At 33.4% G+C, this 60,684-nt stretch overlaps 3 protein-coding genes across 9 annotated transcripts; 1 reads left to right on the top strand and 2 right to left on the bottom strand.

Annotated features, from left to right (window-relative positions):
• Positions 1 to 364: 364 nt before the first annotated feature.
• LOC125681999 (peptidyl-prolyl cis-trans isomerase D-like) lies at positions 365 to 19,678 on the bottom strand. Of its 2 annotated transcripts, XM_048922367.2 has the most exons (11): positions 19,577 to 19,678; positions 18,213 to 18,353; positions 17,293 to 17,399; positions 15,394 to 15,582; positions 13,148 to 13,270; positions 11,740 to 11,855; positions 10,078 to 10,170; positions 8,801 to 8,858; positions 5,326 to 5,412; positions 3,551 to 3,593; positions 365 to 1,864 (listed from the first exon to the last, which is right to left on the bottom strand). In XM_048922367.2, the coding sequence occupies exons 1-11, from the start codon at positions 19,632 to 19,634 to the stop codon at positions 1,776 to 1,778; spliced, it is 1,104 nt and encodes a 367-aa protein (XP_048778324.2). In that variant the 5' UTR covers positions 19,635 to 19,678; the 3' UTR covers positions 365 to 1,775. The 2 variants fall into 2 exon arrangements, with proteins under 2 accessions (XP_048778324.2, XP_056013003.1); XM_056157028.1 differs by having other exon boundaries at positions 365 to 3,593.
• Positions 19,679 to 20,770: 1,092 nt separating this feature from the next.
• LOC125681998 (integrin-linked protein kinase-like) lies at positions 20,771 to 39,726 on the bottom strand. Of its 4 annotated transcripts, XM_048922366.2 has the most exons (13): positions 39,348 to 39,717; positions 37,358 to 37,523; positions 37,057 to 37,152; positions 34,247 to 34,343; positions 34,075 to 34,155; positions 33,417 to 33,502; positions 33,052 to 33,161; positions 31,834 to 31,955; positions 31,471 to 31,592; positions 30,768 to 30,842; positions 27,847 to 27,946; positions 26,061 to 26,191; positions 20,771 to 22,560 (listed from the first exon to the last, which is right to left on the bottom strand). In XM_048922366.2, exons 1-13 carry the CDS (start codon positions 39,434 to 39,436, stop codon positions 22,411 to 22,413), a joined length of 1,425 nt encoding a protein of 474 aa, XP_048778323.2. In that variant the 5' UTR covers positions 39,437 to 39,717; the 3' UTR covers positions 20,771 to 22,410. The 4 variants fall into 4 exon arrangements, with proteins under 4 accessions (XP_048778323.2, XP_056013000.1, XP_056013001.1 ...); XM_056157025.1 differs by lacking the exon at positions 30,768 to 30,842 and having other exon boundaries at positions 39,348 to 39,726; XM_056157026.1 differs by lacking the exon at positions 37,057 to 37,152.
• Positions 39,727 to 45,498: 5,772 nt separating this feature from the next.
• LOC125681997 (uncharacterized) lies at positions 45,499 to 54,187 on the top strand. 3 transcript variants are annotated; one of them, XM_048922365.2, is made up of 4 exons: positions 45,505 to 45,780; positions 46,448 to 46,514; positions 47,887 to 47,910; positions 48,785 to 53,125. In XM_048922365.2, exon 4 carries the CDS (start codon positions 48,790 to 48,792, stop codon positions 50,767 to 50,769), a length of 1,980 nt encoding a protein of 659 aa, XP_048778322.1. In that variant the 5' UTR covers positions 45,505 to 45,780; positions 46,448 to 46,514; positions 47,887 to 47,910; positions 48,785 to 48,789; the 3' UTR covers positions 50,770 to 53,125. The 3 variants fall into 3 exon arrangements, 2 of the variants coding, with proteins under 2 accessions (XP_048778321.1, XP_048778322.1); XM_048922364.2 differs by lacking the exon at positions 47,887 to 47,910 and having other exon boundaries at positions 45,499 to 45,780; XR_008800680.1 differs by lacking the exons at positions 47,887 to 47,910; positions 48,785 to 53,125 and adding an exon at positions 53,822 to 54,187.
• Positions 54,188 to 60,684: the final 6,497 nt, after the last annotated feature.

Raw genomic sequence — 60,684 nt, 5'->3', positions numbered from 1 at the left:
TTTTTTTTTTTACTTTGATTGTATATCTGCCGGCGTAAAGAAAAACGTACGTTTGATGTGGAATAGTCCAGTAGCGCTATATAACCCGTTATAACTGGGCTGGACCAATCTCGGCCGATGGAAACGCCTTCACCGAGTCGAATCTCGGCCAAGATTACTTAGGGTTACCTGGGTAGTACAACAAAGGATTATTTCAAAGGTTGTGCATGATTTCACTCAGACTAAGACATATTGGGTTTCTAATGGAAATGTATTTCTCTTCAGACATTCAAAATCATGCACTTTCACATATATGTAAGAAATTCTATCAAGTATGTCAAGCCAAAGATCGAGTTAAAATAAACAATAATAAATAAATTTCAAATTAGGAAAACCAAAATTAGTCTTTATTTTCTCAAGTTCTGACACATTTTTCACTAAATTCATAATATGTTCCATTTTTCATTTTGGTCCAATGAAAATAACAGAATAAATCAATAGAACATTGCGTATAACAGATGAAACCAAGAGGCCCACTGACCACAGTGCTTACTCTTCTACTAAACAGATTTGAATCTTTAAACCTTTGGACTCCTCTTCATACCAAAATTCAATGAATTTCCAGTCAATGAATAGGATTGATAACAGACTTGCAGTCAGTTTCAATTCTCATTCACCCATATTTCAAAAAGAATCAAATATTAGAATGGATGATTGCATATTCCTTTGATATATTATTTAAAAGCTTTCTTATTCTTTATAGAATTGCGGCCAGACTCTGACTGGAATCATGTTTTGAACAAGAGAGAATCTGCACTTTGAAGTTGTTCTTTACAAAACTCTACACTATGTGCATCGTCGCAAACCACAGGTTATTTTTACATTCTATTGCACTATTTTTGTGAAACAGAATAAAACAATAACCTGTGGTTTTTGATGATGCACTATGTGAGAATACAGACCATATTGAAAAAAAATCTGATTCATGAGAAGCTAATGTAAGGTGTAAACACAGTTAAATCAACCACCATATATCATTTCTTTTTAAATGATCTAACCCAATTTCCAATGTTCTGAATATATCCATAAAAAAAAAAAAAGGGGGGGGGGGGCTTTCAAGCAAACTAATATCAAAGTATTGCATTATGTATTGATCCTATCTGTTGAACAACATATCACCTGTCCTTCACAAAACTACTTTGTTCAATGTTTAATTCTTATTAGCCCCACAGTTTCTTGACAAAATGTCAAATATGTAAAAGTTCAGACAGATGACAGAAAAAAAATTAATTAGAAATGTGAGAAAGTTTGAAAATACAAATATTAATATGATGGTACAGTAAAGCACACTTATAACAAACACTTACAACAATCACACCTATAACGGATTCGCACTTATTGTGAAATGATATTTATTCCCTTCTGAGAGGAAAATAACGATTTTTTTTTTTTATTGGATATAGCAAAGTATGGTTATAAGAAACTGTTTTTCACTGGAGGTTTGCAGTAACTATATTTTACTGAAAATGTTTGCAAGAAAAAGCATTTTTCAACATTATAAACCAATATTTTTAAATCTAATCTTTCATATAAGAAAAAAATGCACAGTCAGTATAATAATCATTTCTAGAATAATTTCTGATTTCGTTCCCTTTCACTGAAGGAAATTACATATAACTCCTTTTGGCATATCATAAATTGGAAAATACTTCCCAAAGCAAATGGTTGGAAATGGTCTATGTATACTATAATCTCAAACATAACAGTTTATTTCAGAGATCTAATGATCTTATGGATCATGCAAACATTTTGGCATACATTTTCTTCTCTTTAGCTTTGTATTCTTCAATAACTTTCTTCACTTTTGCTAACTCTCTCTGGATACCTGAAATGAAAAATATCAGATTGTTTTCTTGATACCGATTGCTGTGACAGTGCCAGTGTTTACGTTTAGGAACGGACTGCCTACCTTTAACAGTTGGTTTATGTATATCAACAAAACATTTTGAGAGAAGCTCAATGGTTTCAATAACAATGTAGTACAACTTTCCAAATGCACTCATTTAGTTTACTGCATACATTGTATTTTGGGGATAAGTTTTAAACCTATAACTCGAGATCAAGAATGTATGATCACTTGCTTTGAATAAAGTGTGAAGGCTAAAAATTATATAACATACCACACGCCACAAAAATGTGGATAGAAAGACATTAATTATCTTATTATGACTTCGATCTTAAAATGTATAGGTGTCTTTTTAATCATTATCTAGTTCTGAAAATAACAACTTCATGTACATTGGCCTTCAGCGTGAATATACTATCAGATTTTTCTAACATCAACTAGAAAGAAATTGATAGGATTGATTATCAATTTTCAGTCATCCAATTAAAACTTGTGTCTCTAATCATTATCAACTAAGCTTGCACTGTAGTTGTAAACAAAGATGACTGACCAGGTGTTGTTTGGTAAACTCTAGCAACTGGTGTCAATGTTTTAAAATAATCAAGCATATGATAAACAAAAACTAGCATCTAGAGCGCTGACTTTAAACTAGGTCTTGGCACTCTTGCTGTAAACAAAAGATGACCAGTCAAGTATTGTTTCATAGACTCCAGTAGCCAGTTTTCATGTTTTGAATTATTCAGTAATACAATACAACAATTTAATATAATTGACATTTTTGAGGTTAGTATGATGCTTTAGCAATCCTCTGTACAAATTCCCCTCAACCTCCTGGCTCAGTGAATACAGCACTGCTCAGGAAGCTAAAGCATCGTATTCACATAAAAAATGTCAATAATTGTACAATCATGACCCTGGGGTTGCACAAATTCAACAAATAGGAATCTACACTACAAAAGAATAATAATGAGTTAAACATAACATTTTGATACACGTGTAAATGGTTTCATTGATGTTAAATTCTTGAGAAAGAAAGAAAGAAAGATTTTTTCTTTTATATTCCATTGTAAAACCTCAACACCCCCCCCCCCCCAACACACACCCCCCCTTGCGGACTGGTTTGACTTGTATCCACACTAATCATGCATACATACTGTACAAGCAATCAACAGTTTTGTCTATGCTGATCAGTTCTTGAGAAGATTTTTAACTGAGACAATCCTTTTAGCACAATATGTATTTTCAAATATCTCATCTTGATAAAAAAAAAAAAAAAAATCAACAACAACAAAAAAAAAAACCCATTTACTTCCGGATACTTATGTTGAAAATTTGGTTGAGATCAACCCAGACATTGTAATTTTCTTTTTATTGGAGAAGCTTACTTGAGCACTCAGGAATGTTTAGCATGGGTGGCAATGGATCTACTTCATACATGTAAAGACATAAGATTGACATCCCTACCTTACTTCTTTAATACTAGTATACACTGTATCTCCTGTGTGAAAATGTAGCTAGCAATAGGTGTGAATCAAATACAGGTATTCACAGCACTTCACTTGCCCCTTCATTTGAAATGAAGGTTACAATGCTTGAAGGAAAAGTTACTACTTCTAGAACATAAGAAATGTTGGCCAATGATTTCAAGACTAAAGAAAACAGTACCTTTATCAGATGGTTCCAGTTTAGCTGCTTCACTTAAACTAGCCTGGAAGAAGAAAAAATTGCATGAAAATTTTAAACATGCATTTAGCATACCAGGTATTAACTTCTTGGAATTAGATGAGATTTTGAAGTTCATCGAGTATCATTTTAGTGATTGTGCCACACCAAAATATTGAATAATCAACAGAGTACAAATTTCCCTCATAGAGGAAAAACATAAAGAAGTTCTTCATAAAATTACATAATTAACTAAACTGTTTATACAAAGCCACAAAATTTGAAACACAAAAAACAAGGTGTGTTTGTGAAACACAAATGCCCCCGATAATGGCCAATTCCAAAGATGGTCAAGGTCATAAGGACAAATCTCTTGGTAACAGTAGAAAGATCTTGTCACTAGAAATGCTCATGTGCAATATGAAAGCTCTAATAGTTATGACCAATGTCAATTTTTTAAAAAGTAAGTCAAATGCCAAGGTCAAAAGGTTTAGTACCAATGGAAAGGTCTTGTCACAAAGAATACTCATGTGAAATATCAAAACCCTAGCACTTACTGTTAAAAAGTTATTAGCAAGGTTAAAATTTTCAAAAAATAAGTCAAACTCAAAGGTCAAGGTCACAGGGTAAAAAATGTTGGTACCCACAGAAAGGTCTTGTTACAAGGAATATTCATGTGAAATATCAAAGCTCTAGCACTTACTGTTCAAAAGTTATTAGCAATTAAGGTTAAAGTTTCAGACAGAATGACAAACAGGACAAAAACAATATGCCACTGACCTTTATTCTCGTGGGCATAAAAATATTCATGAAGCTATTCATAATGAATCTCTTCAATACATAAAACTCAATTATCATGGCAATGGATAAGCCTATGGCAATCAATTCCTATCACATATATCACTAAAAAAAAGTCTTGTCGCAAGGTTTACATTTTATAATCATCAAAAGCCTCTCACTTATGATTCTAAATTCTAAAGTTTTTGAGTGGGTCAAAGTCAGTCATAACACTGTTAGAAAAGTGTACATCCACTGAATGTTCCATCTCGCTTAAAATTTACAAGCAATGTTAAAGGTTTTCATTGGTGGATTACAGGTTCATGTTGAGGTCAAAGTTCATCAAACTTAGCACATTCAAAAAGGCTATCTCATGAGGATTTATACTCAGTATAGCTCTCTCACTTGTAGTTAAAAGTTAAAGATAATGTTAATCATTTTGTGTAGGGGATCAAGATAAAAAAGTCATTGAATGAGGACCTGTTACATGTAAAAAGATCTTGTCACAAAGATTACACCCATAAAAGCCCTTTTACTTGTAGTTCAAAATTTATCATCAATCTTTTTAGCCACAGACAAAGAGACAGGAAATGAGATGTGTTTGTGAAACACTGATACTTCATATCGCAGCAAAGTTGATAACGGTCAAGTTCAAAGTTTTTCAAAAGTAGAACAAACTCCAAGGTTAAGAGATCAAAAACCCTGGTACCCAGAGAAAGGTCTTATCCCAAGGAATACATATGTGAAATATGAAAGCCCTAGCACAAACTGTTCAAAAGTTATGGCCAATGTTATAAGTTTTTGTGGACAAATGGACAGAAAGACAAACTGACCAAAACATATATGCCCCCAAATCTTCAACAGTCTTGAAGTTTTTGCATGAGATTTTTGCTTTGCTTTTCAAACCTTTTCATTTACAGCTCAATTCAGCCCTCATTATTTTGACAACATTACGGTACTTGAGTGAGTATATCTCTGAAGTGAGTGATTTTAGTCCTTACCAGAGCTTGATCAAAGTTCTTGCGACCATATTCTGCTTGCCCTTTCCTAAACAGTGCCTTCAGATTTTTATCATCTGCTGCAAGTACCTGCAGTAAATGAATGTAGATAGATTGCTTCATCAGGATGAATTATAACACACATAAATTAATAAACAAAAGGACACATCAAGCAAATAAAGTGTTGAGAGAATTCAATTCTTTCGGCCATTATTACACTTTACAAAAAGAACTAGCATTAAAAAGTCATGAGAGTTATGGCTTCTCTGTATCTCACATTGTGAGCATGTTTGGAACCTACATTCAACAATTGTTGTGAATGCTGAAAATGTTGGAGGACAAATATGTTAACATGTTTATTCAGGAAGGCAAAAACAATTTTGAAAACAGTTAGCTCCTGAATGTACAAATTTAGGATTCAGTGCAAACAGTAAGATTCCAGGACAAAACTATCAAAATTTAATGCAGAATATCTTCAATCTTGTAATAAAGCCATGCTGTAACAGTATATAAACAGTGCGTGAAATAAAAATTCAATTGATCAGGAGTTTATTCCTTGAAGTCAGCGGGACAGTGAGATTATACAAGCACTTTTGATACATATATGTACTTATATATCTGCTTAAACACATAATTCTAAACTACTGGGCATAGAATAAAATGCAGCAGTACTGTTGATACATGAATAATTCATAACTGTTACTGTGAATTTACAGTAAGTGTGAACGACTCAGCTTCTCAAGTTCATTCGAGGTCTCGGATAGATGGTTTCAAAACAAATCTGTCAATGTTGACGCATCAAGGAAAGAACAATCACTGCGATTGGACCAATATTTAAAGGGGCGGGAATAAAAATAATTTTAGATGGTCACACGTGTCTTTACACTAGCGTGTCATTACATAATCTTTTAGCACGATGGAAGAGACTCTGCGAAAAGGGAAAACCAATACCAACTAATACAATGACGTTGATTTTAAAATTACATGCCGAGGGTTTATTTCATGGTAAAATCAGTAAGAAATTAGGCGTCGCAAAGGCCACGTTATAAAATAGTCAATCATGGGAACTCTTGCACCGAAAATGTCGCCAACGAAGCTCACACCGGATGTACTTTTGTTAATCGAGTATGAAATTAAAAAGAAATCAAGTGTATATTAATAGAGAAATCAGACAAAATTTATTAAGAAGAAATATTTGTACCCCTGACAATGTACCAAAGGTGTCTTTAATTTGTAGAACTGCGAGAAATTTTTAGGGAAATTACTTTCAAGAAACTGCAAAGAAAATCCAAGAGAAGCATATTTCGTCTGAACACAAGGACTCGTCACGAAATATTTGTCTTTTTAAAATTTGGCATCGTCTATTCTATATTTACAAATAAATGTAAATATAGAATAGAGAGGGTCAATTCGTGACGAGCCCCTGTGGTCTGAACACGAACGAAGTGTTGAAAATTTCTTTGCTACTGATTTTATTGCAATTCAGGCCGAGTCAGTTATATATATATATATATATATATATATATATATATATATATATATATATAAAGAGAGAGAGAGAGAGAGAGAGAGAGAGAGAGAGAGAGAGAGAAACTCTAAACGCTTTGTTGAAATATTTCGACCGCGTTACCGGTCTTCTTCAGTCGTGTTTTCGTGAAGAAGACCGGTAACACGGTCGAAATATTTCAACAAAGTGTTTAGAGTTTTTTCTGTATTTTACTTCCAAAAAAAGAGACTATATATATATATATATATATATATATATATATATATATATATATATATATTGACGAAGCTAGTGTCGCGTTCGTACAACGGGTAATCGCAATCATGGACATACCATAGGAACTTGAAATTTTATCAATAAAGTTAATAAAATGTACTTGATTGACCATAGCTCAAGGCTTGGTCAATCAAGTACATTTTATTAACTTTATTGATAAAATTTCGAACTCCTATGGACATACAGTTAGGGGTGGACCAGTGATAGGTTCAAAGGTATGCCAGTATCGCAACATTAACAATCGACCTTTGCTGTGGTTTATTATGACGTTATAGAATGTTAACGAAATGCTGAATTTCTTTAATAATGTGTTACATGTACAGGAGAGGGGTGGTTTGGGGAATTTAGTTTTTGCTAGAATTCACAGAACTTGCCGTTGTTCATTCAATTAACAGTATGTAGCGATGGTTACTTCCGAATTTCTTACGAAAATGTGGGTATATATAACAGTAAAAGACATCAAAGCCTGCCATGTGTTGATAATATATGTTTTCTCGAAGTAGAATATCTATTGATCTTATTACTTAATCTGACAAATTATTTTAGGACACTAATCGATTAACAAGTAAAACAAATGAAAGTGTACATTGAAACTATTAAACGTTTATTAAAATGTATTATTATGTGGTTTTAAAGTCAGTTGCTTTTTTTCCCACTAACGTGTAATCGATGTCAGATGACAGAAACTTACGAGTTTTTACCCCCTCTTTCCCCTAACTATTTGAATTTAGAAATTTTTCCGACATCGATCTTTTCCAATGCTTTGCAAGATTTCGAAAATATCCTCTGAGAGATTTATTTTAAAATAACGATATGGAAACTGCGAATGTGAAAGAGACAACAAAACAAAAGCATTGTTCTTAAACGGACAAAATCGCCTATAGAAACATGTACTGAAATTTCTGATCGCTTAAAACTGACAAATATCTACAGGAATTTAAGGGAGTAACCTTTCAATTTTTATTGGGATATAGAGGCAACTGCGGATCCTGCCTTTTCCCGCAGCATTTTCGATCCCGTCTTTTTCTTTTTAATATTCAGCACTATTTGAATTCTGGGATATTGCTATCCTGCCTTTTCTTTACATATCGGAGCTCGCCTTTTTCACCCTGTATTCCCCCTCCCATACCTATTGATACTGCGATGGATTATAAGTATAACACGGTTATTCCTGTTTAAAAGATAAAATTTATAAGGTATCTGATAAAAGTTATATCTTCTAAAGTTTAGGAGATATCTTGTATCTTTTATACATGTAAGACATCTTATATTTTTTTGTTTATAAGATATCCCATCACTTTTATACATGTAGATATCTAGTATATATAAGATAAACTTTACAAGACATTTTATTAACGTAATCTCAAATCTCCGTTGTCAAATCAAAACCGATATTGAATCTCACGCTACGTACGGTGCAATTTACACTGAAATCAAATATTGAAACTTACACTTGTTAGGCACGAGATAATATAATGCCAAATACTTGGGACCGCCTACCTATAATTTAACCGACCTATCAAAAGCGCTCTTTAAAATCACTCGGGGACTTTCCAATGAACTATCTGAAGCACGTCATGTACTTGCCGATATGTCTCGTTCACACTTACTGTAAATCCACAGTATAAGTCTTCGTATGTTTGACAAGTGAAACAACAATTGTTGAATGAAAATGCATTTGATGGTAATACTTACTTCTTTACATTGTTCAATGGCTTGTTCATATTCTTCCAGTTTAAGATGGCAAGCAGCTCTAGCAAAGAAAGAGGGTAGTGTAGCAATCAAATGTCAAAACATGCACTAAACATGTTGAATATAAAAATACATGCACTGCTAAGTTCTCACATTTTTGAAAAAAAAAATTTGCATAGCAAAATTGTTTTGGCATACAATAATCTGCAATTTGAATGTATCGCTTTGAATATATTGTTTTGTGATTTCTGTATGACTAATTCTTACATATATCAAAGAATTTGTTTCTGATACAGACTGTAGGTGTTGGAAGGAAAATATAAGTGGGAGTTGGGAAATCAAGAACACGAGACAGGGTTGTGAACCACTTTGCAGCCCCCAGTGGCTCCAGACCAACACCCTAATAGATTCCCAAGAGATGGAGCCCCACCCCCAAACGTTTGTGGCTTTCTAAGATGTATTGTATTGTTTTTCTTGGTGTGTGATTTTGTCTTTTGTTTGCCTCAAAATTAAAATCCCAAGGTTTAAACTCAACCCAGGCATCATGAACTTCGATAAAGATACCAATGCTCATTATAAACATACACAGAGGTTGCCTGCTAGATGTTCCAGATTAAAGAGGAGGCATTTATTTTTCAGTTTCAGTATAGCTCTACCTTAGAGCCTAATCCCCTGACACTAGGACCATGAATTTCCCAAGCAAATTATATGATGTCTTTTCCATGCTACCCAGTAATTAAACTAAGAATGCTTGGACAGGCCAAAGGCCCGTTTGTGAAGAAAAAAGTCAAAATCTGCGAAAGAAAGAGACCATCTCTACATACGTTCACTGAAATTTTCATGATCCATATGGGTGCCATCATTTTTTAATGCATTAGTTGCATCAACAGTTATTCATGTTTTAATTTTGATTGCCAAAAATACAAGACTCTGGGATGCCATTTTAATTTACTTGTAGTTTTTGAAAATAAGTTGAAATTTTTGAAAGTCTATGAATGATCATAATGGCTGATTGACAAGAAGAAATTGCACTAGAGCACTTCAGTCACTCAGGTGACCTAGATGTAGGAATATAATGAACTCTGTCAGTCCATGTATTGTCACAATAGCTGAGATATGTAACACAGTATCTGTCAAGAATTTCATTGTTCTGATCTTCCTGAGGAATAATTTCTATCAAGAATTTGGACACATTTTACTGCAAATAGTATAGCTGTTCTAGTACTTATATTCATAGTATCTAGCTCTTCTCTGTTCAACGAGGAGTTAGTGGTACTTACAAATTAAGGGACACAGGAATTAGACATGTGGATTCAATTTCTTTGTTTGCTTCATCACTTAAATCCATGTTGTTGTCCACTTCCTTTAGATACCTGAACAAAGACAACTGATTGAATGAGTTCACTAAGTTGTAGAGTCATAAAAACATTATACTAAATGACCTTTCTTCACAATAAGTGCAATACAACAAGGCTAAAATTACAATCATTGTAATCAACATATTAAGGATATTGCAACCTTATAATTCATGTTGTGTATCTCGACTAGGGCCATTATAAAGTAAAGAACTATCATTCTATATTGACCTGTGGCCTTGATCTGGTTCAGTGGTTATGGGATAACTGTAAGTTCACTGTCCATTTTAAGTGGATGTCCATAGAAAATTAGACAATGCCTACAATATAGGTTCCACTTGTCAGCCCAAAATTTTTATTGTTTCTGATTTTCTGATCCACACATATTAATGATTTCCCCCATCAACAAATTTCAATGATTTTCCTATATATTATATATTTCATTGATTTTTCCATCCACATATTTCAATGATTTTTCCATCCACATATTCCATTGATTTTCCTATTCATGTATTTCAATGATTTTCCCTAATCACAAAACGAAATTTGCCTATGTGTCCAATTTCAGTCCATGAAATAGAAATCTGCCCTAAATATTGGTTTACATCAGTCAAAAACGACCTTTATGTCGGTCCTATATACAGTCAATACATTATTCAGGAAATGTTTTTTAGTTAGAAAGGTTGTACAGGTCTAACATAATAGACTTTTCACACAAGCGTATTTTATAAAACATGTTTAATGTTCAAGTACATTATGTCTGGGTGAAAAGTGTCATATTCATACCGTACTCATGTAAACTTTCATAAACTAAAAAATATTTCTTACATTTTCAAAATTTCAAGGTGCTTAAATTCTCAGTTTTGGGGTGTAAAAATGCAGTCATACTTCATGTGATATACTGATAATTAAAATTAACTATGATTTCTTCAGAATTCCATAGACAAACAGACTGATAATGTAAATGTTAGAAATTGATGGTAAATTATCTCAAAAGACACATGTATTTCATATGATATTGTAATTCTAAATGTCTTAAAATCTGACAGGACTAGAAATTAAAAGTTCTGCTCTCTATCTGATTCATAAACAGATGTTTGTCTGCCGTGATGTTGAGTATAGGATATCTTCCACAACTGGATATTTTTTGTTTTAGTTGGAGTCCCATCCCAGAGCACCAAGGGGATGGTACATGCGCTTTACAAATCACTCTTTAGCCCAAGAGACACTGTACACAAATATCATCAATATTTACTAAATACTAGTGATTTCAGAGAAGTTAAAAATGTTTGAAAGTTAACAAACATTTAGGAATAGGCATATATACAAGAAAATATCACAGAGATACATACATTTAAAACAAGAAATCATGTATTAAACATACATAGAGTACAAAGGAAACTCTTTAAGCTATTTGATATTTAAAATATGGTGGATATAATGCATATGCCTATGACAAGGATTACCTAGGAAAGCCACATGGCTTATTTCCAATGGGGTCCTTTATGTACAACAGAGAAAAAGAGAGACATCTACAAAAATCTATTAAATCAATGATGCACCTGTTTGTACCTTCTGCCACTTTACCTTAGAGCCTTTTTATATTTTTTCTTTGCTGGCTGATATTTTTGCTCTTTAAACAACAGGTTACCGAAGTCTTTAATGGATTTTACCATCTCTAACACTTTATCTTTGTTCTCAGACTGCAAATGGATATCAAAACAAATAAAAAAAATTGTACACATGTATTGTAAACATTCAATTTCATTAGACAATCTTTCATTATGAATGAAAAAAAAATTGAATCTATTCAACTATTATGTAATAAGCTTTTCTGCTATATAGAGAACTAGGTTCTCTTTACGCATATATTGATGCATATAATGGCCATTCAATATATTTCCATTTGAAACACATTCCTGCTAGTGCCTAATTTTAACCATATAAATATAAAGTAAACACTTCATACTTTTTTTAAAGGTCGGTTCTGGGGTATAAATAGCAGTCATTCAGGAAAATACAGGAAATTTCAATTTTCTTGCCACCCTTCACTTCAGGGGATACATTCTTGAATTTATACTAATATCATCAATTTTAATCCGGAGATACATGTAGTACCAAGCATTTTTCAATGGAATTCATTTCGGGGGAAATGGGGCATGCAAATTTTGTACATATCTTGATTTTGAAGGGAAAATGCTGCATTCTGACATACATATATATTACAAAATATTTAAATATAGTACAGCCCTTGATACTAAAAAGCTAAATGATATTGGGTCAGAGTCATGACACATCATATGGCTATAATCAAACACTTGTGCCAGGTATGAGATTCTAATGTCTCTCCGTTAGAAAGTTTTGGCCTGGAGGGTGGGGGGTTGGGGTTATTTAAGGTAACAGGAAACTACTCTACAACAATTAATTTCCACAATGGAGTACATGTAGTAATATTTTATTCCCCAAGTGAGTTTAAAATCTTAGATTTCACATATTACCATGGTGAGTAATTCTTAAGCTTTTTTCACTTTATTCCAAAGTCCATGGTGCAATTGACAGTTCACTTAGAAGCTGGCTATTCTTAAAATATCATTAAAATAAAAAATTATATTTCAAATGTAAGCTATCTAAAAATATAAAAATATCTGTCTGAAATCATACCGAGATTACCAACATTACTTCCAGGAATTCAAAGCCAAAGTCGTGATAATAGAATCGGTAACAAAAAATGATGTGTATAATAGTTGGTTTACAGTACTGTTGTATAAACATTGACATCTGGCAGCATATTTCTATTCTAGCACCTTTGGCAGAAGACAGACCGTTAAATCAAGTATACTGCTAAATGCTTGCAAATACTTCAATTTTAGGACTGGTTGGATAAAGCACCAAATCAAATCTAATTAAATCGCCAAAAACATGTTTTCTGATGAATATCACCCACATTAAATATGATATGGTTACAGTGGTGAGAATATATCAAATATTTACATACATTATTGAAGTCTATTTCACAGTCCTCTGGCCAATCGGGAATGTTGTCTCCTGTTTTATCATCAGTGGACATACCTTCATCCTGTCCAGGGGCAAGCTCTCCACAGTCACTTATAACACACTCCTGCACATACATTTCCATAAATTTAATAGTATACATAAAAATATAGTTTGCTTTTGTTAAAAACAAATGTCTCCCATGCTCCCTAAATTGAAAGTGCTCCAAATTACACTCCCTCCTGTTAATGTACTGGATGGTATGGAGGAGGCAGCATGAGCAGGAACATCGAAAATTTGTGCATTTAAGGAAAAGATGGAAAAAAGATTCAACATCGATGTGACCAATGTCATTGTTGTATATGATACAGAAATAATGACTGTTATGCTGAAGAACCAGAAGGAAAGTGATCAAAACCTTGTACACGTAAAAAACCTATAAAACATTCCTCTTTGATCCACAGTAAATTTAGGAAAATATAAGATCCCTGGGTCAGAACAAATGAACATCATAATGAAGTATTGCACAAAATTTCAAGGCTATCCAATAAGACATATAGGAGAAGTTTTCACAAGATTTTTTACATCCTCCATCCCTCTTACATCCACTATAACTTTTAAGAAAATAATTTAATCTTCATGTCCCGACAATATGTACATCTGCAAATGGCAATAAAGCATCGCACAAAGTTTCAAGTCCATTGAATAAGCCATATAAGAGGAGAAGTGTTCACAAGCTATTTTACATCCTCCACCCCTCTTACATATATGCCCTACAACTTTTAAAACAAGAGGCAAATGGGCCACATCGCTCACCTGAGTCACCTTGACTCATATTTAAAGATTTTTCCTATTTGCATGCAAAACTTTGATCCCTATTGTGGCCCCAACCTACTCCCGGTGGGCCATGATTTTTACAAAATTGAATCTGCACTATGTCATGAAGCTTTCATGTAAATGTAAACTTCTCTGGCCAGTGATTTTTAAGAAGAAGATTTTTAATGATTTTCCCTATACAGTTGTATGTAAAATTTTGATCCCCTACTGCCACAGTCTTACCCCCGGGGACCATGATTTTTACAAACTTGAATCTGCACTATGTCAGGAAGCTTTTGTGCAAATGTAAAGTTCTTTAGCCTAATGGTTCTTAAGGAGAAAATTTTTAAAAAAAAAATTTTCTATTCATTAGTTATGTAAAACTTTGATCCCCTATTGTGGCCCCATCCTAACCCCAGGGGTCATGGATTTCACAAACTTGAATCTGCACTATGTCAGAAAGCTTTCATGTAAATGGCAGCTTTTCTGGCTCAGTGGTTCTTGAGAAGATTTTTAAATATTTTCCCTATATATTTGTATGTATAACTTTGATCCCCTATTGTCGCCTCATCTTACCCCCGGGGGCCATGATTTTAACAAACTTGAATCTGCATTATGTCAGGAAGCTTTCATGTAAAATTCCACTTTCCTGGCCAAGTAGTTTTTGAGAAGAAGATTTTTAAAGATTTTCCCTATATATTTGTATGTAAAACTTTGATTCCCTACTGTGGCCCCATCCTACACCCGAGGGGCATGATTTTAACAAACTTGAATCTGCACTATGTCAGGAAGCTTTCATGTAAATTTCAGCTCTCTTGGCCCAGTGGTTCTTGAGAAGATTTTTAAATGACCCCACCCTATTTTTGCATTTTTGTGATTATCTCCCCCTTGAAGTGGGCATGGCCTTTCATTTGAACAAACTTGAAAGCCCTTCACCCAGGAATGCTTTTTGTCAAGTTTGGTTGAAATTGGTCCAATGGTTCTGGAGAAGAAGTCGAAAATGTGAAAAGTTTACAGATAGTCGGACAACAGACAATGGGTGATAATAAAAGCTCACTTCAGCTTTCTGCTCAAGTGAGCTAAAAACAGTAGGTCTTCCCCCTGGAAGAGGGTAGACATAATTATATATAGCTGAATGTCATTTATCCTCATAGAAACATTCATTATCATAAAAAATCAATCAGCTGCCTTTAAAACTCAAGTCCTTGGTTTTCCTGCTAATAATACATGCTCTGATACCAATTTAAGATTCTTTCTTAAAAAGCATTATGGCATTTAAACACTTTGACAAAAAGAAAGCATTACTCTAAAACTGTAGGCAGTTGAAAAGTGTACTTTTGCTCGATCTTGACAAAATTATAGAATAAAATCTAAATATATTCATCAAAGTGATAGCCTCCTCCTTCCTATATTGACAGGCTCCACAATACAAACCAGTTTTGGGTTCTCTCCATCTTTTTCCACATTCTCCAGTTCACGAACAACACCCATTCCCTTGAGAACTTTTCCAAATACTACATGTTTATCATCCAGATGATGTGCTGGCTTACAGAGAATGAAGAATTGGGACCCATTTGTATTAGGGCCTGCATTAGCCATACTAAGAAGACCTGCTTTGTCATGCTGAAAAAGAGAAAAATGACAATTCAAAATATGAACAAGAACTAAACCAAGAAGCCCAAGGGTCGTCATGGTCACCTGATTATCAATGACAGGACAAAAACCTAGTAAGAATTAAACTCAAGATAATCTAAATGTTTATACAGAATGGAGTCCAAATAACTTTATGGTACTAAATTTCTATTGACTGCTAAGTGAATTCATTATATTGCCACCCCCGCTCTATTGCCCAAAAAATTCGTCTTGAACAAAAGTTGGCAATATATCGAGGTAGCACTGTAAATATCATATATTATAAAACATTCCTGTTGCATGTCAAAGTAATTCTACACATGTATATATGTTAAATATCAATGCAATTATATTACTGTGGTGCATTTTTCATAGATGAACATCAAATAACTCTAATTATTGTATTCCTGTTGTACAAAAAATATCTAACTCATAAATCATCTACACATATCACTCCAGTATCTTTACTGATCGCGATCTCTTGTAGGTAAGCTGCAGAAGTCAGTCGCATTTTGTATGCATAAGCAGAGATAAAATTTAAGGGATTGATGTTGAATTGAACTATAGGTGACCCTCGATGGCTCGAACTTCAATCTCTCGAAGTTCTCGGTCTCGCAAAGTGAAATCATGGTCCCGATTTTTTTCTCTATATAACAAAGCAAATTTACTATCAATCTCTTGAACGTTTGATCTCTCAAAGTTCTCGATCTCTCAAAATGAAGTTGGGTCCCATAAAACACATTTCATTGTTTTTCACTCTCGACGTCTCAAAGTGGTGGTAGCGTATACCCACCGTTACCCAAGCGTTTAATAATTTCCCCTTGGACCTTACCTGGATTTTGTTGAATGCCGGAGGGGTAATTAGGTGTTTACATAGTTGAAACATTAGTTTAGTTTGCGATAGTAAAGCATCATCGGAACTTGGTTTTGTATGCCTATCTAAGCATGATTAAAGAACAAATAAATACATAAACTTTGAAATGTTTTTATTAATGCAAAATAAGGTTTTTTATTTTGATATCAAATTAACTACCTGACGACTATGAAGGAAAACATATGATAAACATTTCTGGTTACTGTAAAATCTGAACCATACTGGCGGACCTTCAATTTCCAAATTTCAATCTCTTGATTTCTCAAAGTTTTATCAAGGTCCCTTGAACTTCGAGTTATCGAGAGTCACCTGTATATCAGTATTAAAAATTATGGGAATGAATAATCTTCTGATTGATTGATACATCTCCAGAGTACTGAAATATTGTGTGTGTTTCCTTGAATGCCACTTCCTTGAGCCGTTCGTAATTAGTGACTTATCCCTGTTGAGTCTACTCACGCAATACAACTTAAAGATATGCTTTTTATGTTTCGGGAAATTAATATAGTACCATTCATAAATATCAAAAGTAGAGAAATGGTTCAAAATGCTACACAGGAAATAAGTATTAGAAGAGGATTACATTAAGATGATGAGCATTAGGAACATCCATTACTTTATTTTGTACATGACATCGAGACAACCCCTTGAATAAGTTAAACTGGATGTCAATTTCATGTTAAACAAGACAAGATTTACTATACCGTGCCACAGTGAAATTTTACTCATTTGAAAAAAATAAATTATTGCATATGGTCCCTTGTAAACATGGTATGCATTTGAAAAATGACTGACAATAATCTTATCAGAATGTGTAATCCTCTTACTTTATAGGGGAAACCTTCATCTTCAAATTTGGCTCCATAGATACTTTCTCCTCCAGTCCCATCCTTATTGGAAAAATCACCTCCCTGGACCATAAAGTCCTTTATTACTGTGAGAGATAAAACAAAACTTTAGTTGTCTGAGATAAAATGCAAGGTATTTTTAAAACAGATCATCAAGTAAAAAATATAGATTAAGTAGATAATATTACATCACCTCATTTAGGATTTTTTAAAAACAATTTAGTCTTTGTTTATAACAAACTTTACTGCTAGTTTAATAAAGACACACAATTACCCTGACTGAGTTTGACAATATTATTTCTAAATTCTTGCTCACAACCTCATTTGATTTACAAATTTTTAAAGTGAGTATGATGTCTTTAAAAAAATTGACACCAAGTCCAACATTAACATCAGGTGATGATACAAACATGTACATGTTTTTCAATTCATACATTATTCTATTTATGCATTTTCTCTTTTATAAATAACATTATCCTTCAATGAGTTACATTACCGCAGCGGTGGCCTAGAGGTCAGAGCATTCGCCGCCCAAGTGGAAGGCTGGGATTCAAATCCCAGCTGCGACAGACCTTACTCGTTAAAACAGGTAGTGACAGGTCCATCACCAAATGTTTGGCATCAGGTGTGAATGTCACAGGTCCTCGGAGATGACCTTAAAAATGGATGTCCCATGTCACAGTAGGTGTGGCACACTAAAGAACCCTCACTGCTCAATGACCGTAAGCTCCGAGTATAGGCCTTAATTTGGAGCCCTTCACCAGTCTTGGTGACATCTCCATATGAGTGAAAAATTCTCGAGTGAGATGTTAAGAAAGATGCAATCAATTTAAGTATCAATGCATTGGTAAGATTTTTTGTGACCCAAACCTAATAAATCAAAATGTGTTAGTACTTACTTCTATGGAATGGACAATTCTTGAAATGGAGTGGACATCCTGTGGATTCTCCAGTGCCCTTTTCCCCAGTACATAGAGCCCGGAAATTCTCACATGTTTTAGGAACCTTATCTTTGAATAATTCAAAGACAATTCTACCGGCTGAAAAAAAGAGTAAATTATACCATAAAAACCCATTTTTTTAAAGATTTTAATATATCAAATACTTTTAAATATACACAATCATATAATCATACACAACCAATCTTGAGTTTCTAAATTGTATGTAAGCTCTGACAAAAGTGTGCTTTTTCTTTGAAATTCTTTCTTTCCACCATCAAACACTCATGTTTGATTTTGTAACTGACAATTCATTAATATCTCCATGTTTCTTTTACTTATAAATGCAATGCCTACACAACTTCTGCTTAAAATCTTAAAAAGGCATCAGATCTACGCAATTATGCATACAGAAAATGTTCACATCATACAGGCATTGAATGTATCATTTCTGATTTGTGTTTTTTAACATTGAAAAACAATAAAACTATAATATCTTTGGGGGTAATTTTTTCAGTAGCTCCTATATGCTAAAAATTATTAAATATCAGATGTTCATCAGGATCAGTAGCCTAGAACTAGCTAGGTGCATCAGCTCTTTGGTGTACAGCTATTGATCATATTATTATAATTATAAGCACATATTTATGCTTAATATGTAATATGATAATGATCCATAGCTTTATTTTTCTTTAAAAATTAAAAAAGCTTAACCATCAGACTGGTCTGAGAAAATTTTCAATGTTTCTCTCATTGAAAGCAGTTAAAACACTTGACAAAAGTGTAGACTACATATTATGAACTAATTTGCAGAAGAACATGAGATGTATATCTTAAGATGGAAATCACAAATCTGACACTACATTAGCATTATATCTGTTGAAAAGGGTGTGGTTACATTGTTCAAGAACTTGTAATGTTGAGTCATGCCTGCATCATGAGAGATGGCATAATATTTTACTTCATGCATCACAGGGTTTTGACACAATCTAAGTAAACTGGTATATATATATACAGTAATAACAGTATCGAGTATAGAGCTCTCTTAATTATATACAGATGTACTATATATACCAGTTTGCTTAGATTGTGTCAAACACAATTTCACCAATTTAAGCGCCTATTCTATCCAAAAACGATTAGTATAATCAATGCGATAATGAATGCACCACACGTGTGTGCCATTCTTCATCAGAGAAAATTCGAGACACCGCACGGCTCGGTGATCAGATAACATTTCACAATTCTATGCTTCAAAATTCCATAAACACATAATGGCATATAATTTTGATATACGATACATAATAAAAAGGGGGAAATCTTGCCATTTTCTCCTCCTATTTGCACGTCAAAGAAAACTCGTGGGTTCTCTGGGTTTTCCATGTTTGCAGTGGACTGACGGGTGCAAGATAAGTCGCACGAAATGTAACTCTATTAGGCCTAATTTGTGAATCATTTTTAAAAGGATGAATAACACACCAGAGGAATCTTATAGGCAATTTTGAAATTGAAAAGTATCAAATGTATTATTTAGTTTAAAATTGAGTTTTGATATATAGAAAGTAATCTGAAAGATTTTTTCCCCCCAAAACCCTAACCTACTGAGGTATCCATCTGGGCAATTCGATTTAAAAGGAATATATACATGTATTGCTGATAGGCCTATTCATATTTTCAAAAGGAAGTCAGCCATTATGACTATGTATCATTCCTCCATTACTATGTTTCATTCCTCCATGGCTCGATCACTATACACCTTAAAAGTTTCTCAAATCAGCACAAAATGATTGAATTATGAAAGATACGAGGATATGTAATAAGTGCATTTCAAAAAGGCATAAAATATGCAATTTTGGATTTTAAAAAGAACATGATTTTCAAAAAATTATTTCAAGAAATGAACTCGGGATCTGCAAATCACTAACCTGATACTTTATCCACTGAGCTATGATAATAGACAAACAAACCGATCAATACAAATAATTTCACAAAATATCTTAATTGCCATCTTGTGACGTAGCATCATAAAAAGTATAAGTCTTATTGTAATGAACTACCTTAATGACTTGTTAAAGAATCTTATATGAAGCAATCAGAAGCATATACTAAAAGGGTGATACAAGCCATCATTTTTTTCTAGAATAATAAAAATTGCATTCTCTTTGCAAATAAGCGATTTCAATGAGCCATTAAATAAAATTTATGTGTAGCAATCAACCTAAATTACATGATCCACATGTACAAAAAAAAGATATCCAACCCCTCCCCCCCCCACCCCCCAAAAAAAACTGTACCTACAAATAAAATTCTACACAGGTACTACAGCATGATATAATATGCAAGATAGCTATATCAGATTTAAATCTAGCAGCAAAACTGTAGTTCTCTAGGGATAAATTGTCCTGTGTCCAAGAGAGCTACAGTTCTGCAGCTAATTCAAATCATGATTGCTATGGTCTTTTTAACTTTCATTCAGTACGGCTTTCCTTGAATCATACCACTACATCACAAGAACAGGATACCTTTTCATAAACTTTTATTCATACAGGCCATATAATGACATTGGTAAGAAACTGATGCAGTAACATATCATTTCATCCATACATTTCCTTAAATATACCTCTACACAGTATACACACGTCTTTATATAATACATCTATTTTGAAAACATTTTTTTGTATTTACCAATCTAAAAATGTTGCAGAACCTTCTAAATACTTATGATTTTCTTATGCAAGTATAAGGATTAACACTGGACTGAAGTATGTAGCTATGATTGTGTACGTAAACCAGGAGTTCGACTCATGATGACGTCACCCTACATGCAAAAATAAGTACTCATTGGTGAATAAAAATTATTTTTCCACTTGTAGTTACAAAAAGAACTAGGTTTACTTTGGCATGCATGGCTCTATTAATTCCCATTTTGCACAAATGTCAACTTGTGCCTCATTCTAAGAAAAATATATTGTGTGACAGTGTAAAGATTGGATCAAATGATATATATTCCAAACTTTGAAAAACATTGTAAATTTTTGGATATTTTGAATATACATTGTATGTTGAACAATGCTCAGATATAATTCATATACATGTACATGTACTTAAACAAAAATTCAAATATCGCTTAATGAAAAACAATTATTTCATATTAAAAATAGTTCTGAACGAATTCAAAAGCAGCATAATGAAGACAGTACTTTTCACCACTATGCTAATCATATTTGATATTTCTGTGTTTATTCATCAATTACTTTAAAACTATATCATTCATTATGAACAATATTAAATATGATGAATAATCACTACATTTTTTCTTAATATACCTCACATTAAACAATACACAGAAACTTGTTGTTTAAACTAATTACAAATTATACAGGTGACGTATTAAATGTAAAAACAGCAATTGAAATCTAAAATTCCTTCATACTGCATCATTCATATAGCACACATAATAAACAGATATATAATGATAATAATTGTACAATAAAATTGATAAATAATGTGATAGAAATAATAAAAATGCGAGATGATTGGCAGTAATAAGGTACCTTTATTGCATGTAGACATACAATATACACGGGAAGACATTTAGCACCAGCTACAGGTTCTAGACCAACATAAGATATTGTGTAAATGCTCATCTCATCATTCATCTCTGAGATTTATACATAAATAAAATTTCCTGAGACACTCTTTATCAAATTTCAACCACCTGTTTTAATTGACATAATTCTGTAGCAGTTGAATTCATTGCTACAAGCAATTTTGTATTTCAAAGTAATCACATTTCCCTAATTTTTAAAAATGCATCGCAGTACCTTTGAGGTACTTTGGGAAAAGCAGTAAAGAGCAATAAGTTTTGTTACATCTTTTACAGGTGAAGTTTGTGTTTCCTTTCATCATCTACAATCTTTGTAATAACATCAGAAAATGCTCTCACTTTTTAAAAATACACTTGCACTGCTATGTGTACTGGTTAAATTGGAACAGAAAAGCTAGAGACACTTTACCTGCAGCAGTTCTATCTAGACAGCATGCAAAAAAACTAAACTAAACAATACATAGATATACGAATTACACTTGGCACTTTTTGCATAAAATTCATGGATAGATCTAAACTGTCCACATGTCATTTGTTGAACTAGATTTTGTCCTATTTCTGCTTCAATTTCTCTAGAATTGGGATAATCATGTCAAACTTTGGGCGTTTTCCCGGCTCTTCATTGCTGCAGATCTTTACAAGGCGAGCCATATGTGAGGAGATTCCAGGTGGTAGTGTCAATCGCAGACCCTCCATAGCAATCTGTAAAATATTACCTATGTACACTTTTTTTTGTTACACTTCCCAATTCTTTTACACTTAATTTTTAAAAAGGATATTTATTATTTAAATATGCATTTTGTACATGTCATTACACAGGTAATTGAAAAACAGTAATTTCTGAAATTAAGAAACTTGTAGTCTTCATCGGTGGTTTTTCTCCAAAAAAATTCTCCTATGTAGCTGTTATTTTTCAATGAAGGATTTACAATATGTAATATGTAATATACTGGTCTTTCTTATATTTTTCTTTTCTGGGTTTATGAAAAAAAAAAGGGGGGGGGGTGTCTTTAGATACATGCATGCACAACAGAATGTGAAATCACAATTTAAAGAGAAACTGTACATTTACTGTTATTGTAGAAAGTTATAATGCAATTGTTGAATTGTCATGGGTTATCATTGTTCCTTGACTGTACTAGTTCAAATACTGGTTTTTTGGGTGTTTTTTTTAAAACATTCTAAATAAAAAAACATGATCTAGCTGTATTTTTGTTTAACATGTGTTCTACGAATGACATGCATCCTACTGTTAAAGACCCAACTTTAAGTTAACGCCCCCCAAATTTTACCCATGTGGTGATCAATGATAAGCCACTGGTCAATCAAACACTTTAGGTTGATTGAAGTTTGCAGAGACTGTGGTCTACAGCTACCTGAGAAAGATGTTTTGATAACAATCATGGCTAGTGATGACCAAGTTCAAGTTCAAGTTCATTTTAGTCACTCAAACCACATTATACATGGTACATGAGGTGCATTAAGTAAACATACATTTGAGTAAGAATACGGTCAGAATATGTACAAATATACAATATACATGTATTGAAAAAGTATTTACAAAATATATTAAGGAGGACAGACTAACTCATAGATTTTTGAGATAAACATACAGAGTTTTTTAAGTGTTTTAACCTTACTGGTTGACATAATTTCATGAAATTTAATAACATTAGGTCTTGTGTAATACCTACTGTGTAGGTATTCTTTTCTAATATTTGACAAAGCATTGCATTCTAATATATAATGGAATTCGTCTGCAATTTTCGATTCGTTACACAAAACACAAAATCTTTCATTATATGGAATACCAATCCATCTACCAGTCTCTATAGGGAGTCTTTAGATCTCAAGGAAAGCCCTGGTATACCTGAGTTTTGATAGCATTGACTCCCTCCAAAGATTGCTGGGTGTTAAAAAATCCATTTGTAACTTTTTAGTATATTGTGAATTGAGAAGATTCCTGCTGAGAATTTATAGGCTATTAAGGATTTTTAAATATTGGTTGAAAATCAGAAGAAGTGATAATTGTATCATTAAGTCATGTTATGAAGATATGTTGTCACATAATGATGAATGGGTTGTAAATATTAAAAATGAATTAAGTAGTTTGGGATTGAATTATATGTTTGAAAGTGGTATGCCTGATATAATCATATATTCTATTATTGAACAAAGACTATTTGATACTACAAAACAACAGATATTTAATGATATTTGTAAAATGTCTAAAGGTTTCTTATATCAACACCTCATTGACACTTTCTATATTAAATATTACCTGTGCAAACCTATCGATAGCAAATATAAGAAATATTTAACTAAATTCAGAACTTCATCTCATAATCTAAATATTGAAAATGGAAAACATTATGGCATTGCAAAAAACAATAGTTCTTGTGAAAAATGTAGCTTTTCTGTTGTAGAAGACGAATTCCATTTCATTCTTCAATGTCCATTCTATAATGAACTGAGAACTGAGATCAAAATATATAAAAAGATATTATTATAAAAAACCAAGTACTTTCAAACTGGTTCAATTACTAAGTGTTCAAAATGTCAAAGAATTGATTAATTTAGGTAAATACTTGTATTTAGCATGTTTAAAAAGAGATGCTTAATTTAGCTTTTGTTCTATTTATGTATACTCTCCTGTGTGACGTCTGTATATACCATATTTATGTTATTCTGTTTCTGATGAGCCGTTTGGCTCAAGGATAATAAAGAACTTGAACTTGAACTCCCACCTAGAATATTTTAATGGTTAACATCCCCTACACAATGCAATTTATTGTATTTTCTCTCTCCATCTATATACATGTATTATAGATTAAACAATCAGAAATCAAACAATAATAATAAAAAAAAAACCCAAACAAACATAAGTTATTGGAATATTTTCTATTAGTGATTTATTATGACTTTATATTTATAAAAAAGGAACAATTCTTTATTGGCGCAGCACATCAACATGTAATGGTTATATTGCCCATGCGTAAAACTGTTGCAGTAGTAAAAAAAAAAATGCTTCTGTTTGGGATACCACATGGATTATAAATTACACAATCAGAAATCAAACAATAGTAAAATAGCATAAACAAGTTATTGAGATATTTCTATCCATAATTTATCATGGCTTTATATTTATAAAGGGAGAGAGAGAGAGACGGTTTTATGTTTATAAAGAGAGAGAGAGAGAAATGTGTAAAACTGTAGCAATAATAAAGATAGATGAAATAATATGGCATGACAATAGTGTTACATACGTATGACAATAATTACTAATTTAGTCAATGATTGAGAGTAAGGGAGAGAGAAGGGGGGGGGGGTAGACTAGCTATGTGTCAGCTTCTGTTTGGGATACCATCATTACACAAACACTATGCCCACAGAAACCTTCAAGAGATAGGGAGGGGGTTAGACTTCGTGTCAGCTTCTGTTTGGGATACCACCATTACATAAATACTACAGCCACTGAAACCCTACAGACGACCCATATTGAGGGGTATCTTGATCATTCTTCATTTGGTTGTACATGTACACAGATCTACTTGGATTTATTCATTCTTTCGAAACATGGATATTTTACCTACTACACCCATGACACCGTGAACTCCCAGGACACCAGGAAACACCGGGTAATATTATATTTAGGAAATTATTTATATACAATATATAACAGTTTAATTAGAAGTTTTAAAAAGCACAGGTTTAGAAATGGGCTAAACTTGTTATCTGCAATACATAAATATGACCAAGTTTGAAGGTTTACGGGAAATAGAAATGCGGTATGCATGTAGGTAGAAATTTTAATTATTTTTTTGCACAAATCAAGACACTAAGCATAATTTGTGATAACCTGAGAAGTTTCCTGTGTATATCATATAAATATACACAACTGATCTCTTGGCCAGGTAAATAACATTGACCATGGATAAGCTCCGCCCACATTCACTGATCTGTGGAGAAACCCTACAGTGGGTTTTTTGGGTCTTTAAAGTAATTTGTGTGATGAGGATTATTAGTTGTGTAGAGGCCAGCCACCTACAGTATTACAAATACAGATAACAAACAAAATTTCAATGAAAAAAAATGTACATGTACTTCTCTGTAAATATGACAACCTAGTATACATGATATAGTAATTTACATGGTCAAAGACAAAAAAATTCATCTGAATAGAAGATTATAGTATATCTCACTTTCATTCCTGTCTCCATGGGTGACAGCTCTGCATGAGGTACTTCTCTGGTTTCCATCTCCCACAGCAGTACAGCAAAGCTCCACATGTCTGCTGCTTTCTGGTTTATGTCCTCTGGTCGTCTCTGTAGTGCTGTATCAGAGATGTATAAGGTGAATCTTAACCAAATCATTATTTTGATACTGAGTCAACACAACAAAAATTCCTGCCCAATCCCTTTCTGCAGGTTAAAGAAAGGTGAAAGTAATTTCTGTTTTCATGTATTTCTTGCCAAAGTATTTAAGAAAAAACAACAAAAAATAATACTAGATAGAGCATTTCATGATGTACACTGAGTGATCGGAAACTTTATCGCTTTCTGAAAATTAACAGAAGACAATTTCTTCAAGACATTACATCAACTTTTAATAGGAATGAAGGTACAAATGTGTCCATGAGAACTGTTCGTCGTAAGTTACACCAGGAAGGATACAGGAGGGGCAAAATTCAAAAAACGCTTACCATCGCCAAAGTCAACAAACAACGCCGAATTTTGTGGTGCCGAGGAAAAGACATTGGAAACCTGAACAGTGGTAGAAAGTTATTTTCTCAGACAAAACACAGGTAGTCATTGGACAAAATAACTCTGTAAGTTTGTGGAGAAAATCGTCCGAGAAGGGGAAACCTTACCGTCTGAACCAACGCAAAACGCCCGTGAGAGTAAGTTAATTGTATGTTTTAGGGGTGTATTACCTATTATGGTATTGGTGTTCGTGTACCTGTTGATAGAAATCTAAACTCAGCAAGGTATATTGAATTGCTGGATAATCACTTATGGCCCGTTGTTAGCAAAATTTTTGGAAATCAGCAATTTATTTTCCAAGACGATAATTCCACCCCCACTCCTCTAGACAGACCAATACTTGGAAATAAGAAAACGGTATTCCAAAATTCAACTGGCCTGCACAGTCCCCGGACCTTAATGTCATTGAAAATGTCTGGCGTTGTATCAAAATCAAACTGTCCCGTGAGTTTGATGATATTAAAAACCGGGATGACCTAATGGCTGCAGTGACAAAAATTTGGAATGACCTCTCTCAAACATATATCCGTAGCTTCCATGCTTCAATATCTTCAAGACTATGACAAGTTATTATTCAGAAAGACTTTGCAACAAAATACTAGAAAAAAATGGTAAATAAATAATGTTTATTTCATTGAAAGTTGGTTTTTTCCATGCAGCTGTTATTTACATTGTGATGACGTCAGCCATGTTTGTTGCAATACTTTTGGCCACTCAGTGTACTCCTTAAAGCGACATGCCTGGTTCATTTAGTTTACAGTAGAGCTTTCATGTGATGCATTGTACATGCATGTAAACACAAAATGCATTTGTGAAACACCATGCCCCTGGTGGCAACAAAGAAACAAATGAAAGGCCTTGTCATAAGGAATCTATATACAAAATATGAGAGCTCTTCCTTAAATATTTCAAGAGATATTTGCTAGGTTAACTTTTCTTCAAAGTACGTCGAACTCCAAGATCAAGGTCACAAGTTCAAAACACATATAAGCCCTGTTACTCTCCATTCAAAAGTTATGAGCAAGTTCAAAGTTTCAGACAGACACAGGCAGGTCAAAAACAAAATGTCCTCTGATCTTTGCCATCCCTTCATAAAACTATACTATATGTTGATATTGCCAGTTTTTATGATTGACCAAGAAAATGAAAATTGCTGGTCATGTTGCTTTAACCATAGAGATCCCCATAAAGATGAAAAAGTTTTGGAATCGGCCAAATTGATTACCTTCTGGGGACATCCAGGCAGGGGAGTAGAGTTTCCCACGTTCATGGAAGGAGAATTTGTGATCCCCCATGTTGACCCTGGCTGTTAGATCCTCATCAATCTGTCAGTGTTGAAATATAACATGTTTCAGTCGTTACAGAAGTGAGAGTACGTGACCTTCAACACGAATCAATTACACACTTTAAAATCCAAACACATGACACAATATTTAAGGGGAAAATCACACTGATAATCCCTAAGTTAAAAAATATAAATTTCATATCAAAGCTTCACCACTCATAAGTTTCTAATAAGTCCATCATGCATATAGAATATATAGGATGTTGTAAATGTATCTCTACTATTCTGCATTATTGCCATCAGCTTCATATAGAACTATAAACAAAATAATCAGGACATGCTTTCCAGAAATATAGTCAAACCAAAAACAGGAGCCAATCAGCAGCTGCAAAGGCTAATGACAACTACATAAAGGTCATCACATAACATCACTCTATAACACCTCACATCAGACCTAGACGCTCACCAGTGAAAGGACTGAGTGAGGTCAAGAATGACATGACGTATCAGAAGACAACACTCATGTCACAAGCTTGTAATATTACATACCCCCCCCCCCCTCCCGGATATTTTATGAAACTTTATTTTAAAATGAAGGAGACATGTCGCTGGTATGATTCATAATTACAATATAACCATTTACCGTAAATCCTGAAATTTTCTCTCATTGTCATTTTTGTCAAGATGCATTGGCAAAGGATTTTGTTCTGTTTATAATTCGCCAAAATGCAAAATTTTATTAGTTACTTTTAAAAGTTAAATTCTTTTCCCAGTTTTCAATTTGTCCATTAAGGATGAAAATAAATGGACAAAAATAAAAAATGGGGGTGAAAAATTCGACTGATTAAAAATTGGTACCCTAGCAGTTATATTTGGTGTATTTATGTACCATGTAGCTATCATAGAAAGCAATGTTTTCAACTGGTTAACTTTGAATCGATTCCACCATGTTGAAATTTTCTTGTTACATGGTTATGACAATCTAGATAAAAAAATATATATATGGATGAATTTTTGTGCATTGATATATATATATATATATATATATATATATATATATATATACACACACACACACACACACACAAAGCACTAAAATGACCAAGGACACGAACAACCAGATTGTCAAATTGTCCAAGATTTTGGATCAGCTCTTTGGACGAATAAGGCATGTCCTAATTCGCTCCACTTTTAACATTGATTGGCAAGCCTAAAGACAAAAAAACATGTAGTCTGTGTTGTAAATACGTTTGTAGATTAGTGTACTTGTAGTGCTAGATGTATTTATATGTAGTTTTTGTTATTATTCTCTGTTGATATTGGCCACATTATGTAATTCTTTTCGTTTGTCCTGAAGAAGGGACAGGTCGTCTCAAAAATTTGACAATCTGGTTGTTCGTGTTGTTGGTCATTTTAGTGCTTTGTATAATTTTTGTATTTGACCTTGTATCCATGTTGTGGATCCGACACTTTTAGGTATCGGGTGTTGTTGGAACTTAGTGCTTTTATATATATATATATACATGTATATATATAAAATAAAACAAATAGTACATGTAGTTGAGGGTAACATTGAAAATTTTCACCCCTCGAAAATCATTGTCAACCTTAGCTGCACCTCAGTCGACAATGGTTTTCTTGAGGTGAAAATTTTCAATGTTGCCCTCCACTTCCACTACGTGCACTATTTATATAATATCACCCTATTCATTGACATGAGGCTGTTGCTGACTGCAGCATTACATATTTATTACCCTTCATCGGTAGACATTATATGATAATCTATTTAAAATACTGTACATGCTGCATTTATATGGAGTCTACATTAAATACATGTATTTAATATTAGCTATAATTTTTTAATTGTAATTCAGAATAATTCAAATGAATATTTTCACAGGCGAAATATTGTATAAATGAGCATGTATACCTTAGGGCTAGTCAATAAAGTTTATACTGAAATTCCTTAACAGAATGGACTTTACATATGTTTACACTACATACCAATGAATACTAGTAAAAGTATATATATATATAAAAATTGTACAGTGTATATATTGATAAAGTTTTATACATACTAAACGTCTATATGCATATATATATGTAATGTTTCACACTTTAAACTTAAATTTTTTGGAAAAGACTACATTAGTGTTTGTAATAGAAATCTATATCAATGTACACATAAGAATTTTGAAATAAACCTGTGCAAAATTACTGTCAATCTGTAAACATTACAGAAAATTTTATTACAAACCATAACAAATGTAGCTGAATAATTATTTGACTGAATGGCTGACCTTTACTGCCAGTGAAAGAAATGACTGCATCAAAAGAAAACTAAATGTAAATACTTGTTAAAGAGGAACACTGCACATACAGTTGTCAAGTGCAAGTATCATAAATTGCACTGGGTCACTCAGAAAGTGTGCAGTGTTACTGTTGACAAATTTGTTAGACGTGTAAAATTATCATTTTAAAATTTCTCAAAAACTTTATTCTGATTTGATGCATTACATTGTATATTTATATTTTTATTTTTGGAGTGAAGTTTAAACTTTATAATTACAAAATTATCAATGAACGTTTGGCTGTATTTTCTCTGACAATATTAGTTATCAAACAGCAGATTTTCTAAAAAGTAAGATTTTCTTTGTTACACAGAGCAACAGAACATAATAGTATAAAGAACTATACTTCCTAATTCTATCAAAGTAAAGACAAAGTAATAATCTATAACTGACTCAAACTGATGATGATTGGATCATTTTTTGCTGATCCTAAATGAATAATAAGAATGATGATGATTGGTTGAAATGACAAGTTAGTAGGAACTACACACAATGGGCACATTCCATTACCCCTCCGTTAATGGTGCCATCTGGAGCGTAATACTTAGGGTCATCGATATTTATTTTAGCCAAGTCCTCATCAATCTAGAAAACCAAACTATTGTGATGAACTGCTGGAAAATTTAATATCAATTGTCTCCAATGGCTACTACTTACATTTACTTTTAGTCAACATTAATATACAAAGACTATGGTGACAAAAAATGTTGTTGAAAATTAAAATACTTGATAATAATGTTCAGTGCTAGCTGCAGAAGGAGCTCTTTGGCATTTTTTCCTCATAGAACTACATTCCTGCAGTTAGTGCAGTGCTACCTAAGTATATCATTGACTGTTGTTGGAGGCATGATCAAAACCAATCACTGGCAATAATCCTCCTAAGATTATCCAATGCTATCAGGAGTAAATATTAATTAATTTAAGAATTTGTTTTTCAAAAACTAGGGATAGATGGTGGTAGGCAAATAAATTTGGATTTAGATTGTGTGTATTAACTTGAAGAGAAGTATTTTTTAATTAAATTATGGTGGTATTGGGGGTATACTGAGGTAGCACTGTATAGTGTATATCCTTCAACAAATCATAACTCCATTGATAGAAATAGATGTAATTACATATTCACAATGGTTACAAACTTCACTGATCACAGACAAACAGGTATTCTTTAATACAAGTCTACCTGATAGTCTGGCATTGTAAATGAATGACTTACCATGACATGTTTGCTGGTCAGTATTAGGTTTGGGATGGCTGGCTCAATAGTGTGTAGGAACTCCATCCCACGAGCGATGTCAATGGCAAATCTTAGGGCTTGATTCTGATCCACAACTATTCCTACAATGTGCAAAATACTGTGCTTCAGATATGTGCACATGAAATGTTGCCAAACAACGATTTCAAGAAGTTCATTTTCCTCAGAGCAATAAACTTTGTTATATGTACATTATCCATCTTTAGTTCCCATCTCTATGGGATCTAAGTATATTTTACAATTAAGTTATTCTACAACTGTTCTATCTTTTTTACTTTGTGCTTTCGTGAGAAGGACTCAAAGTATCTATGAAGGAAAATGTACCTGTTTCTCCATGTAAAACATTAAACAGAGACCCATAAGGCATAAATTGACTGATGACCACCAGGTTAGGGGGTTGATTACAACAAGCCAGGACCGGTAGTATGTTTGGATGATTAAAAATTCTGAAAGTCAAATTTTATCTTTTACTTACATGTACCAGTAAATCTCAAAAGGTAGACATACATGTAGAGAAGAGAATTAGTACTATATACATTGTAATCAGTATTTTTGTTGCTGTCCGGTTTTTGCAGGAAATAAAATCCTACAACTAAAATAATCCCATGATATTAAGTCTGGTAAACACTGTTCATGCTGATGCAGTATCTTGATAATCATACATTGACATTCCTGTTTTATTTCTTCTCCTTGACCATCAATGCAAATAAAAAAGGTGTAAATAAACCGAGAGAAGACTATGGGATTGTCTGTCCAACTGGCAATTCATGCAAGAAACTACCCTCTGTTAAGACTTGAAGTACAAAATAAATAAATTAATCAATTAAAAAATACAAAAAGAAGGGAAGGGAAAATCTAAGAATAGTTCATTATTCTAATTAACATTACCAATAAAATCTATTGTAAATCCAAATTCAGGCAAATAACAATTTTAAAGGCGATTGAAAAAAAAATCCATCCTGGATTTTAAAAATAACATTTTTGATTACAATTTTTCACTTCATTTTTATTTTTCTGACTGACTGCTTGAATCTAGAACTTTACTTTTTATTCTCAGTTTGTCTCCAATTTATTCATTTACTAGTATCTATTTATCAATTTTTTTGTTGTTGAAAAAATAAAAGAAATCCTGTAAAACAGGGGAGAAAAATTTGACATATTCTAAAATATGGGTAGACTTTATTCATTGTATAATTATTAATTGATATATCAGTTTGTGTATGTCTGAGACAGAATATAAATGATAATTTCTGTAGCTTGTACTAAAATGTCATCACATTGTATTTCATGTTTTGCAGGTTATTTACAACACAAAAATCAAAATATCACGATTTAATGAATTGCAAGAATTTCCAACCACAGAAAATACTTATTATATGGTACTACCAAGCACTAGCACAAACAGTGACATGAATTTTAAGTGACTAGTAATGTTATCAGTCAAGTACTTAAAATTAGTATATCAAAAACTGTTTGTCTTTGAAAGTTTTTACTTTTTGACATTTTCAGAGGAAAATGTACTAATTATACAAACACACTTACCTTAGTCTAGGGAACTCCTCTTGGAAGTCTCTAGAGTTTCTTACAGTACATTCCCGAAGTGACAAAATTTTGGCAACAATGTCATTCTTCTGCCACTGTCCTCTCCAAACCTGATGAAATGTAGAGCTACAGATCAACTGAATATCTCGGGTCAATCATCAGAAAAAAGCAGTGCGTTTCTCCCATCTCCATCTTAAATTTGTTCTTTCATTCAAAATCATTCGTTCTACAAAGCTTGAAAACTTCAACTGGTACATTTACCATGCATTTATCTAAGTAGAATAAAAACTGCATAATATGAATTTTCTGGTCTTTAACAGCTAAGTGAAAGGCATTATGACAATGTAAAAAACAGTGTTGGGTACCTCCCCTGAATGAGTGTTAGCCATATGCGTAGTGAGACTTAGTTGTTCTATATCTATTCCTGTATGTCTGGACAAAAGTGCATCTCCTGTGGAAAAAAAAATTGCAGAAAATCTTAATAGAACTTCATTAAACATGAATGACCTGCGAAGTAAATGTACCATAATTTGCTGAAATAATATGTATACGGTGTGACCGTTGAGACGAGCGAAGACCCACGACATCTTACAACACGACTTTAGACATTTCATTTAACGCGGGAAATATAACGTGGTTGATGTAAACAGTGCATTGTGACGTCATCATTAGCTGCGATATTTTTTTCTTCCAAACCAATCAGTTATCCACAACAAAACATACAGGAAAGGTATGGAAAAGCTTGTTTGGAATTTAAAATCATTTGTGGTACTTTCCAAATTATTTATTTGTTTTATCTACAGGGTTGTCAATGAAGTATACCGCAGTGACGGCGACATTTTTCCGGAGGCATTATGGGTAGTCCCCATCATTTTTCAGCTGATGAAGAGCAAACCACGTGACTCAATTGCATAATCATTGGAGCGAGCTCATCGCGTCGTGAGACATAGTAAAATCACAAAAACATTCTGATTATTGGTATAGTGGGGTTAAACTGTAATCACACAAACTTATCCAACTTACTGCTTCTTGTCTTATATCCTAGCCAACTCCTGTCTTTAAAAGGAATTTTCTGCAAATCTTGTCCAAGCTGGACAGCTCGATCTGTGGTATACAAAAACTTGAACTGCTTACTTCATTCATGCAAACAAGAATCATAGTGAAAGTTGATTTTAGTACTGTTAAACATCCTTACCTTTCAGGATATTTGCCAGTCTCCTTGTGGCTTTGTCTAGAGGAGTTTCATCAAATTTGTTAGCCATTCCAACTAAGGCACCATTGTTAACTAAGTCCTACAACAAGGAATATCACATTGTCAAGTTCTGAAGAATGATGAAAGTCATCACTATACTGAAGAATGATGAAAGTCATAACTATACTGAAGAATGATGAAAGTCATAACTATACTGAAGAATGATGAAAGTCATCACTATACTGAAGAATGATGAAAGTTATCACTATACTGAAGAATGATGAAAGCCATCACTATACTGAAGAATGATGAAAGTCATCACTATACTGAAGAATGATGAAAGCCATCACTATACTGAAGAATGATGAAAGTCATCACTATACTGAAGAATGATGAAAGTCATCATTGTACTGAAGAATGATGAAAGTCATCACTATACTGAAGAATGATGAAAGTCATCACTATACTGAAGAATGATGAAAGTCATCACTATACTGAAGAATGATGAAAGTCATCACTATACTGAAGAATGATGAAAGTCATCACTATAATGAAGAATGATGAAAGTCATCACTATAATGAAGAATGATGAAAGTCATCACTATACTGAAGAATGATGAAAGTCATCATTGTACTGAAGAATGATGAAAGTCATCACTATACTGAAGAATGATGAAAGTCATCACTATACTGAAGAATGATGAAAGTCATCACTATACTGAAGAATGATGAAAGTCATCACTATACTGAAGAATGATGAAAGTCATCACTATACTGAAGAATGATGAAAGTCATCACTATACTGAAGAATGATGAAAGTTATCACTGCATGTACTGAAGAATGATGAAAGTTATCACTGCATGTACTGAAGAATGATGAAAGCCATCACTATACTGAAGAATGATGAAAGCCATCACTGTACTGAAGAATGATGAAAGTCATCACTATACTGAAGAATGATGAAAGCCATCACTATACTGAAGAATGATGAAAGTCATCACTATACTGAAGAATGATGAAAGTCATCACTATACTGAAGAATGATGAAAGCCATCACTATACTGAAGAATGATGAAAGTCATCACTATACTGAAGAATGATGAAAGTCATCATTGTACTGAAGAATGATGAAAGTCATCACTATACTGAAGAATGATGAAAGTCATCACTATACTGAAGAATGATGAAAGTCATCACTATACTGAAGAATGATGAAAGTCATCACTATACTGAAGAATGATGAAAGTCATCACTATAATGAAGAATGATGAAAGTCATCACTATAATGAAGAATGATGAAAGTCATCACTATACTGAAGAATGATGAAAGTCATCATTGTACTGAAGAATGATGAAAGTCATCACTATACTGAAGAATGATGAAAGTCATCACTATACTGAAGAATGATGAAAGTCATCACTATACTGAAGAATGATGAAAGTCATCACTATACTGAAGAATGATGAAAGTCATCACTATACTGAAGAATGATGAAAGTCATCACTATACTGAAGAATGATGAAAGTTATCACTGCATGTACTGAAGAATGATGAAAGTTATCACTGCATGTACTGAAGAATGATGAAAGCCATCACTATACTGAAGAATGATGAAAGCCATCACTGTACTGAAGAATGATGAAAGTCATCACTATACTGAAGAATGATGAAAGCCATCACTATACTGAAGAATGATGAAAGTCATCACTATACTGAAGAATGATGAAAGTCATCACTATACTGAAGAATGATGAAAGTTATCACTGCATGTACTGAAGAATGATGAAAGTTATCACTGCATGTACTGAAGAATGATGAAAGTCATCACTATACTGAAGAATGATGAAAGTCATCACTATACTGAAGAATGATGAAAGTTATCACTGCATGTACTGAAGAATGATGAAAGTTATCACTGCATGTACTGAAGAATGATGAAAGTCATCACTATACTGAAGAATGATGAAAGCCATCACTATGCTGAAGAATGATGAAAGTTATCACTGTACTGAAGAATGATGAAAGTCATCACTGTACTGAAGAATGATGAAAGTTATCACTATACTGAAGAATGATGAAAGTCATCACTGTACTGAAGAATGATGAAAGTTATCAATCACTAGAGCTGTCCTTACAGGAATGATATCCCACAGGGCTTATTCAAACTGTGTGGTATATTGCATAATTTTTCCAGTCACATTGACATTAGCCAAATGATACTGACCTTGGCCAAATGACATTAGTTTCGGATAAATAAACATTATCTATTTTATGCAGTCTATGTGACATGTATGAAATATTAAAGCTTTGATTCAGGCACAAATTTCAAAATTTTTGTTTCTTTACCAGTGATCTTGAATTCGACAAAATGGCCCTGACTCAGGCTAAAGACACAGCATTTGGCCATAAGCGACCTTTGTGCTAAGTATGCATGAGCTTCTCATATATCTTCATTGCAAAAAAAAAAAAATTATGGACAAAACAAATATTTAAGTTCTTACCATTGACTTTTATTTCAGGGTCATAACACATTTTCTGTTCATAATCAATCTTTGTGCCATGTGTGATAGCCTGGACAAAATATTTCTATTAAAATGGGACAGACGGATGTGGCAGACAGACATGGTGAATCTCATATCCTATATATCCCAAACTTTGTTTGCAGGGGTATGCTATTTTTATTGTACATTTTTAAGAAATCAATTGAATATGAGGTAAGATATATGTACATCCTATGTGTTTTGTAGTACTGCCAAGTCTATTTCATTTTGACATACACACGCACACACACACATATAAAATAATTCATACCTCAGCCACATAATCCTGACCCCAGAAGCAAGCGTAATGTAGTGGAGTATTTCCATGTTCATTTATGGCATTTATATTTGCCTTATTATGAATGAGCTGGAAAAGAATATTACCATAACAAACTGACAATATACTAGTAACAGCTACATGTAAATACACAATTTGGCTTTTGAAAGTTAAACATTATTCATAATATACAGCACAACTTCAGTTCAAATTTAAAATCGGAAGAAAAGCAAAAAGTTTACAAATGATTCTTGGAAATTCAAATCTGCAGTGTGGTCGTGAACCATGCTCTTACCATTACAACTATCTCCCTGTGTCCATGACTAGCTGCAAGATGCAGTGCTGTGTCATCTCCCATATTAGTAGCATTGATGCGTGCTCCTCTCTGGATGAGCATATCAACGATATTGGTGCGTCCCTCACGACTTGCCCAATGTAGTAAGCTAAAACGGTGGTCATCACTGAAAAAAAAATTCAAGGAATGTACATAATCATTTTTTGTTTTTGGTTCATATTTTTTTAAGGAAAATTGTCTTCATTAATTACAGGTACTGCATATTACATATACTTTTCAGGGCTCAAAATTAACATATGCCCGTCAGTCTGTGACTGATTAAAAGGCTGGCGGACTGACTGATATTTGTTTTAGTCAGTCCGATGAGACTGGTTAATTTTCTAAAGCATCATTTTGGAGAATTTTACACACACATGCATGCTTCGATCTGTAGATATCAGACTAATCTGATTCGTAAATATAAATCCCACATTTAAGTGTTACAATATTGTCTGAGGCATATTGAGTTAAATTTCATTTTAATAACATTAATGAAATATGTTTAATTATTTCTGGAAAACTCTATTGGACTGGTAAATTTTTCTGCGGACCAGTTGAAATTATACTCCATCAGTCCGGCTGGACTGTGATATAAAAAGTTAGCTTGAAACCCTGCTTTTGTACTACAATACATTCTTACAACCATATTACATGTATATACAAATGTATCTCTAATATCATTTAACAGGAGCTTTCAGAGACTGCAACCTCTGTAAAGCTCACAAACCTCTACTCTCTTCCAGATTACTACTACATTCAAGTCATCAAATCCAACTTTTTGTGAAAATTTGAATGCAATCCAAGCCATAGTTTTTATGCATTATTATAACTCAAGCATATACACAAACAGGACCAAAACATTAACCTCCTTGGCAGAGGTTTTATCAATGGATTTCATGAGAAGAATTATTTGAAATTACTACATAAACAATAATTTATAACTTTGTTTCTTCTATATTCCCCATTGCTGGGGCCTCATGCATATTTCATGTATTAATGGATTGTTTCATATGTTTTACTTAAATCCTAGTTATTACAATGACAATATTCCTGTGCTGTTATTTTTTTTTTTTTTTTACTCATGGTAAGTAAGCATTGTACTAAAGATTAGGTGATGAGGTAGCTGTTCAATACACAATGTTCATGCTCAGTGGTGGCATCAAATTCCACAGGTGTTCAATTTAGAGTCTACTCTAGTCACCCAGCTGCCAGATCAGCGTGTGTGGCACTGGTTATGGTAGGAACTATAGAAGACTTTGCAAAACTTTATGACAGCAACAATCATATTTCAAAAGATGAATTGGTTACTGTGAAAAATATAAGAGGACTTTTGAGAACTTGCACAAGTTTTATCAGATGAGTTTCATTGTTAAAATTTCTATATCAAATTTCCCCAAATCAACAAGTTATTTTACTCAAATCAAAAACCCTATTGTACAGTGTAGTTAACTGCAGCAGCATTCCTTGAATTCTTGTGTAAACAGTATATCCGGTGATGGAGTGCTGCTGTTTGAATATGTAATAAACAAAACAAGGGATTGTTATCAAGATGCACTTGCTATGTAAATAGTGACAAATACAATGTTCATGCCAAGTATTCTGATGTACAATAATACAGTATGCATGGATGACATGTTAGATATAGGAACGAAACATATATAAAGTTCAAGTTATTCCTATAATAATTACACCACAATTGATTGCAAGGGAAAACAAATTAATAGCACGAATATCCCTGCAGTGTACCCCAAATGCAAAGTTGAGTAAAGAAATCCATTTATGGGAGTACCTTAATATCAGAGTAAATAGTGCTGTAAATCATAATAAAAGATGTTTGTGCCATTTAACCAATATATCATTCCTCAGGCTGTGCAAAGAATATACGGAAAGAATGCAAAATTTAATTACATATCTCGAGAATAATAATCTAGACCGGAAATGATTACATTACCCCTGATTGAGATCATTTTCCGTGTTATCCAGCCACATTCGAACTTGGAACGCGTTGCCTTCACGGACTTGGGAGAAAATATCGTCCATAGTGATGATACTGAAGGTACAAATTAAAATATAGACTTTGTCGAAAGTTTGGTTAAATTCACATCTCACAAAAGTGGGTCAAACTCCGTTTATTAAGTCACAAATCCGAGTCACTCACTATAAACATACGACATTTTACGATACAGTTATTTAACCTTTAAGCACAACTGTGGGTTATACACACTTATACTGCACAACTGGCAATTAACATTGCATGCAAACTCCCGAAACTGACACAGTGACAGTCCCAAAAAAGCAACAGGAAGTATTGCAGATAACTAGAAGTAAAAACCGTACTCGGGAAATTAAACAAGGCGGATAATATTTAAAATTATATGACTGTAAGAACACCACACTCAAGGTTTTCGTTCCACTCATACACAGGATTATATACGGAAATGAGCTAATTTCATTAATCATATTTCTGCAATTGTTGGGAAAAATAATTAAAATCATGAGGGGAATTTATGTCCAAAAAGTAATAAACATAATCTTTAGATTTCATAAAATTATATATACGTGTGTACTCTAATTCTTACAGACAAAAAATTAACAGAAAAACTTCATAAATACATGTGGCCATAGACGTTTAAGCAGAAGACCCTTTCTTTTACGTCTATGATGTGGAACTTCAAATCAAAGCATGTAATTTCAAAGTAAGAAAAAGCTTGAATATTAAATATTGAAAGATCTTAATTCTGAGCACTGTTTATAATTTAAAAACAAGTACATGTATAAGTGCAATTGACCACACAATTAAACCGGACAATCTTGATATATTGGGACATATTCAATTCCTATATTTTAGCAAAATATTTAGAAGATGATTTTGATGATATCGAAAGCTAGATTAGGCACGTAAACCACAGACACCCGAAATACCCCCCCCCCCTTTTAAAAAAATATTTTTTTTGTTGTTGGCAATAATTTCTCTGAAATGTGTGAATACTTCTCATTACCAGCTCGTTAGAGTTATCGCGCTTTGATGACTCTTGTGCGTCATTGGTAAGAAAATGCACAAATCTCGCGAGCAAGTGCGAGATTACTGGGACATAAACGGAACGAAACGTACATAGCACCCCCACCCCATTTGTTAAGAGTTAAAATACATGGTGTATTTTTAAATAAAATTACCTTTAGTCAAACTGCATTTTTCAAATATTCTAACACCATCTTATTAAAGATATTACATGTTTTTTAAACTCCACCACACCTATTTTAAAAATTCCTAACAACGATGTTCTCTGGACATCCAAGTCCATCAATATTTTGTAATTTTCAAATTAGCTTAGATGCAGTTTGGAAACGCATTAGGTGTGTTAATTAGTGTTATAAACGTCTTTAAAAAATGCAGTTTGGCATATAAATGTATATAACTTGTTCTAATATATGGAGATTGACCGGGGGGGGGGGGGGGGGGGGGGGGGGGGGGGGTACGTCTACGATTACAAAGTCCATGCCATATGAACCTGTCCTAATTGTATGATAAAATAGAATATCTTCATAGTCTGACAGAATAACTTTAAAAACATATTACTCACATTAATTACAAGAAAATTTCTTGTGTTGGATGTGCATATAGGTTTTTCTCCTCACAGTTCTTCTTGCAATTGATGCTTTATATCGGTACGGTCAGATTTGGTAAATTTAGTAGCTTCTCTCCCTCACATAGTTTGATATCGTCTGTTTTCTTTTAAGAATAATCAATTCCTAAATTTGACTTTAGAATTTTAATCAGTGGTGTGGTTTGCAGTCGGTTATAATATGTATTCGATACCATAATTCATATTACGTATGCCTAAGTAATGTATTTACATTATTTTGTCCCGGTAGCACGACTTTACGTGCCTTTAATTTGAAGAGTTCCACTAATGGAAATGATAAGTATTCCCGGTCTATCTCATCCCTCTTTCGATCCATATAATCGTTTCACGCTTTTTGTAAGCTTTAGATGTTGGCCTTCTACCGGTATAATAACATTTTATTAAAGGAGAGAGAGATCGAGAGAAGAGAGGGGAGGAAAGGGTGCAAAGAGGAGGCACAGGAGAGAGAAAGAGAGAGAGAGAGAGAGAGAGAGAGAGAGAGAGAGAGAGAGAGAGAGAGAGAAGAGGGGGAACAAGAGAGGGGAGAAAAGGGGGCATAGAGGAGGTAGAGGAGAGAGAGAGAGAATAGAGGAGGCAAAGGATAGAGAGAAGAGGAGAAGCAAGAGGTGGGAGGAAAAGGGGCAAAGAGGAGGCAAAGGATAGAGAGAAAGAGAAGAGAAGAGAGAGGGGGAGCAAGAGAGGAGAGGAAAGGGGCAAAGGAGAGATAGAAGAGAGAAGAGGGCAGGGGAGGGGAAGAAAAGGGCAAAGAGGAGGCAAAGGAGAGAGAAAAGAGAAGGGAGAAAGGGGAGGAAAGGGACATCGAGGAAGCAAAGGAGAGAGAGAATGGGGATCAAGAGAGGGGAGGAAAGGGGTATAGAGGAGGCAAAGGAGAGAGGGAGAAGAGGAAAGAGAAAAGGGAGGAAAGGGGCAGAGAGGAGGCAAAAGAGAGAGAAGAGCAGAGAGGAAAGAGTTGAGGGAGAGAAAAATGTGGGGAAGGGGAGAAAGAAATGACCCGCCAGGAGAAGGGAGGAAACTGGGGGAGGAGGAGGGAGAGATGGATACCTGTCCTGAAAATCAGATTTTTATTTTCCATTATGTCCTGTTAAAGATAATCTTATGTTTCAATAAATTATATTTCTCTGTAAAAGCATAGGGCATTATCATGAAGGATATAAAACAAGAGAAGTGTGGAGTGTGTTTCTACACATACAAACTACAGTATCTCCATGCTTCCAATGTATTTATGTCCCCAGAACACAAACAGCCCACAGCTAGACATCAAAGAATAGTCCTTCAACAGAGGGAAACAAGGATAGGTATATACTAGCTGAAAGTCAAGTTAGCATTTCCTTCTGAGGAACCCAACATATAATGACAGACAAATGAAATAATCAACAATCTAATACTAAATCTAATATCAATAACTGAATATAATATCAATTACTAAATCTAATATCAATAACTAAATCTAATATCAATAACTAAATATACTATCAATTACTGAATCTGATATCAATTACTAAATCTAATATCAATAACTAAATATAATATCAATTATTAAATCTAATATCAATAACTAAATCTAATATCAATAACTAAATATAATATCAATTATTAAATCTAATATCAATAACTAAATCTAATATCAATAACTAAATCTAATATCAATAACTAAATCTAATATCAATAACTAAATCTAATATCAATTACTAAATCTGATATCAATTACTAAATCTAATATCAATAACTAAATCTAATATAACTTACTAAATCTGATATCAATTACTAAATCTAATATCAATAACTAAATCTAATATCAATTACTAAATCTGATATAAATTACTAAGTCTGATATCCATTACTAAACCTAATATCAATAACTAAATCTAATATCAATAACTAAATCTAATAAAAATTACTAAATCTGATATCCATTACTAAATCTAATATCAATTACTAAATCTAATATCAATAACTAAATCTATTATCAATTACTAAATCTAATATAAATTACTAAATCTGATATCCATTACTAAATCTAATATCAATCACTAAATCTAATATCAATAACTAAATCTATTATCAATTACTAAATCTAATATAAATTACTAAATCTGATATCCATTACTAAACCTAATATCCATTACTAAACCTAATATCAATTACTAAATCAAATATCAATTTACTAAACCTAATACCAATAACTACATTTATAAATCTAATCTCAATTGCTAAATCCAATATCAATTGCTAAACCAATATCAAATGCTAAATCTAAATATCTTGCTAGATCTAATATCAATAACTAAATCTAATATCAATTACTAACACTAATATCAATAATTTTTTACTAAATCTGATACCAATAACTAACTAATATCAATTGCTAAATCCAATATCAATTACTAAATCTAATATCAATTGCTAAATTTAATATCAATTACTAAATCTAATATCAATAACTAACTCTAATATCAATTACTGAATCCAATATCAATTACTGAATCCAATATCAATTACTGAATCCAATATCAATTACTGAATCTAATATCAATAACTAAATCTAATATCAATTACTAAATCTAATATCAATTACTGAATCTAATACCAATTACTAAATCTGATATCAATTACTAACTCTAATATCAATAACTAAATCTAATATCAATTACTGAATCCAATATCAATTACTAAATCTAATATCAATAACTAAATCTAATATCAATTACTAAATCTAATATCAATTACTAAATCACATATATCTTATGATGGGTGTCAAAGAAATTTAAAGACTTCGGAAAATTCTTTGAAGTAAAGAAATTATACCGGATATAAATATGTGCATATAAATCTTTTCCGTGTCTTTATTCATAGGTGGTACATATACCGGTTTCATGTTTTATCAATTAATGTATTTACCATGTATGTTGTGGATTTGCTGTTTAGATTGTTGTATAGTGGTATGTGATATTGCCCAGTAACTGAATGGACCAGCTGAACACCAGCTGAACATCTTGTATGCATGCAGTGAAAATACGTTAATTGACATATAACTTTGCCAGGTCTATTTTCTATTTTTGCAACTACAAAAGAAAAATGTGATCAATAGATATAAAAAAAAAAATCAATAGTTAAAAAAAATAATAATTCATGTGAATTTTTGTTCAGATATATTCTTTAATTGAAAAAAGATTTTTGACAGTATAAAAATACACTGGCATTATACGAGTACGTATGATGTTTATTTTAATAGTACACTGCATGTCTGTAAGTATATGCTATAAGTATAAAAAGTTTGCAGTTTGACTAGGAAATTTTAATAAGAGAATTTTGGTTTGGTTTTAATCTGATATGTTGATTACGGTGGGGTCAAATCCAATACTGGTGAAAAAAGATTGCTCCAAGATTTGAATATACAGTACCAGTGAGTACAATGCAGGAAAAAGTGACATTCACCTTCTACACTATTTCAAGAAATCTATCAGATAACTCTCCCCCATATATTTATAATAGAGGTCTGTACTTTAGTCACAACAGAAAGTTTATGCAACGTGTGATACGTCTCGATTAATGTAACATATTAGACGTACATGGAAAACAACCAGGTAAAAAAACCCATGCCTAATTTAAACTCATATTAAATATATTTATCATATAGGTACTGTAGGTGTAAATGATAATGATATACACAAAGGGCAGCAAGAGACAGTGCTATTGGATGTGAATTATCCCATTCTATTCCAATGCATGCCCTATACACTGTACAATATCACACACAGCTAGTACGGCACCACACAGCAGTACCCATTCTGTAAACAAGCAATTTCTACATTGACATCCTGTGGCACCAAGCAGTTATTCTGCAAGTATAAATCGATGTAATAAGTTTGCTTTTAAAAGACATATATAAATATAGATATAAGGTATGACACTGTATTTGTATATAACTATGTGTTATGTAATCACTTCTTTCTTTACTTGTATATGTATATGTACATTATTTGTATGTATTTTCATGCTGCCCCTTGAGGGCCCTTGATTGGAAATAAATATAGTTAGTTATATAAGATTTGACGATCACTTCAAATAAAATGAAGATATTTGTTATTTAGAACGATTTTGTAAAAAAATAAATATTTGAGGCACAGATCAATTCATTTACATCGAAATTTGCTCTAAAAAATTCAATGGATGTGCGCACCAATATTTATAGTTATTGAACACTTATATATTGGATGGTCCAAGTGAGACACCGGGCTAACAATTATGTCAGGACTCGGGTTTTTGATTACTTTAGTGATGATTATCAGTATAGTACAGAAGAGATTAATTAAACCTGGCGTTATTCCGATATTTATAGCAAGCTCTTGTGTATAATAAAGCGCATTCCGGCTGATTCCGCACGTCCCTCAATTGAGATTTTGAATTTCCCGCCATCAATTTATCGTTTTGTGAAAATATCATCGTAAAAATGATTCATTGTTTGCTTCCTGTTTACATATTTCTGAACGAAACGTACTTCAAAATGTTTCAGCTAATATTTTTACATGGGAATCGCATGTTTTAGACATTTCATAATAAAAATACAACTAGTTTATTGTAAACAAAATAAAATATGCGTTTTTTGACCTTGTGTCCTTCTAATCAGCAATCGTCATGACGGAGGTCGCTAGGTCAAGGCCAAACACGCTACACCCGCATTCCAGATCGTTGTTGGTGTTTGACGGAACAAAAGCAGAATTTAAGAAGCAGATATTGTCCGTAAGTTAACATAACTTTATTTACAAATGTTGTTGCATCAATCCGGTTTCTATGAGAGTAATCTCACTTGTAAATGGGGCTTTTTCTGACCTTGTGACCGAATTCTGGCGGTCGAAAGTGGGAAACCATCTTTGTATAATCTATCATATTTATTTGCCTATTAATCCATAACGGTTCGATCTAATCCGTTTAGTATAACGGCTGTGACGAATATGTGCATATATGTATAATTTAGCAATCAACACGCATGCTATTGAAATACCAACTTTCATTTTCAAAAGGACTTGTAACGATACACACAATGTGTTGTATAAAAACGTGGTCATAATAAAAACAGTTTAGATCTAATACATAAAAGCCAATGTGTCCTGTATTATACTTAGTATCGCAATTGCTCCACGCAGAATGCTTTTAACACCGTTGTCAGGTTGTTTACATTTCTCACCCACGAACGATGGGTCATGGGTGGATCCAGGATTTTCTGTCAGAAAACAAGTAAATTGTACTGTACTGTAAATATTGATCCATGTTTATTTTAGTTTAGTATAGAAAGATCTATAAGAGATCAAATGGAAATGAAAAAAACCCACCCTGTTGTATATCAACTTTCATATATTATTTTGATATACTACAGAAATCTGTTAATATTAGATGTCTTCTGTTGTAGATGCATTGATAACTTTGTACTAACTTTGTACAAGATACATCAGTGTAAGGAACTGATTCCTGAACAGGTGAGACGTGTGATGAGTAATTATATTACTAAATGTGTATGTACACATGTGTTGTAAACTAACAATAATTAGAGAAAAATTTAAAAAGTAAAAATTATGTTTTATCCTCCCTTTGCAACTTAGCTATGACAAGGGGAGTTTATATTTTCTTGTCTGTTCATTGCTTGGTTCACTATATCTTGTGCAAGCCTTATGCCACATTACTAGGATGTGATTTTTATTCACAATTATTTTACCTTGCTCAGCAAACTATATTCCCATACTAATTAAGGGTTTCAAGTTTGGATGTAAATACAAAAATTAAGATCACTGGATGGACATTTCTGAAATGTATTATTTCTTATTTCAATGACTTATGTTTGGGTCTAAGTGATTTTCAAGCATAACAAAGTCACTGGAGAGTACTTCTGAGGATATGTCCAAGTTGCGAGGGCATGTATTATAGCTTTTTAAAGCATATGTAACATTCAGGGGTTAAAAAATTTTCAAGCTCGAAGTCCGAGACTAGAAAATTCTGTATTTGGACTCGGCAATTAGAAATACCAGTAGTCCGAGGGACTTGTCTTTTATTGTATAAATAATTGATAAACGAAAATAAAAATGATTGCATTTCAGATTAAAATATCTTAACAAGTTAAAGCTTGACATTACTCTATATTTTTAAATTGTTTTCTTGCATCCGACGCGTTGAGATATATTGCCGAAGACAACAATTCAAATTAAATGATGGAAAATTCAAATACTGGGTTTTAATTAGCCATTTGATGATGTAATATAAAAACAATATTAACAAATTTATAGATTAACCTGAACTTGGATATTTCCCTGTGGGACTTTGCAAAAATTGGTCTCTGAAGTCCCAGACTTGAGCATGTGAAATTCTTTTTTCAACCTCTGAATGTACAATTTTGAAAGTACTATAAGATTATTATTAAACCAATGCATTGTGGGTACTTGAGGGTTTATAAAATATGAAGTAATAAACATCAGAGGAAAAAATAGGAAAAAGTCCAAAAAGGCAACATCAATATGGCATGAAAAAACCCCCACACCCCAAAACCTAAAAAAAAAAAAGCAAACTTCAATATGGAAGTTTGTAGCAGTTGGGGGATTGTAATACGTAACTTCCGAGATATCAGCTCTTCTATGATAGAGGTACGTTCAGTGTTCTGTTGAACGGTGGGGTGGGTACAAGATGTATACATATACTATAGATTAGCTATGTAAATACGGATAAAAGTAATGAAAGTGTAAATTTTGTTTATACCAGCCGTTGGTATACATTAAACTGACCATATCAAGAATAATATTTGATTGAATTAGACCATTAAATTAAATATGAAACTATATTTTACTTTCTCTTCTGCACAAGTGATATTTTAATCAAAGAAAAAAGGTGATTATCGATTTTTGTTTGAGCTATTTTACTATTTAATGTCAATAAACTTACTAATATTGTGTGTCCCTGCAGTTTGGGTGGTTGCATGATGTCTGATTATCGGCCTATAGCCAATATATGAAGGCAGCGATAAGCATTTGTACCCACCGTGTGTGGACGATAGAATGTTTTGTGTCTCACTGTGCATAAGAGTTCCACAAAGGGAAAGAACTATTGGGTAACTCGGAAATTGCGCATTGCTTATAGGCTGTAATATATGTAATGGCTATATTTGTGCACCAAAACTTAAGTAATATGCCTTTGTTTCAAAATTGTGTTTTGTGCAAGAATCGCAATATGATTTATTTTTTATTCTCATTCTGATGAAAATAAAGTAGAATCAGAATTATGATATCTTAAACATGGTGCTTTGCTGTCATTTTTTGATATTATGGCATAAAAATTGTTGTTTTCTATGCAATTTCTCTTCTAAAAAACATTGAGTGCAGTTGGACAAATTTTATACTTATGCCATAAATTTATCTTCCAAGTACAGATAAATCATTAACAAATTTCTATGTCCAAAGTTGTGTTCTATCTTTTTTGAAATAAAAATGTTCACAGAAGTTTGTGTGCATCTGCTGCAACAAGTTTAATTGAAGAAATATAAATACTGATTATTTTGGGTGTACAAAATTTTGATATTTGAAGTTTAGATGCAAGAAATGAAACTAGAATATAACCTGAACACTGATTTATTTTAGAATACTGAATTTTTTAAAGATTCATATTAATATAGAATTATTATCTCCTTACAAAGAATATCTTGGGTGCAATTTTTTAATTTTTTTATTGATATATGTATTTTTTCAAGTTTCTAATTTGGTTTCAGTTGATATGGAGCAAAAGATAAGTCACTTGTTGAAGTCGGCTATTATCTCACTCTGTACCCAGCATTACACAGAGAAGTTGGAGGTGGATGGTATAATTTGCATCTCTTCACAACAGACAAACCTCCAACATGTCATCAAGGTCCACCAGACCATAGATCCCAGCAATTCTCATTATCATGAAGGAGTCCCTCGAGATTCCTCACCAGCACCTGCTCCCAAGTCAGGAGCTCCTTGGATTGGACAACAGAAAAAGGGAGGAATATCTGCAGAAAAAATAAAATCCAGAAAACGATCCAGAAATGCGGATGACAGTGATCCAGACTTTAATTGTAATGTAACAAACAGTGTTGACAATTTCCCCACAATTGTGAAGCAACTTCATAAACGAAAATCCAGGACACAGAAGATCAGTACTTATACAGAATATGATACAGAGGGGTCAGATAGTCCAGGCTATGGGTCTGATGCACAGGATGGACGGTATGGGGTTAATGACGGCAGTATGAGAGAGGAGCCCATGGGATCTGCTTCTGTCTTGCTGAAGTTATTGGCAAAGCCTCACAAAAGATCAATGATGGCAAACCAGTCTAATTCAATGAATCCAAGTATTGAAATGGTCAATTTAGAGGGAATACCAAAAGTTGGAATGGAGTATCAAATAAAACTGAATGATGGCTCTGTATCCAGCAAAGAACATGTCTCTCAAGATGAGGACGCATCAACAACATCTGAAATCCCAGCAGTGAAAGAGGAGCCGATTTGGGATGGAGAATATGGGGGAATGGACCAACAAAATCAGAATGGTATTTCTGATGAGAGCAAGAGAATTGACAGTTCTGCTGGAACTAACTCTGATGCATCCTTAGAAAGAAACTCCATTTTAATGAAAATTCTGGAAGGAAAAAGTTTGAGAGAAGCTTACAAGGCAGAACAACATTCCTCACCTGGTCTGCCAGTTCAAAACTCAGATGAAAAATCCAAGTCCGCAGAGCAGGATAACTCCTTATTATATCGCTTGCCTTTTGTTTCATTCCAAGATCTTTTCCCACAGAATTCTCAAGATATTTTACCCAATGAAAACAACAGCACAGCAAAAGGTGGACTTAAAAAGCCCCTAACTCTGCAAACTCTTGAGTATACAAAAACAACTTCTGCTCAATCATCTCATGGTAATTCCAACACACAGACCGAGAAAACATCTCCTGAACAGAAATATTCAACACGTCTCTCATCTGGAAAGAAAAATCCCATAAGTTATCAGGAAATGCTGGGAACTGTGAGTTACAGCTCAGACGATGAAAAAGATCAAGGAGAAAAAGATGCTGATGAAGAAATGTACACACCACAGCAGTCTGAGTACCAGACAATGAATCAAGAATCTGACATATCAGAAAATACAACAGGGGCTAAGCGACGGAAAATGGGACCAAGGTGTAAGGTCAATGTTAAACATGAAGAGTCCAAGGGTACCAATGGAGGGGTCACTGAAAAGCCCAAACCTACAGTGGTTTGTAGTAATGATCGATTTGAATGCAGTATTTGTGGGCGGATATTCAGTAGTCGAGCTTTACGTGACATGCATGAAGATGCAGAGCGTGCTGAACACTTCTTTAAATGTCCACTATGTGATGGGTTTTTTGGAAGTGAGGAGTCAAAACTAATTCACATGCAAGATAGACATGGGATAGCAACAAAAGAATTTGCAGAAGAGAGAGCTATTAAGAAAGTTGCTGCATCAAAAAATAAATCATTAGCAAAGAGGAAGGAAGCACTGCAGATGAAGAAGTCAATTCTAAGTCAAGATGAGAATAGAGAGGATTATGCAGATAGAGATTCAAAGGAGAGCAGCCGTGACTCATTCTCTATAGATATTAAGCAGGAGAAAACCGAGGAATACACAATAGAGTGTGACATGTGTGACATGAAATTCTTGGGACAAGACGAACTTAAAGCGCACACTCAATCCTTTCATGGAGCGGTTTGATGATTGTTCATTGTCTTATGACACAATGTGCTAAATTGTTAGTATTTTGCTGTATGATTGAGTGACGTACTGATGTCTATACTAGTAGCTGGTTCCCATGTTGTGATATTTTTTGATATGTATCACACTTGCTGGGTTTTTTTTTATTATACATGTGTGTTTTACAAGGTTAAAAGATTTATCGATATGAATAAGTACAAGATGGACAGTATTGTGATATTTGGCTATAGAGGAGACTTGGGTATTGTGACAGTTTTATGTTCTGTTCATGAGTAGTTGCTCTTGACGTTTGCAAGAAAAATGTGAATGTGTTTGGTTTTTTTTTTTACTAGTGTGTGTGTGCATGTGACCAGTGTTATGTGACCAGTGTCAATCTCATACAGTGTCCAAAAAACCCCAAACCAACCACATATTTTGCAAAAGCAAGTTCAATGATACTCGTTCTTCTTTGAAAAGACTACTTGATTGTTCACTTTGCCTACTGGGACATGAGTTTACTTGGAAACAGATTATCTGATTTTCATGAAATCAGATCATTTAAGATTTTCTTGATATTAGAACCAGAAGTTCATGAAAGATGAATGGCAATTTAATACTGATATATTTTACCTGTCATAATTTTATCTGATATCTCCTATTTGCAAAAGTGCTGAGTTCACTCTATCCCAGTGTAATTATCATACAGAAAATGTGAAGTTAAAGTAGAAGTACTTGTTTAATGGAAAGAATCATTTCAATATGGTACTTACCACTAGAAAACTTCAAAATATGTGGCATTCATTTTGAACATCTCTATAACATTCCATACAAAAGATTTTTTTAGTTTTTTATAAATTTTTTGACATTTAAGTTACATTTAGCTTATCTTTCAATACTTTATACTTTGTGTTCTAAATCTTTCTGTCATTTATGTTGTAATTTATATACATGGTATGATTTGCGTCCATAGTGTTCATGAATTATACAATTTTTGTCTAAAAAAAGGTCATCTGGAATGACTGTACAGAACTTATTTTGCAAGTTTGAGAGTATGGGGTCATCTTGTGTCATTAAGGAGGGAGTGTGTGAGATGTCATCTTGTTGTGTCATTAAGGAAAGACTGTGTGAGATGTCATCTTGTGTCATTAAGGAGGGAGTGTGTGAGATGTCATCTTGTTGTGTCATTAAGGAAAGACTGTGTGAGATGTCATCTTGTGTCATTAAGGAGGGAGTGTGTGAGATGTCATCTTGTTGTGTCATTAAGGAGGGAGTGTGTGAGATGTCATCTTGTGTCATTAAGGAGGGACTGTGTGAGATGTCATCTTGTTGTGTCATTAAGGAGGGACTGTGTGAGATGTCATCTTGTGTCATTAAGGAGGGAGTGTGTGAGATGTCATCTTGTTGTGTCATTGAGGAGGGACTGTGTGAGATGTTGGTACCTTTTACTAAGCGTGATTTGAAGGGTTTGACATAAATACAGGGTAAGGTAGACTTGTAATACACATTTTTGAACAAGTTTAAGGAGATGTAGTTCCAATCAAAATTCTCATAAATGAGAATGATAGAGTGTATGTAATAATGTAATAAAACTGTGGTGTTAAATACTTAGAATTTTGCCATTTGTAGGAAAAATTGCAATTAGTGTAAAATCATGTAGAAAAAAATTAAAAACCCTGTGGTACTTGAAAGCACAATCTACAAATTGTGACTGTGACATGTACTTACGGAGGAAAGAATATCACCATCATAAGACATTGAGTATATTGCAATATGTAAACTTTCCAAACTGAATTTTGTGTAAAAAAAAATCTGAAATACCGGTAATGTGTGACCACCCATTTTCCGGTTCTGGTCATGCCTGGATTAGACAAGTTTCATGATATCCAACAGCATATTTAGACATAATAAAGCAACTACAAAAAACTTTCGATGATTGAAACTTTTTTTGTTATACAAATAGCGTTATTTGATGATGCCTGTGTATTTCATGCAAATATGAGATTGAGTAGACAATTTGTAATGCTTGTACATATCTATATATATACATTATGAAAGTTAAGATATTTTGTCAAGAATGTATTTGTTTTAGAGATATAATCATATGTACAGATTTGTATAGATATATACAGATGAATATTGCAATTGCTCCTTTTCAGTGATTGAGATATTTTGGAGAAATGTAAATATATCAAGTTTTAACTCAGCCTGCCAATGCAGTACATGAATTTTTAACTCATTAAATGCCCTTTGTCTATATATGTACGTGTATAAATATATTGCAATTTTTTTGGGTGATAACTTTAAAAAATGATTGATTTTATTTGAAGGAAAATTATTAGTATTCAGAATTTTATTAAAGATACTCTGTTAACATTGAGATTTGATTACTTAATTTATTGACACAAGATGCTAAACTATTATTCCCTTACAGTAGAAGGCAAAGATGGGGTAATTGAAAAATGTAATTGCAATTACAAAGAACTCTTTGCTTGAGTTACCAAACTTGGCAAAGTTGTTACCCCTAGAGAGTATATGACTCCTATTGAGATTGAGGTCAAGGGTCCAACTCGACATAGTAAGATGTGTCCACTCCGTATCTTGAGAACATCGGTTACCCTAAGGAAATAGATGTTCCCGATTGATTTTAATTAAGTCACAAGGTCAAACTGGACACAGTAAGATATTGTCTGTTAAATATCTGGAGAACCCTTTGCTTGACCGACGTCAAACTTGGTGCACTGGTTTTACCCAAGGAGTAAATGACTTTTATCGATTTTGAGGTCACATTGTCATATTACTCTGAATATGTAATTAAGAACTCTTTGCTTGATGGACATCAAATGTGATGCACTGGTACATCCTCGGGAGTAATATATTGTAGTATAGGAGAGAGGAGAAAGTCTTTGGCTGGACCGGGAATCGAACCCGGGACCCTTGCATTACTAGTCAGGTGCTCTAACCACTGAGCTATCCAGGCCGATATCCACGGTCCGTATAGCCCTAATTACTACATTCCTCCCTCCTTAAGATCAATTATAATTTTTTTTATAATTGTCTTTCAATCTCAACCCAGGTTCATTTCGCCCCTGACAGGACAACCTGCAAGACCAGGGGTGGTCAACGGCACCAAATGTAGTATAGGAGAGAGGAGAAAATCTTTGGCTGGACCGGGAATCGAACCCGGGACCCCTGCATTACTAGTCAGGTGCTCTAACCACTGAGCTATCCAGACTGATATCCACGGTCCGTATAGCCCTAATTACTACATTATGACCCCCATTGATTTTGAGGTTACAAAGTCAACGGTTCAACTGGACATAGATATTGTTCACTTTATATTCTGAGAACCCTTTGCTTGATAAACATCAAACTTGGAACATTAGTTCCTCCTAAGAAAGTAAATGTCCCTTATTGAATTTGAAGTCACAAGGTCAAGCTGGACATAGTAAGATATTGTGTGCATATTATCTTGAGAAGCCTTTGCATGATGGATATCAAACTCTGTACATTGGTTCTTTTTTATGGAAATATGCAGGAAATTGATTGAAACAAATTATTAGGTCACCTGAGTAAACTCAGGTGACCTATTGCAATTGGTTTTCGTCCGTCGTCGTGCGTTAATTGAACATTTTTAACTTCTTCTTAATAACTACTAGTCCGATTCTTTTCAAATTTGATTCGAAGCATCATTGGGGCAAGGGGAACATCAATTGTAAATTTCAGGACTCCCAACATCCCCGGGGCCCTAGGGGCGGGGCAAAAACTGCCCAAAATTGACCAATTTTCAAAAATCTTCTCAAGAACCACACACATGTAAGAAAAATTAAATGCATAGTAATGTAGAGCAGGAAGGCCTCTACCAAAATTGTATATTTCATGTTCCTGGGGTAGGGGGTTCTGACCCCAGGGTGGGGCCAAACTTGTTATATAATGTTTATGTGTAAAACACTTAAATATTTAACATTTTCTTTAGTGCTTTTGATACTAAATTGAAACTAAATGGATAGAGCAGGTAGTCTTTTACCAAAATTGTAAATTTGATTTCCCCCAGAGTAAGGGTTTTGACCCCAGGGTGGGGCCAAACTTTATATAGTATATAAATATATATTTATGTGTAAGTTTGCTGATACTGTATACAATCTAAATGCATACTTAGGAATAGCAGAAAAGGATATATAAAAAGTGGTGAATTTCACAACCCAGGGTTATGACTTTAGGACGAGTCCAAATTAGTCCTATATTTTGATGTTTTAATGTTAATACACCTATTATTTAAAGTCTGTCATCAGTGTATGCACTTTTGAGGGCAGTGAAGTTTTAAGAACACATCTTGTTATGTACTCTTGCTGAACATTAGAATTTAGCTTAGATATTCAGAACAGGAAATTCTTTCTAGATTTCATAGACCATGGAAGTAGTGATAGTTTTTCACTAGTATTCAAGTGACCGATAACGCCTGTGGGCCTCTTGTTTTCAAGAGTTGCAGGGCTTGACACTACATGTAAAACAAATGCAAATGTTCCTAAGTGGTATGGATTTGAGTTTTTTATGCCCCTAAGACAATAGTTAGGGTATATTTTGTCCTTTCTGTCTATCCAAAACTTGCTCGTAACTTTTGGTAAGTGATAGGGATTTTATATGCTCATTCCTTATGACATGACCTTTAATCTTTGGTACCAAAATGTTTAACCTTGGCCTTGGAGTTTGACCTACTTTAAAGCAATCTATTCAATATCTCCTGAACAATGTAGAGCTTTCATAATTTACATAAAGATTCCTTGTTGTAAGGCCTTACATTTCAAACATGATCTTTGACCTTGGAGTTTCACCCAAATTTGAAAACTTTAGTTTATTCTTAAGTTTTAAATAGTGAGTGGTAAGGTATTGATATGTCATACATGCATTTCTTGTGACAAAACCTTATTTTCAAAGTTTCAAACCATGTGACCTTGAAGTTACTTTTAAGAAAATGTAACTTATTAAATAATATCTTCTGAATAATGTATAGTAGGGCTGTCATATGTTGTTTACATAGATTCTTAATGGCAAGACCTTTCATGTACAGCTGTACTAATATGGTATTTTACCTTGTGACCTTGACTTACTTTTTAAAAATCTTACCTATTCAATATGAACTATATATTTAACATAAAGGTAGAACATTGATATTTTGTGTATAGATTTCTTATTACAAGTCCTATCATTCATGCCATGATTTTTGACCTTGGAGTTTGACATACTTTTAAGGAAATGTAACCTGAATATCTCCTGAATTATTTAAAGAGGGGTTTTCATATTTTGTATGTAATATTCTTTATGACAAGACCTTGTGATAGCATGGTGTTAAATCTTGTGACCTTGTAGTATTACACACTTTCAAAAAATATGAATTTTCATTATCTCCTGAACAATTTGAGGCAGAAATTATGTATATAGATTTCTTATGGCAAGACGTTTCATTTCATACAATGATCTATATGACCTTGACATTCTCCCAGAACAGCAAGGTCATGTTAGTCACATTGGTGTTGAGGCATTCCCATGTTGAGTGAATTGATGTTCAGTTATGTCGGGGGCCCTTTGAAATTTTTTTATGGGAATAAAGACTGAAAAATATCTTTTAAGAATCACAACAGCAGGACTATGGTAGCGTGCTTGTAACTTTTGAATGGTGTGTGATAGGGCTTTTTATTTCATTTGCATATTCCTTGTGATAAGACCTTATTTTGGTACCAAAGTTTTTAAATTTTTTACCTTGGAATTTGACCAACATTAAGAAAACCTAACCTATTCAATATGTCCTGAAATATCTAAGGAAGGGCTTTCATAATTTGCATATAGATTCCATAAGGCAAGGTCTTACATTTCATACATGATCTACAAGTTTGACCCAAATTTCAAAACTTTAATCTTACTAATAACTTTTGAATAGTGAGGCCGTCTCCTTGTAACAATTAAGACATACTTTTCAGTACCAATTAAACTTGGAGGCTGACATCTTTTTAAAAAATCTAACATATTAGATACCTGGTATCTCTATTAGATATCTTCTGAACTTAAGGTAGATCTTTTATTAGCTCACCTGAACCGAAAGCTCAAGTGAGCTTTTCTGATCACCCATTGTCTGTCTGTAAACTTTTCACATTTTCAACTTCTTCTCCAGAACCACTGGGCAAATTTCAACCATACTTGGCAGAAAGCATCCTTGGGTGAAGGGAATTTAAGTTTATACAAATTAAGGGCAACACTTTTCTCCAAGGGGAGATAATAACGAAAATGCAAAAATAGGTTGGGGTCATTTAAAAATCTTCTTAAGAACCACTGGGCCAGGAAAGTTAAAATTTACAAGAAAGCTTTCTGACATAGTGCAGATTCAAGTTTATTTAAATCATGACCTTCGGTGGTAGGATGGGGCCACAGTGGGGGACTAAAGTTTTATATGCGCAGATATACTGTGAAATCATCATTGTTCGTTGGGGATTGATGTTCGTGGGTCACTCTTGCCCATGAATTTACATGTTCTCGAACATATTTTTAAACCAAGTAGAGTTATCTCTCCTGGTGACATTGTATCGCTTACCCACTAAAGTACGTCCCCATGAACCAGCAAAATTTTGCCTACCCACGAAAATCTTTAAAAATCTTCTCAAGAACCACTGTTCCAGAAAAGTTCAAATTTACATGAAAGCTTCCCGACATAGTACAGATTCAAGTTTGTTTATCATAGCCCTCAGGAATAGGGTGGGGCCGAAAAAGGGGAATCAAAGTGTTATATGCTGATATATAGGAAAAATCTTTGAAAACATCTTTTGAACTATTTAAGCTAGCTGGCTTTCATATTTTGTTTAAACATTCTTTACGGAAGTACCTTTTATGTGATGCAATGGTATGTGATCTTGACCTGAAAGATTGACCTACTTTAGATAAAAATCCGACCTATACAATATATTCTGAACTATCTATTTATGGTAGATCTTTCATATCTTATTTATATATACATGTATATATTTCTTATGTCAAGATCTGTCATTTCATATCATGATCTATGACCTTGACATGAAAGATTGACCTACTTGAAATAAAAATCTGACCTATACAATATGTCTGAACTACATAAATATTTATTTATGGCAGATCTATCATATCTTACATATTATATATTTCTTATGGCAAGATCTTTCATTTTATATCATGATCTCTAACCTTGTGACCAAGTTTGACCTACTTTTAAGAAAACAACCTATTAAATATATGTATCAAGAACTATTTTATGTAAAGCTTTTATATTTTGTGTATAGATTCTTTATGGCAAGACCTTGATATACTTTGGTGTTTGACCTTGACATGCGTTATCTAGAACAAGTTCATGTGAAATATATTGTTATTGAGGCATCTCTGTGTTATGTGAATTCATTTTCAGTTACGTTGTGATCCTTTGAGGTTAGGTTGGGGCCACAATAGGGGGTAAAAAAAATTCTTGGGAATAAAGATTGGTAAAAAGAAATCTTTTAAATATCACAACAGCTGTGCAATGGCAGGGCCAAGGTGACTCAGGTAAGTGATGTGGCCCATGGGCCCCTTGTATATAGATTCCTTAAGGCAAGACCTTTCATTTGATACGATGGTGTGTGACCTTGAAATTTGACCTACTTTTAAAAAAAAAACCCTGACTTAATCAAGATCTCTTAAACTATTTAATAAGGTAGGGCTTTCATATTTTGTATGTGTATATAGATATCTTGCCATAAGAAATCTATATACAGAATATGAAAGACAGAATATAAAAGATCTATCTTAAATAGATCAGGAGATATCAAATAAGTAAGACTTTTATGCCCCCCCCCGTTATCGAAGATTGTGGGGCATATTGTTTTTGTCCTGTCTGAAACTTTAACCTTGCTAATAACTTTTGAACAGTAAGTGCTAAAGCTTTGATATTTCACATGAGTATTCCTTGTGACAAGACCTTTCCATGGGTACCAACATTTTTGACCCTGTGACCTAGACCTTGGAGTTTGACCTACTTTTTGAAAACTTTAATCTTGCGAATAACTTTTGAACAGTAAGTGCTAGAGCTTTGATATTTCACTTGAGTATTCCCTGTGACAAGACCTTTCCATGAATACTAAACATTTTGACCTTGACATTTGACCTACTTTTAAAAAAATTGACATTGGTCATAACTTCTAAATGGTAAATATTAGAGCATTTCTTATTATGACAAGATCTTTCTACTGGTACTAAGGTATTTGTCCTTGTGACCTTGGCCATCCTTGGAATTGACTATTACTGGGGCATTTGTGTTTCACAAACACATCTTGTTATTAAAAGTAGATCAAACATCCAGGACAAGGTCACAAGATTAAACACCAAAGTATAGCAAGGTCTTACCATGAAGAATCTATATACAAAAATAGAAAAGCTATACCTTAGTTCCATAGATATTGACTCGGTCAGAGATTAAAAACGTAGGTCCAACTCTAAGGTTAAGGTCATAAAATCTAGCTTCACAAAATAATAAGGTCTTGCCATAAAGAATCCATACAAAACATGGAAGCCCAACCTAAAATAGTTCTACATATAATTAATGTTATATTTTCTTAAAAGTAGGTCAAACTCCCAAGTTCAACGTTACATATCATGATATGAAATTAAATCTTGCCATATGAAATATATATACAAGATATGAAAGATCTAACTTAAATATCTAAGGACATACATGTATTGTATAGGTAAGATTTTTATCAAAAGAAGGTCAAACTTTCAGGTCAAGGTCACACACCACTGCATCACATAAAAGGTCTTTCCATAAAAAAATGTATATACACAATATGAAAGCCCTAGCTCAAATAGTTCATGAGATTTTTTTAAAAAGATTTTTCCAAAAAAATCAGCATACAACACTTTGATCCCCCACTGTGGCCACACCCTACACCCTGGGAACCATGGATATTGCATAAACTTCGATCTACTCTATGTTAGGAAGCTTTCATGTAAATTTCAACTTTTCTAGCCCAGTGGTACTTGAGAAGGAAGATTTTAAAAGATTTTCCCTATATACTCGAATGTAAAACTTTGATCCCCTATTGTGGCCACATCCTACCCCCAAGGAACCATGATTTGAACTTGAATCTGCACTATGTCAGGAAGCTATTGTGTAAATTTGAATTTTTCTGGCCTTGTGGTTCTTGAGAAGATTTTCAATATACACTGTATACATGTAGTTGAATGTATAACTTTTATCCCTTATTGTGGCCCCACCCTATCCCTAGGGATCCAGGTTAGAAGAGGTCCTCAGTACACCCTTGCTTGTCGTAAGAGGTGACTAAATGGGGCGGTTCTTCCGATGAGATTGCAAAAACCAAGGTCCCGTGTCACAGCAGGTGTGGCATGATATTCAGATAAAGATCCCTCCCTGCTCAATGGCCATAAGTGCCGAGCATAGGCCTAAATTTTGCAGCCCTTCGCCGGCAGTAGTGATGTCTCCATATGAGTGACATATTCTCGAGAGGGACGTAAAACAATATTCAATCAATCAACTATCCCTTGGGGGATATTATTTGAACAAACTTGAATTTGCACTATGTCAGGAAGCTTTCATATAAAATTGAACTTTTTTGGCTCAGTGGTTTTTGAGAAGATTTTTCCTACATATTTTTATGTAAAACTTTGATCCCCTATTGTAGCCCCATCCTAATCCCGGGAGCCATGATTTTAACAAACTTGAATCTGCATTATGTCAGGAAGATTTCATATAAATTAACTTATCTGGCCCAGTGGTTCTTGAAGATTTTTAAAGATTTTCCCTATATCTTCGGATGTAAAACTTTGATCTATTATTTGGCCCACCTTACCCCCAGGGACCAGGATTTGAACAAACTTAAATCTGCACTATGTCAGGAAGTATTCGGGTAAATTTTAACTTTTCTGGCCAGG

The sequence above is a fragment of the Ostrea edulis genome, chromosome 2, assembly GCF_947568905.1.
Source record: "Ostrea edulis chromosome 2, xbOstEdul1.1, whole genome shotgun sequence".
Taxonomy (NCBI): domain Eukaryota; kingdom Metazoa; phylum Mollusca; class Bivalvia; order Ostreida; family Ostreidae; genus Ostrea; species Ostrea edulis.
This window is presented reverse-complemented; position numbering and strand designations above follow the sequence as displayed.

Coding starts and splice junctions, on each gene's coding strand:
- LOC125681997 (XM_048922364.2), top strand. CDS start 48,790: ATGGAGCAAAAGATAAGTCACTTGTTGAAGTCGGCTATTATCTCACTC.
- LOC125681998 (XM_048922366.2), bottom strand. CDS start 39,436: ATGGACGATATTTTCTCCCAAGTCCGTGAAGGCAACGCGTTCCAAGTT. Junction 30,843..31,470: donor TGACCAGCAAACATGTCATG/GTAAGTCATTCA, acceptor TTGGTTTTCTAG/ATTGATGAGGACTTGGCTAA. Junction 27,947..30,767: donor ATGGCACCATTAACGGAGGG/GTAATGGAATGT, acceptor CAACACTGACAG/ATTGATGAGGATCTAACAGC.
- LOC125681999 (XM_056157028.1), bottom strand. CDS start 19,634: ATGGAAAACCCAGAGAACCCACGAGTTTTCTTTGACGTGCAAATAGGA. Junction 10,171..11,739: donor AAATATAAAAAGGCTCTAAG/GTAAAGTGGCAG, acceptor GTCTTTGTTCAG/GTATCTAAAGGAAGTGGACA. Junction 3,594..5,325: donor AGAACTTTGATCAAGCTCTG/GTAAGGACTAAA, acceptor TTCTTCTTCCAG/GCTAGTTTAAGTGAAGCAGC.